The 64169-nt window shown below is 38.4% G+C and overlaps 3 long non-coding RNA genes across 3 annotated transcripts; 1 reads left to right on the top strand and 2 right to left on the bottom strand.

The window, feature by feature from the left end:
* Positions 1 to 26605: 26605 nt before the first annotated feature.
* On the bottom strand, positions 26606 to 41362 carry LOC117945586. The gene is made up of 3 exons (XR_004656839.1): positions 41352 to 41362; positions 33913 to 33918; positions 26606 to 26831 (listed from the first exon to the last, which is right to left on the bottom strand). It is a non-coding gene; the product is annotated as an uncharacterized LOC117945586 (long non-coding RNA).
* Positions 28217 to 42195, top strand: LOC117945575. Its single transcript, XR_004656838.1, has 4 exons — positions 28217 to 28360; positions 37108 to 37118; positions 42007 to 42009; positions 42185 to 42195. It is a non-coding gene; the product is annotated as an uncharacterized LOC117945575 (long non-coding RNA).
* A 5359-nt stretch (positions 42196 to 47554) lies between these two features.
* Positions 47555 to 58400, bottom strand: LOC117946320. The gene is made up of 3 exons (XR_004657000.1): positions 58390 to 58400; positions 56466 to 56468; positions 47555 to 47738 (listed from the first exon to the last, which is right to left on the bottom strand). It is a non-coding gene; the product is annotated as an uncharacterized LOC117946320 (long non-coding RNA).
* Between the last annotated feature and the right edge of the window lie 5769 nt (positions 58401 to 64169).

Consider the following 64169-nt stretch of genomic DNA (forward strand, 5'->3'; position numbering starts at 1 on the left):
CAAACACACACACAATGGTGAATGAATGACTGTCATGTTCCCTCCATGAAAAAAAGAAATCCGAAAGTTGGGAAAGGATTTACAGGTTACATAAAAATATTAAGATTCAGAAAAATTGCATTAGTAAAAAGTGTAGCTCATTGTTCCTTTCCTTTTCTGACACTATCTTTCAATCCATGGCTCTTTGAGTCTCTCTATGTGTCCTAAACTGTATTGTTACATTTGTGTGTGTGTGTGTGTGTGTGTGTGTGTGTGTGTGTGTGTGTATAGCTATATATCCTGTATGATCATGCCACGTTGTCATTTTCAGGAAGACAGATTGAGACATAGAGGCATTACTGAGAACCTACAACATCTATCTTCTGCATTGTATGTGTGTGTGTGTCTGTGTGTGTGTGTTTGTGTGTTTGTGCGCATGTGTGGGTTTGTATGTGCAAAAGCCCTCAGCTCTTTAACAAACTACGTCATATTCATGCATAATTTAGTGAAAGATTTTAAACATACACACACACACACACAAGCAGGATCATTAAACTCAGCAAAGGCCGCCTTTTTCCTTCCACACTTCCCATGACAACAGAATCCCATCAACACTTTCACCTAACCTTTTGTTGCTGCAGTAATCACCAATTAACAATCTGTTAGAAAGACAAGAAAAAAGCGAGCAAGGAGACACCGAGAGAGTGATAGGGTGAAGCTGTGATCAAGTGAGGACGGAAAAATAAATAAAGAAAATAACTAAATTAATACAGTAGGAGAGGAAGAGAACACACACACACACACGCACACACACACACACACACACACACGTCAAATGCATCACATCTACTTGTCTACGCAGAAATCGCTCTACATGACAGGCTATTGTAATTAGCCTATTAAAGGGACAATAAGCACATTAACATGAATGGGCTCCTATCGAGATTAAACAGGTTCAAGGGATTGAGGCACACAAACTTAGGCTTTGTCATTACGTTTGAATCTATAAACTCCAGAAATTCCAGAATCAAGACCGTCGAGTCGCAACAACAACATGCAGGCTCAAAGACAGACAACATCAAAAAACAAGAACCAAGTAAACTCACGGCAGTTTTTTTCAGCCCTTCTGTAATTTTGGTCTCAGAGGGGTCTGACTGGTGAGGCCCGTGACGTTCTGTCACCATCACTACCCTCAGCAATATGCATGAACTCTCTCTTTTTCCTTCTTTCATTTACGTACACACACACACACACACACAGACACACACACACACACACACACACAGAGAAACTCTCTGCAGGCTGGGATGGATGATATTTTGTTTGTTGAGAAGAGTTTTCCAGGCAGAATGACAGTAACTTCATCTCAAATTCAGAAACACAAACCAAAACTCATCCAAAGCACACCAAGAGTTAAAAACCACAAGGCAAGCAATGCAAAGATGTTCAAACTGTTGTTATTTAATTGTCACCTTGTTACATTTTGTAATTACTAGTTTTGGCAAGGTTAGAGTGTAGCTCAGACATGTTTTGGGGAGGCCGTGCCTTTCTAGTTGGTAAGCTTTGGAATAGTCTCGCAACAAGCTTAAGGTCATTGGACAGGACTCTTTTACAAGAGCAGCTGTTCAGACATGCATTTAGATAGCCTATGTTCTAAACTTGTGTCTGATGTCTCTTTTCTTGTATATTTTATCTGGTGTTTAATGTTTTATTTATTTGACTCTATTAGACTGTATTTCTTTAACTGTGAAGCACACACACCCCTAGCAGAGCCATGCCCATGTTTGTACTGTCAACAGAGAGAAGTTGTCCATGTTTTAACAGACACACCTGGGGCAAAGTTTGAAACCAGAATCAGCTTTAAATATAGTCCAAATCTGGTCCTAACTAACAAGTTTCAAATCATTTCACTGGAGTTACCGTTATTATTAGCGTCATCAATACCGAATTCAATCTTATAAACACAGTATTCTCACAGAATCCCACTTGAATTCATATCTTACTACTCAGTCAGAATTGTATTACCCTGGATTCCCAGTCTCTATCACAATCATCATAATCGTATTTGGGATGTTTTAGGCCAACAGGCAGATTTAGGACATTTTTTCCATGTCCACTAAAGTTCCTCAGCTTGCTCTCTAGTAACATGTGTGGTCCAGGTTGCTTTGTACAAAACAAATGGTTGCCATTTGCAAGGCTACTTTTACTTTTATCCTTTAAGTAAATTTCCAAGCCTGTACTTTGCTAGTTTTACTTGAGTGAAGAAGTTAAATCAGTACTAAGTATCTGTACTTCTACTTGAGTATGGGAAATGAGTACTTTAGCCATCTCTGGTCCTAAAGTAATTGTATAATTGTAGAGCCATGTATTTTTTTAAATGAGAAGGAGAAAGAGAAAGATATGCCGTGCAGGGGAGTAAAAGGAGAGAGGTAGAATGGATCTATGGAAGAAAGATTGGTACTTATATAAATGAAAAAAACTGATCATAGATGAGTAATGAACTGAATTCTTTCTCATTAAATAAGTGAAAGGACCAAGAGGGATGGATGCTTAGAGACACAGCAAATAGAGCTCTGACAGAGCTCTGAGGGGGCCACTTTATCCAAATTATTCCCATGTAGCAAAACTGGAACTCCTAAAGTCTCTTGTGCGTACTTGTTGATGTCGCTGAAAAGATTTTGTATGGAGTTATAAAAGAGACAATAACAAAGAACTCATGTGATATATCACATGCGTGAAAGGAAGGGTAATCCTGCTTCACAAAAAAATCACAGAAGTCAGAGTGAGAAATTAAAAAGTAGGTCAAATAATGTCAGTAAATCATCCCTTAAAGGGCTTCTAATTCTAAGCAACATTTCAGAAGTTATTTCATTGTAAAACATTTCATCTGGCTTGGTAACTATTTCCAATATACACTTTTTTAATTATTGTTTCAAATGGTCTTTAGACCCCGACAGCAATAAATAACTTATGGGCTCTGAAATAGGAGTGAAAAAGATCCGTCATCTGTAGCTGCTGTAATCCTGTAATAACGGTAACCAATCACTGCCTTGCGGTCCGTTGGAAAGAACCAATGAAATGCAAATGTAAAATTGCGAAGGTAGGGGTTGGATCGAGCCACAGGGAGATGCTACTTTCAAATCTTGTTAGCTTTTCAACATTACCAACCCTGTCTTGACTGGAAAAATCCTACATCTTGACATTTAAATTCTCTCTGCACTTCCGCCTCCATGAAAATAGATGGTCCTTTTAGAAGCCTTGACTTGTATCTCCTAATTGATTCAGATGATTTAAATTCTATGTATAATTGAATCCAAAATTTAATTTTCCTAAGGGAAATTAATAAAAATTTTACTGCGGTCAAATGAAAGAGAGCATATCTTATGCAATCATGTTGCAATGAAGTAATAATTGTAATATTGCTGTGGGCCATGTGTTGTAATGACATGGCCGTGGGACTTTGTTGGTGATTCCCACTGGGAAATAACTTGAAGATATTTGGCTTGCTCAGTGTCAGTGATTCCTTATTATTTACTGTTCATCTGGACCTTCATTTCAGCAACAGTAAGGCATTGTCTGGCTTCTTTCTGTTGTCTGACTCCTGTAACAATATACTTGAGTTCAGTGCATTGATATGTTTACAATTGTTTTTCAAGGTTTAAAATAATTACGATTCCAATTCATCATTTACAACCCTAGAGCACAAATGGTATTTCAAAGAAGAAAAGAATATAGAAAATCACTTTTATTCTGTCATACTAAACTTTGGACTGTATTAGAGAGGAATGTGTCACAGAGTTTTACAGGCATCAAAACCAACACTATGTTCTTTACAGGTACAGCTCAGTACATCCTCAGTACTGCCCACTTCTTTGGACTCAGTAAACAGGAAGGGAAAAGTAACCTCAAGCTGCATTTTTCTTGCTTAGTTGGGATTTCAGTACAGCCTGTAACCAGTTTTACTAGCTCAGGTGATTTATTGTCGTTGGTACTGTTCTCAGTTTAGCATGCTGTTTTAATATTACCAGAGAGGAAATAAGACCAAAGCCCCAAGATTAAAGGTCAGATAGAAGAGCTTTTAAATCCTTCCAACGCGGCCTTCAAGATTAATCAATATAAAATGATGATCTTTGTTTAATTTAAATTTTTTTAATGACTTTGATTCTCTTCTAATTTTACGAGCCAACTGCATCACAAACACTAATACCTTCTTCTGTGAGTTTTAAACAGACTGGATAAAATTGCAGCGCTCCCTTGCACTGCAATGCTCTCCTTTCTCTCTATGTTTACAGGCGTGTAGTGATGCACAATGTGCTACAGGTGCCAAAATAAAACTATGTTTGGTACTGCCAACTTTTTTGTTTTGTCATGGTTCAATAAACGTGTCATGTGTGCAATAAACATTTCACAATCGTAGCAGAGAATCATGATATAAATTCTAAGCAAAAAAATTGTGATTCATATTTTTCCCCAAATCGTGAAGGCCTACTTCCAACCAGTACCCAACATTTAAAACTCTTTTAAATAATGCAATTCTAAGGAGGTCTGATAATATGTTTTTAATGATACAACACATAACTGAATAAATTATCAAATAGCAGCATTTGACAGCAAATCCTTCTACACTGCTGAGGGACAAAACATACATATGAAATAGTTATAAGTAATTATTAACTTATTAAAAATTAAAGTGTTATAAAGTGTTGATTACATTTTCTCCAAGTTTACCAAACAAGTTAATCCAGTTTGATCCCATATTTTGGTGCCAAACCAAACTTTGTAATCCATTAACCTGCAGGGCATTAAATAGTACAGCCACATAAACATATTTGTCAGCGCAATTTCAAATTAAAGACAACCTACTCTCCCAGTGGGGGATCCTGTGAGGATGTGGTACAGCAATTTGGAATCCCTAGTAGGGATAGACCGATTATCAGCCCGGGGAGGGGATATGTTCATATTGTAAAGTGTATGTTTTATAAGTTGATTCAAAAACAAAAAACAAATAAAAAGTGCTAATCTTAAAAATGCAACCCACTCTCCTGAAAAAGCTTATTTTATCTCTTCTTCTCAACTCATGCAAGCTTATAGCTCTCAAGTCCAACTTTAAAGACACACGCTCTGGCTTTGAGTTGGAAGCCTGCATCATGCTCATCCAGTGAGCGATTCCATCAACCAGCCAGCAAGTCAACCACCATGAAAGCCGGTTATCTGGTCAGTTAGTCAACCGACCTGGGGTCAGTCCAACAGGAGGGCAGCCAATTAGTAAAAACTCCAGCTGGTTCTGGGATAGAGGGAATGGTTGCATAAGTAGTACGAAATTTTAACCTTACAAATTGATATCTGAGAGAATGATCTCAACCTCTACATATTCTGTGTTTGTGATCATAAATAGATCATTAGCCCGCCATCCTGCTTGTTTGCCTTTTTCCTACATCCATTCGGCTTAGTTGCTATTTCAGTGGTGGAACAAAGGAAAACTGAAATTTAGATGCCTATGATCATAGTCATCATTCACGCATACAAGTTTTCCGGGGATTCGTAAACATGCAGCAGCGGAGAACAGGAGTCACTACCAATAACAACATAAAGGAAAGAGAGCGAAAGAAGGAGTGTCTACATCAGTGTTTGTTTTATTCAGTTTGACAGCTTGTTGACAGCGCTGGCTTGTTTTTGATGCTGTCAGCCGATTATTCATTTAGAGCTGAATGCAGTTTGGACCACAAGGCCTATTGAATAATACACTCTGAACAGAATTGTTTCAGCACCACTAAGACTGTTGAAACTGTATGGGCATGTGAGATAGGAGTTTGTTTCAGTTTAAGCTCACAGCTATAGGAGGTGTGAGGTTGTGTGCGACATCTGCCTGCAGTGGGGGGTGCTGAGGACACGTTAAATCATAGATGGCCTCAACTGTTCTTACTGGCCTCGAAGAGCAGATTTACTATGCAGGCTGTCAAAGTTTTGACCCATTCAAATCCCAAATGGAAACTTTCGTTGCTAGTGTAAAGCAAAAGTGGAGGGAGGAGCAAGTTTTTTCTTTGTGTAATATTTGCAAAGCATTATGATTAAAAAAAGAAACCCGAAAGCTGTTAGAATCCCGTGTTCATCAGTGGACGTTTTGCTGTTAGTATGAAGTGACAAATGGTTTCCAGTGTTGAATGCACAAAGACACTTTGTTGTCAGTGTGATTAACCTCACACTGAGAGAAATGATTTCTATTGCACTGGTGAGTTAGTTCAGCTAAAATAGATAGCATCACGGAAATGAATTATTACATTAACATCTGGTATGGTTAAATATTGTATTTGTACTAAGGCAATTTTTTTCTAAGGCATAAATCCCGTGGAGAGCCCAAGGGAAACAGGACCTTCTGGCTTCTGTTTCTGAAATAAGAAATCTCATTTACATTTGTATTAATGCACATAACTAAATTCCAGCCTTAAAGAGGTACAGCATGTTGTGTTCACACAGAAAAGGATAGTTGCAAGTTAAATGTCACCAGTTCACCACCAGTAGGTGAGTCAAGGAGCCGCGGTGAGTTCAAACAAGTCTGTAATAACAGCTAGACAGAGTGGACCGAACGGATGTTTCTAGGCGGGAGATATAAGAGCTAAACAGTTGTAATATTACCTGAGAGGAGAGCATGGAAGAAATCAACAATACTTGCGCCATCAAATTTCTATGAAACACCACGGAACAGAGCCTTGAGGTGAAGTCAGGATTTCAACTTACAGTTACTCAAACTCTTTTGTTTATTTTTTGGTGACTTATTTATGATAAATTCTGATCTGGGACAAATATACACACAAGATGTTTATCATCAGTGTCTAGCCGGGTAACGGGGGGCCTCTGTTTTATCACTGTCAACCGGGCCGAGTGATTGATAATGCTCTGAAAAAGGTTAAAACACAAGGACACCGAAAGGAAGGTCAACATAATTTATGCTTATGGCAACGTTATAAAATTAGACAGTCAAGCATCTGATTATATTTAAACTTTCTATTTCCCACAGAAGTGACTGATTTTAGTTCAAAACATGCTCGGACAACAAACCTGGCAAGACATATGAGAAGTATAGAGCAAGGGAACGAGAGAGAGAGAGAGAGAGAACAGGGTATCTGTCCAAAGGGCAATTCAGTACAGCAGCCTAATACTGTGTTGTCCAGATGGTCGGTCCTTATTATGGGGTGTGTATGTTTCTGTAACAGGCGTCACGACCATAAGTCCTGCGTGTGACCCAAAAATATGGACTTATTTTATTGAACTCACTGATCCTGGCCTTTCATAAAAATATAATAACCTACAGAACAGCAATCAATCATACGCTTGCTCCTGTATTCACAGACATTCATACACACATAGCACAATACAAATAAACTGTATGTTATTAATGTGCACCCTAAATTCAAGTTTTTTTTCAAACCCTTGAGAAATGCCTATTCCCTGTTTGAACAAAGCTTGTGCAAATATGCAAAAAAACATCCTGTGAAATGACTGGGAAAATATAAAAAAATAAACGTGAAACCAACATTACCCGCTCTGTCTCTTCTTCTCAGCCTGTTTCTTTCTGTCTCTCTTGCCTTCAAGTTACTGAAACGCTGAATTCACTTCTACTTTTGCTCTCATGTGAGCTGCACATGTAAGCTGCCCTCTGGCAATAATAAAGCCTTTAAACACTTGGGTGAAAAAAGTATTTTGAGTGGTGATGACTGCAGAAATTAAAAAATTTATTTATAGCCTGACAATAAACAAGCGCACACACCCACACACAGCCAGATACTTGCTTTCACACTCTTAGTCACTTACAATAAAGCTTACCTATCACTGTGCTATCAACTGCAAAGTGAGTTTCAGTGATTGAATTTATGTGATGTACTGCATTACAGATGATGGATGGTTTCAATGGACATTTTGATTTGCCAGTACACATAGTTTCATAAAGTGAGAGTTTCGAAACAGTCAGACTTTAAATTCTACTCTGGGGACATACAGTAAAACTTTTTCTTTTTTTTTTAATCTAATTTTCAAGTGATGTTTAATAATTGTCCCTAAAACACTGTGACATAAAGAAGATGTTAATCCAGGTTATATTACTTCACTTACCTTGGGGAATCATTACTTCTTTTGTTTTTTTAATTAATTTGCAATTATTGATATTGAGCGGTAGGGAAGAGACAGTTGTGATAGTGGATCCCCAGGACACCTACTGTAATACTGGAAATTGATTGCCCTTGAACTCCTATCATCAGAAAAACAAATTAGAGACACTTTCTTTGTTTAACACTTAAGCGTATGGGAATTTATCTTCGTGACAAAAGGTGTACAGAGGTGTAGATGCCACAAAGTGAAGCTGTAGAACTAAAAGATAAATGTCTTTAGGGAAACGTAATCTGCATAAGTCTATGGCAGGGAGTCTCATGTGGTTTTCTGTACAAAACAGGACTTTTTAAATTCTCTACTTTTTGAGTTAGGAGCCCTATAAGAACAGTTAATCTACAGTAGGAGTTCAGTGCACTGTGGGGAATCTAATCTCTCTCTCTCACACACACAAACACACACACACACACACACACACACACAAACAAACATACGGTTAGACGGTAATATGGTATACCGCGGGGTCTTGAAAATAGCAATGGTATCAGTTTCAATACCGTTATTAAAAAAAATGCAATGCACTCATATAAGAGACAAGGATTGAATATTAAATATAATTTATTTAATGCCTAAAAATGCTTGTGTGGTTGTCATCACGTAACAGTGTGTGTGACTTGGGCTCAAAGAAGAATACAACTTATGCAGTTTGGCAACATTTTTGGTTCCAACCTAATGAGAAGGGAGAGGTGTTTCAGTATTAGTGTTCGGTATTCAGTTTCTGAACTTTGTGGGCACAAGCCAACAGTTTGGTGACGCCGTCTGAGCCTTACGTCATCATTTTTAATTAGTCACAGTATTAACGTATAACGCAGTATAATAGGGAGGAAGTTTGACAATATAAAAATGTTGATATTGCCCAACTCTAACACACACACACACACACACACACACACACACACACATGTACATGTACACACACCTGAGCAACACATATGGAGGAAACACAGAGACGCAAGCTGGTGGGAGAAGTGGAGAGAATGTGTAGTGCATGTGTGTGGGGGGGAATCCAGTGTTATCCACTTAATTCCTTCTCCAGCAACACTCCCCACACACTGGATTAGCTCGTGGGCTTTGTCAATTCACTGTAGAGAGGCAGGGAGAGAGAAAGACTGTGTGTGTGTGTGTGTGTGTGTGTGTGTGTGTGTGTGTGTGTGTGTGTGTGTGTGTGTGTGTGTGTGTGTGTGTGTGTGTGTGTGTGTGTGTGTGTGTGTGTGTGTGCATAGAATTTCCAGTCATTGTTATAGACAGCATAGCAAAGCATTAGGTGTAGGAGGAGTTGGAGAATAGTATGTTATTTATCAATATCTTCCATATGCTCTGAGCATTGACTAGACTCATTCAATTACTGAGCCAATGTTCACTATAAAACACCATGCAAGATTTCCAAGTGACTGAATCATTTGCTGTAATCAAACTTACAGAAAGAGAGGGAAAAAAGGATGAGGGCAAAAGAGAGGCAGAGGAGGATAAATACATTGTGAGGGAGGAGAAAGAGAGGATGTAACAAAGAAAAAGTGAATGAAACTAAGCTTCATGTATTTGCAGTGCTTTTTTCAACATATGTGTTTGTGTTCCTCGCTGCTAAATACCAAGTCAAATGGTATGATATGCCATGCAGCCTTTGCGCCGTTTTATTCAATATTAAATAAATGAATAAATTCATGATTAAATCAATTAATATGCCTTTGAAATACATTATGAAATAAATGAATGAGGCAATAAATACATAAATAAGTAAATACATGTATATATTCATATAAAATTAACCAATTAGTTGAATGTATTAAAAATGTTTTACTTTTAATTAGTTTAGGGTACTTTTATTTCATAAGTCTATGTTTATTTATGTCTATGGACTTTTATTGTGTGCTGCCGGTCATGGTGCACTCTCACTTCGTCAGCTTTCTTTTGTCCACGGCTCTGTATATAATGTGAGAGATATGTACACCCCCTGATTAGCATATAAGAATCGGAAATAGAAAAGGGAAATCCATAAATGTGGCAAGGAAATACAAGTCCATGGAAAACGTGGCAGAGTACCATGAAAATTAAAATTAAAACATTTTAATACGTTTAACTAATTGATTAATTTTTATATGAATATTTACGTTTAATTTTTTTAATTTGTTTATTCCCTCATTTATTTATTTCATGGTGCTTTTTAAAGACATTTTTATTTATTTATTCATGTACATTTGTATTCTATGTCATTCTATGTCTGACGGATTTGCAACACAAATGCGTTTAGGTTGTTACCTTTTCAAAAACATTTCTCATTTTGGTGTTGAAATGTTACATAACGCACACTTTGCTTTCCAAACATCTTAAACAGACTTTGCAATTAATCAGTATGAACTGAAAGACAGTGGCAATGAGACATGGAAAAAAAGAAAATAATAAAAGATTAGAATGAAAGAATGGAAGGAAACGGGGTGCATGGGAGTGTTTGCATATTCAGAAAGCTTTTCCTCACACAAGTTTGTGTGGGCTTAAGGATGGAAAGCAGAGCAAAACACGGAACGTGTATTTTTAGTGTGTTTCCGGATTGTAAATGTGCGCTGATCTAAAGAAATTGAACAACTTCAGTGCTTATTTGATCCCAACCAAAATATGCCCATAACATATTATTAAAAACTTTGAAATAGATCAGTTCATCTGGTCATTTTTGTAACTTAATCTTGATCAGATAGTTTGTGATTTAAATAATAATTGTGCTGGTTTTATTAGGAAAAAGTTATTTTATAGCTGCTTGTGTTTAGAAAACATTTAACATTTGAGAAGTTTGGCTTCTTATGTTAAATAAACAACAAGGGTTTTGTAGAAAAATATGTTTGTATTTCTCAAACTAAGGTATGCAATACAAGTTTGTTTTGGTTACACTGCAAAACTAAAGTATTACATCGGCACAAGTAGCAAAACAACTCAAATGATACCCCAGCCTTACAGAGACATTAGTTTTAGCTGTAACTAATTCTCAGTATACTTATGGGAATGCACCACTGTCCTCATTTACCCCTTTCACAAGTCAGGCACATTCATGTTTTTTTTTTTTTCAAGATGTTCTTTTGTAGGCATTTAGATTTCTTCTAGCATGGTCTTGGAAACCAAAAACACAAAACTGGGACAACTGAGGAACCACAGGGGGTCAGAGAATCCAAAAAAACATATCCAGCAGAGAAAAATGTGGACTGTGATTTGTGTAGGCCCCCTACCAGCGCTGATGTTTGTCACAAAAATACATGAATAAACAGCCTTCTGTTGTTATTGCTAGCCCTCCATCATGAAACACATCTTGTCGCTATTTAACAGTAAACATCTCCCACTGACAGTGCACTCGGCCGTACAGTTCATCATCTGTTGCACCTAGCTGCTGTTGAGCTGCAAAAACTTGCTGTTTTTCTGTGCATGTTTGGGCAGAAATTGCTGAAGGTGTAAGTGTTCAGGCTACAGCGCTGCTACAGTTACTACAGCCGATACGCCCGAGGTTCAATAGATCAGCAAGTGTCTAATAAAGTTCTCTTACAAGAACAAAACTAAAAATTACTTCATGTGTGCGACAGAGTAGTAGTTTGTCTGATCACACAGATGTCAAACAACTAAATGCAGCCATGGACACAGACAGACACACAAAGACAGACACACACATACACTAAAGTGTGTACCGCATGTCATCTTTTGTGTGTGTGTGTGTGTGTGTGTGTGTGAGTGTGTGTGTGAGTGTGGGGGGGTGTTGTGTGTGTGTCTCTCTCTCTTTCTCTCTCTGCTTCACAAACAGAACCATCATCAATACTGAACATCGGTCCAGATGCCCAGTAAATTTCATAACAGCTGGGCTTGTCAGTCAATGAGTGCAAGCACACACATACACACACACAGTGAAACAGTGATAAATGCTCAAAATCCTTAGAATAGCTTTTAATTCCGCAATATCAATGCATTTGGGAACCTTGCACATTCAATTCCAAATCAAAACATGACCACAATTGATTAAGTTTGTTTACAGAAAGTGAAGAAAAATTAATATTAGGCTTAGCAGTATTTGATATTTTCTTTAGAAACTCAAACATTTACTGTATAAACTGAAAAACATCTCAAGGTTTTGCTTTACTTTGAATCACTGCACTAATATTTAGGCAATATTTCGGAGAACTGCTCCCCATCGGTGTTGCATGGAGTTGACCAACTTCTGGCACATGTGAACAGGTTTTCCAGCCCAGGACAAGAGAACTACAATTCCTCAGCATGACTGGGTTTTGCCTCAGAAACAGCATTTTTGATGTCATCCTGCAAGTGTTTTATGGGATTGAGGTCTTGGGATTGGGCTGGCCACTCCATAACATCAACCTTGTTCATCTGGAACCAAGACTTTGCTTGCTTACTGGTGTGTTTAGGGTCATTGTCTTGTTGAAAGACCCATTTCAAAGGCATTTCCTCCTCAGACTAAGGAAATAGGACCTCTTAAAGTATTTTGATGTATTGAAACTGATCCATAATCCCTGGTATGCAATAAATAGGCCCAACACCACAGTATGAGAAACATCCCCATAACATGATTTTGCACCACCAAGCTTTACTGTCTTCACAGTGTACTGTAGCGTTAAATTCAGTGCAGGGGGGTCGTCGCACAAACTGTCTGCGGCCCCTTGACCCCCAAAAAAACAAGTTTGCTCTCATTAGTCCAAAGATTGGTGCACCATTTCTATTTTGGACAGTCAATGAGTCCTTTGGCAAATTTCAACCTGTCTTTTTTTCCAGCAATGGGACTTTGCAGGTTCTTGTAGCTGATAGCTTTGCTTCACATAGCCTTCTTCTGATCGTAACAGTACTCACAGGTAACTTTAAGTCTTCTTTGATTTTCCTGGAACTGATAATTGGTTACGCCTTTGCCATTTTGACTATTCTTCAATCCATCTGAATGGTAGTTGACCGTTTATTCCTACATCGCTCAGGCTTTGGATGCCATTTCAAGGCATTTGAAATCATTTTGGCTGAGCAGCCTATAATTTTCTAAACTTCTTTATATTTTCTCCCCTCTCCAATCAACATTTTAATCAGAGTCCGCTGGTCCTCAGAGCATTGTCTGGAATGACCCATTTTGCCGAGTAATTCAGTGTGAAATGCACTATAACCAGCATGCACCACATTTGCTTCCTTCCTTCCTTCTATATGGGCCATAATTGACACCTGTTTCTTCACAGAGTCAATCACCTCACTAATTGAACACAACACTACTATTATTTTGAACATGCACCTTTGAATTATAGATTCAATTACACAGAATGAGCAGCATGCATGTCATGACTGTTGGGTCTGTTGGTTTTCTATGACTCTACAACACTTACTAGTAAATTATTTGCAATGTAGAATTATCACTTCCACCAACCAGTATGATAAATGAGGTTAGTGATGTTGGACTGCTATTATTTTTGAACACAACTGTATATACACAAGCATGCATTGCTGTATATATGAAATAGAAGGAAAATAATGGAAACATCACAGGGAACAAATTGTGAATAGTTAGTATACACGTTAGCCGACAAAAAGCAGGTATCTAGGGGATATATGGGAGATTGGTTTAAACCAAGTTTCACAAGGCTTTTATGTCCATACACATCGACAATTTGTTGTGTGTTCTCAGACAAGAAGTTTAGTGTCCTCTTGTAAGAGCTAAAACATTTTTGTGGTTATAGAAAATAAAGGAGAAAAATGAAAAAGAACCTTCTGTTTATATTGTTCCAATTTAAAAAAGTACTTTTAAAAGGATATTTTTAGAATCCTATTATTATCTCTAACCATTTGTTTTCATAATTGATGTATTTTAAATCTAATTTTCATGATCAAAATAAGCACAGGTAGGTTCCCTGAATTATTTTGATGAAAATAAAAAAACTTAAGAATAGATCCTGAGCTGTCAAGTCCCAATTACAAAGGCATCCAAACAGAGGACTAAATGCTAATTAGCAGCATTCATCTGATTTAAGGAGTCTGACAATCACCATGTTTTTCAAAGCAACAAGAGGCTTTAAACAACACGACGATGAAGTTCCAAACAGGATAATTCTAAATAGATGCGTACATCTTAGAGCTCTGTGTGGATTACATTATTACCATGAGAGGTTTGAAGATTAGTGATTACTAACTGAGTGACCTCAGCAGTTTGTACATCAGAAGTGAACATGTGACTGATCTTCTCTGGCTGCTCCTGCTATGAATTAAAAACCCTACTGTATTCTGGGTTAAATCTGTGGATGATTTTTATTGTATTCAGGTAGATCAGCTGATGGTTGGTGCATTTATCTACTTGTCACACCTAGATTATAGGACTTGTGTAAACAAGAGTTTACATGAAAAGTCAAGAGTTACTTGGGATGGGTTTTACCTGTTTTTTTCTACTCTGGATTGTTTCATATGTTACTATGGTTACCCCAGGGCCATAGTAAATCACTTAAGCATTTTGAGGAGTGATTGACATTAGCAATGTGCAGAGTCACAATGAAACTGCTGACCTGCTCTTGTAACGCAGATGCCCTCTGGAAATGGCTTAAACCTGGAAAATGATTTAATGAAGCAAAGAGAGCGGTCTGAAAAATCACGACAGCGTATTCCGAACACGAACAGACTACAGCGGAAACATACTGAAACACGGAGAGAATGAGGGAGTTAAAAAAAGAAAGTTAGAGAGAACAGGGTAGCCAGGGAAAAGCTATGATTATAATTGGAAGGATAATTAGAGAATAATGATGATAACAATAATGAAACCATTTTGTTTAGGACCAAAGCAATCACAATTAACAGAGGAAAGCTAACTTTAAATCTGTATTTTTCATTTCAGTGATTTAATTTCAATATTTCCTATCCATGGCCAAATTTATAATTATTTTAGCGATTCGACTGTTACACATGTAGATAATTGTCGGGAGAGACAGAATGTGGCACCACAGGAAGCGCTGTCACTGATTGTTGTAGGTCTTACTCAGCTCGTCACAGGACACTGGCGACTAGATATTTATTTGACAAATCTGTAGAAGGACTTCTATTAAAAAAGCAAAACATAATCTTGACACCAGTGGGGGCGCTACAGCATGCAACACTTCAAGGAGCATAATCAGAGTTTCTGTTTCTTTGTTAGTCACAACATTCATAGAGACATTTTCAGTTGATGTGTGTACTTGCTTGTGTGTTAGTAAAGAGAGATGAAGGACTGAAAGAAGAAAAGAGATGAGTGGGTCAAGGGAAGAAAAGAGTAGGTTTTTCACAAAATGCAACAGGAGTATTTTGAAAATCGTATCTGCGGCAATCATACAAAACTCTCTGTGGAACAAGGAGCTAATAGGTTGACTAGCTGACTGACCGTCTGAATGGATGAATGGCTGGCTGACTAGCTTAGTGACTTTCCATCCATCCGCCCGCCTCTCTCCCTCACTCTGTGTGTGTCTGTCTGGATGTCAGGCCCATTAGCTCATTAGGCGGTGCGTGTGATTGGAATAAAAACTAAGCTGTGACACACACACACATTCAACCCATCTTTTCTTTGTCTGTCTTTGTCTCCACTTGCCCTTTCTCAGTCTTTCTGCTGCCTATTCTTTTTTTTTGCTTCCTTTTGTTGTCTCCTCCCTAGCAATTGTTGCTCTCTTTTCCTTCCTCCTTCTTTCACTTCCTGTGTGTCCCTGACTATCTCTGGCTCTATCTATGTCTTAATGTCTCTTTACTTCTATACCACCATTATGGCTAGTAAAATATCCATAATAAAGATCATAAAAGTGGGAAAAAGGTGGTGCACTATTTTATCTAGATTGTCAAACAGTATCAGTATAGGACTAGGTATAGATTACACTGAATGATCATAGGCTCACGACACTCACTGGGTTATAGAAAACATTTATGAAGTTGCTATAATTTTCTCCCAGACCTCAGAGAAAAATGATCATGCAAATCACAGAAGGATGTAGTGCCTACAAGTGGATGCAGCTGGCAGAATTGTGTGTGTGTGTGTGTGTGTGTGTGTGTGTGTGTGTGTGTGTGTGTGTGTGTGTGTGTGTGTGTGTGTGTGTGTGTGTGCGTGCGTGTGCGTGCATGCAGGGGCTGCTTAATTCTAAGTTGGCATAAGTATCCAACTATACATTATGAACATTAGGCCACAAGTACATTATGAATTTTTAAAAAGGCTGCAAATAACTTTAAACAGCTGCCAGTAAGCATCAAGGTGGCTGAAAACTTTACAGAAGTAATACTGTAAGTAAGTAATGTTTTTCATCTAATAAAAAGTTAGAAAATTCATGGATGAAAGTTATTTAAAGAATTATTTTATCAATAGCCATGAATAAGAAGTAGAAAAGTAACAAGCAAAGCTGGATGCAGCCTGCATTGGGTCCTTTTAGCGCTGGACCTGTCTACCCGGCCAACAGGAACAGATGAGGCCTCTACATAGTTTTTTTTTTACTGTAGCTTTACTCGGGAAGCTAGCCTCAGTTCTGTAATTCAAAGGTCACTGTTTTTAAAACACTGACCAAGCAGGAATGTCCTTTGAGTAATGCTACCATTGTGCTGACCTTGATCGAGGGAGAAACATGTTTTGCATAATCACGCTGGAGAACACAACCACAACAGTGTACAGCTCTTTTGTGGCGAATAAAGTTACAAGTTTAACCTGGCACATTATTTATTGTGCTGATGTGTGAGCTGCACATGACACATACTTGATGTGACCACAGCATATGTTGCCAACATGTTGCTTTGTTGGATGTGGGAAACAGTGGATACAGTCATGGCTCTCTGAGCTGCCTCATCTCTCCCTCCTCCTCCTCCTCCTCCTCCTTCTCTGTCTTCGTGACTTTGATTATGTCTTGCTTTTTCTCTCTTGCTTACTTTTGTCTATTTCTATCTCCCTTCAGTATCTCTGTTTCTGTCTTCTGTTTACATCTCTCTCTCTCTATCCTTCTTTCTCTGTCTGTCTTTCTGTCTATCGCTCCCTCTCTAGCTATGGGTTCCTATGGTGACAGGTGTCCGGTCATTCTTTTCAGTTGCTATGGTAACGGACTACAGTTAAAATCCTGCTCTCTGATCTTTGTGTCCTGTCATTAATGTAGCTCTGTGTGTGTGTGTGTGTGTGTGTGTGTGTGTGTGTGTTTCTGGGTTGTACACAGTATCTAGACTTGCATTGAAGTAGCCTACATCATTCACAATTACAGTAATTCACACATGTATTGCTGGATGGAATAATATTTTTATGACAGATAAAAATAGGGACAAAGAGATGGACAGAGACACCACTAAAAGGGGGGAAATCATTAATAATGGAGACTCTTCTTTCTTTTTATTGTGCAAGTTACAATGCAGACTCTTTTGCTTGCCCTGCGCTCTGCTTACTTTATTTTGCTCATGTTCTTGTTCATTCTGCTATAAATTGTGGACAGTGGAAAATAAAATCTGTCTGATTTCTGAAAAACACAATAGGCTATTACCATATTTTTCAACACTTCATTATTTCCTTAATTCTTCAGTACTATGCAAGCGCGGCACAAGGGTGTTGCCTGAATTAAAGTGTCTGGAACCCTGGGACTTAGCTGAAGCTAGTTAGCAGCAAGATGTCCATCCTCTCCATGGACAACTTCCACAAACTTCAGTTCAAAGTTCAGTGCTTTAAACCAAAATCTAGCCTTTAGAAGTTAGTATGTAAGTAAATGGCTTTTGTGGGAATTACACCACTTTACTATGGATTAAAAACAGTGTACAACCAGAGAATGCTAACACACAGCTAACTGACACCAACAAGGATACTAAGAAACAGAAGGCATGCCAGTCAGGCAATATTTCTGAAAGTAGTAGTAGTCCCTGGAACGCTCTTGGTGTAAAGCCTAAGAGTAAATTGATCCAGGCAGAGTGCTTGATCAACCCCTGTGCTTAATAGGACAGCCTTGAACAGCTGTGAAAGGTAAGAATAGATAAACCTCCCCATCAACACTGTGTCAAACTTGAGAACGGATTTGCACAATTGCTACAGGACCTTGACACTTGGTTATACAAAGACAAAAGTACAGCTTTTTTTCAAGTTAACGACCTGCATGTAACGGAGACCACACACAATAAGGGGCACACTTGGGACTGATTCTGCTCAAAGATTGTTGATATTTGAACGGCCAAAAAAATACAGCCCCCTCTTCATAAACTCCATCCCACAGATTCACTGACAGAACTATTGGACGGCAGGTTCAAATGCTGCCTCCCCCTCTACCATCAACTGTCGCTGCCTGGAACAGTCTTTCTGTTTGTTTCCATTTACACAGCCAGCGCTGTGTATTAACACCGGGTTTTTAAACCCACACAGAACACAGAGAGCTAGGTGACCGTGAGAAGATATTCATTGATTTTGACAAAAAGTTTATTGGCTTAACACCACTACCTTTAACCCTTAAAATGTTAGTAAAGGTTGTGGTGGTGCTTTCTGTTGTTGTTTCTCATCCACCTCTGTGCACACAAATGTTCAATTAGAGGTTATCAATGCTATATCACTGAAAACAGCAGTGACATTCAGGTTTTTTCTTACACATCCGCTCCCCTCTTGGGCATATTGTAGATAATTTCATACCAAAAATTTGTTGGTTTACATCTCTCTCTCTCTTGGTTTGTCTGTGCACAAACCAAGTCAGAAAACTTGGTGTAATTATGGACTCAGACATAAATTTCAATGGCCACATTAAGACAATTACAAAATCAGCCTGTCACTTTAAGAATATATCAAGTATCAGAGGTTTCATTAAGATTTAGAAAAACCTTTTAATTAATGTACAGTACACTAGTCGCCATTGGCGTAACAAGCCAACACTGGGCCCTTATGCAGGATTATCAAATCTGGCCCCCCTACTACAGCATGCTGTGATGGCGCAATGTCCACGAGTAGGATAACAATGAACAGGACACCACAATAACAACAACAACAAAAGAAACTTGTGAATGCACACCATAAAAAATGAAAAAACACATAAGGGCAGTCCCTACAGGATTTTGCGGCCCTTTTTCAAGATTGTTGCAGCCCAAAATGACTGATTTAAAAGTTGCAATGTCTTTTGTTTGTTACAATGAAGTTGCAGAAAACAATCAATATCTTCCAGTCACGCGGGCCCCTGATTGGTCTTGGCCCGTAAGCAACTGCGTACCCTGCTTACCTATAGTTACGTGTCTGGTAGTCGCAACAACTGTAAAGTTGTCTTCACAGTTCTCTATTAAAAGTCAATAAGACATCTGCTCAGTTTTCAGATTTTTACACAGGCTTTCTGTATTTCAATTAATTGACTTTAAGATTGACAAAATATATTTCCGATCTGCTGTTTCCTGATTAATCTTCCAGACCTCTCGGATAGCTCGGGACAAGGTTGCTTACTGAGCCCAGAGACAGCAGAATTTGTTTTTCGTGCACCAGATATCTGGCACAAACTTAAGATCTTCTCCAACTCGAAGTTCTTTTAAATTAAGGCTAAATATGTTTCTGTTTGCCACTTTATTTATTAAATGTTGGGCTATTCGTATATATCTTTCAATGTAATTCTTCTTTTTTTATCTGTTCAATTTTAATTTAACATAGTTTATCTTAGATTTTATTTTACTTCTTCAAACCTATTTCATTGGGCCATTTTATTTGTTGTCTTTTTATATTACCTTATGTTTGTTTTCCTAATGCCTTTGATGTCTTATGTAAAGTGCTAGGAATTGATACTATACAAATACACTTGCCTTGCACACAAACACAGAGTTGCCATACTTAAAATGCTATAAATCGAATTTTTTTTTAAAGAATCCTTGTAAATAGGTTTTCCACAGTGTTAAGGTAAACCTCTGAATCAGGGCTTTCCTTTTCATGGCATGCTAAATTATGCATACACTACCCTTCCTATATATACACCGAACATATACTGTATATGCAAACCCTATTTCTTCAGAGAACACAGGGTTGACCGTGATGCAACACCCCTGGAGGAATTTGGAATTCAGTGCCTTGTTCAAGGGCACTTTAGAATTATTTTGTGAGCAGACACCTTTTATTGCAGAAAACATCATCCTGTCACAAACTTTTCTTTAGAAGGGAGAGAGCAAAGGGCTGGTAGTCAGTGCAGTGTCATCAGGCTAGTTTTTGATTCAATGCCTTGTTCAAGGGCACTAACAGGCAACCACTGACCGGCCATATTACACAGAGACCAGAGACCTGTAAGGCCTAGATATTTTACTGTAACCTTCCAGTTCGTACTCAACTACTGTATCTTGAGGCTTGCTCTTTGTATCTATAAAGTGTGTAATCCTGTATTAAAGCATAAGGCCACAGTATTGAAGCTATTCAGGTCACAGGGCATCCAATATCTTGAGAAAGTTGAGTAGTGATAATGTTAAAATGTCAAGGGATTAAATAAAATGGCTGCAAGTAATTTTTCTAATTTCATAGTATAATAAAATAAGATGCAATTTAGAAGAAAGTTACATTAGCAGAAGTCACAAAGTATTACTTTTATTATTTGAGACAAAAATGTAAGATTTGTGAGTCTTTTGAATGTTATAAATGTTGCACCTCATGTTATTCTTTGCTATTACAAACATTTGTTTTACTGTATCATCTCCATGTCCTGATGACAGTTATGTAATCATCTAGTCCAGAACAGCTACTAAATGGACCTTGTGGTATCAATGTTTACTTTATCATAACTGTTTGCACCAATACAAATTCAATTAGATTTATTTTTATTGATCACCTTTTATCCACTCTAAAATTGTTAATATCTAGTTTAGAAGAGTACATTACATAATTTTTAAGTTAGGTAACAATTTTAGTAATATTACATCATGAATATGCCTTTAATATAAGCATTTTGTCTGTTTAGTCACACCTTTTAAATATAAACTTTAAAGTTATTTAGGAGCTTAACTCTTAATGTGGTGAAGCAAAGGTACTTTAGGTGTTGAACTTGATTTTGTTACCATAGTGATTGACTTTTATACTCAGTTTCTGTTCACTGGTTTTGTCCTTGCTAACTCAGAAGTTAATTGGTTAACAAGAAACTGAGGACTATGGAGGCGGGGTTAATGTCTGATATGCTAATTATTGCCATGGAAACACAGTCCCAGCAGGAAGCAAGAAGGCAGTGACTAATGGCCCACTCATCTGATATACCATTCAATTTCTCCTTCTCTCATTATTCTTCTTTCCATAGTCTCTCTCTCTCTCATCTGAAATCCCACACATCTCTGTTTCCATTCTTCCTGCTGTCACTCATTTCTGCCCTCGGCCTCTCCTCGTCCACTCTCTGCCTTTATTGTCTTTCTCTGATTTTTCTTGTTGCTTGTGAAATTTACAAATTTGAAATAAGTGTTGCATTGCCAAAAATGCAATGAAATTAAAATGAATTTGAAGTAATTATGAGGCAAGAACAGTGCTAAAGAACTGAGACAACACACAATGACACATGCAACAATATACAGTTTAAATGCAATCTCTCATCAAGCAATACGCTCTCTCTCTCTCTCTCTTTTCCTCAAGTACTTAACTGTATGACTCATGTGTTCAGACACATTTTCATGTCTGTCAACCTGAAGTGACAAGAAACTCAAAGAAGCCCCTTTAAAGTATTAATAAAAATAGTTTCACATGTCTCCATGTGAAACCGTATCTTCCTGCGTCTCCTTCAAACTTTCTCTCACCGTCTCTGTGACTCATAGCTTTTTTTGACAACTCAGTCAACACGAGGAGATAAGAGACCACTAGTTAATTACTAGTCTGTTAAACACAAAGACAGGAGACAGCCTCTTCCATATCTAAAAGATGTGGGGGGAAAAAACAATGACACAGACTGTCTTTGATGTTGATGGCACACAATGTTTGAGAAGTCTTAATTAGCAGTGTAGATAACCTAAGTTATTACCGCAGATCCACCACGACAGATGAAGCTAATTGGGAAAACCCCACCAGCAGGGAACAAAACCTCTGTTAATTCCCTTCCACATGTTCTAAGCTTGACTACTTTTTTGATCCTGGGTCATATTTGTTGATGTTTGAGTTGACCGATCCCTCTCTTTCCTATGTAACAGTGATGAGCAACAGGTGGTGGTCCCATGATTGGTCTGTTTGAATGGATGCTGCCTCGCCCCTGGACAGTCTGACGACATCATTCAATTTCAGCAACCTGCTCTCCTTCACTAGCCTGGGAGCCAACTCAGAAAGTTTGACTGACTTATGTTACTTTGTTGTAACTATTCCACTGTAACAGTAGCTTTTTAATTTATTTTTCCGTTTAGTAGTCTAGGTCAAAGACATTTGTCTTCATGGTCAAAATATGGGGTGTTGTAGTTGTGCAAAATGTAATATATTTACTGTATTTAATCAAAGATATATATTATATAAAGGAAACATGCTAAGTTGAAATACTATATTTTCTGAAAAAATGCTAAAGTCAGTATTTTGAAATTTCCATTTCATGATAAAATGTCTGTAATTTGGCCTGTGTGATGGTATCAACTGACTAATCTGAAAGCCAGGCAAGGTTGCCAAAAACGCCTGTAAAAACGCAAACCCATCATGCTACAGTTGTAGTACAGCAATGGAAGCAGCAAACAAACAGGATCAACGGTTGCATAACCAGAGACAAGGTAAAAGACAGGTTAATATTGGAGATACATTTAAAAGATTGAGACAGCTTAGAGCATAAAAAGGACACCTGGTTGTCTCATTTATTCCTAAACAGGTTAGCGTTGAGCTTCATTCATTTTATATTAGGGCTAACGTAGGGATAGTCATTTTCATTCAATTCAAGATGCATGCACTGAAGTTAGTTACTCAAAAGAATTTAGACACAGCCGATGAGGTTATCCTGACTGGTGCTAACTCTGATATGCTAATACCTGGTAGCTAACCATCAATATGTAGGATCCATGAAGAGGTGGAAAAAGTAATAAATATTGTACTCAAGTAAAAGTACCTATACTTTGATGAAATAATACTCAAAGTATACGAAAAATACCAATCTGAAAAATTACTCAAGTAAATGTAATGAGTAGATCATTCAAAATGTACTTTAAGTAAAAGTTACTTAGTTACATTTTTTTTAAACTTTATTAGGGGGGGGGGGGGGTAATAATAAATTGAATTTACATTGCGCAACAAACTCAAAGCTGCTTTACAGGGCATGAAGATAATAACAAACAATGGACGACAAAATAAAACAAAACAGCAAAACAAAACAAGATTCAGGCACAGATGAGAAGGGAGGGGGGTGTGGGCTATGGATGAGAACTCTGTCTTCAAAACTGTGGAGTTTTGACTAGTGGATGCAGAGGAGACCGGCTGTGGTTGATCCGAGGGACTGTGAAGGTTGGTAGGGGGAGAATGTTAAAAACATGGAGACTCCATACTGATAACTGGCTCTTTAACTAGAAAAATATCTCAGACTAGGAGGCACTTCACTGAGGACTGATGTCAAAAGTCTGTGATTACTGAAACATGGTTGTAGTACAGTGTCCTGAAATAGCTGTTGTCAAGTAAAAATATCACTGTCAAAGAGGACTAATTAAAGAGTTGACGTGGAAAAGCCCAGCTTTAATGATGAATGGACTGATAAGCAAGCTATGCATTTGTCCTGTATGCCTCATTTGCAATGAAACGATACTGTTGCAAAACAAGACAACCAGCATCATCATCAAGAATGGCGAACATAACATTGTGTCATTCCCGTGCATATTAAGTAGCCATGCATGTGATTTGGTCTTAATGTATTCATAAGATTTACCGCACCAGAATTTGTCCAAATTTTTGAAAAGATTCCCGGCAAACTAAGATAAAGAGACTACAAACTGACAGCTTTAGCTTGTTTGTAAATATTCGCTATCTGCGGAATAGAGCTGTGTTTGTGTAAAACACAGCGGTAGATGAGTGGACTGAGCAGACAGAGCAGATTGAAATATCACTTTCTACATGTTTATGCCTGTCTATACCGGTTGAGTAAATAGACTTTTTACTCACAAAGGTTTTACTGCAGCCTACTTACAGTAACGAGACAAGCGTGAGTTCATCTGCCCCAGTGGCCATTGGTAATCCTCTTTGTAGGTTGTTGTCTTTGACTGTATTGTTCCCAGTCAGGTAGGCTACTGCGTGTTTTAACAAAAACACCGAAATAAAATACTTCAGTCAAAACACAATCAAGTAAATTTTAAAATACCAATTTAAAAAACTACTTGAAAAATTGTCAACTTTACTTTTTCACGTTATGAATAAAGCCTATGAGAACCGTGGGGAATCAACCCACTGCCGCTCCACTTCCCTGCTGACATTATGAAGCAAAACGCTTTTGTGAGATAACGTCCAAAATAATTGGACTTTTGGTTAAATTTTTGACAGGTTTTATTGGTTATGAAACTCTATGTGAGAGAGAAATTTGGTAATAATTTATCCTTGTTCAGGTAGGGCCTAAATTAAACCATGTTTTTATTCTTTTACATTAGTTAGCTACTAGAACAGCGTCTTTAAAAACATGACCTGCAAGAAAAAAGAAAAAAAAGAGTCATTATACCCAGCACTTTAAGAAAATGCACTTCCGAAGGCGTCTCTGTCCCTTGCACATTTCAAACCAAACTGCTGCCTTTGCTAGAAGTAATACTCAATATTCTCCCCCCTGCCGAAATTGTTCCCTCGGTTCTGTTTAGCTGGCAAAGCCACCAGAAAGTGACTGTGGTCTCTGTATTTTTAGCGGTCGTAGTTGCAGTTAGTCGACTGTCAGCTGGGAACCAAGCTCCTCAGGAGTACAGCTTTTTATAACCATTAACATCAGCCAACTAATGTCTGGCAATGCAAGACTAGCATCAAGATAACATTGACATTGTGTGATGTTTTGTTTAGTGTTCTCAACCTGGCAACTCCCGTGAATTTCAATGCTCATAAAGAGGGGCGGAGGGAGGCAACTCGGTATTTTGAATTTGGACTGCAGTTACCCTTTTCAAAGCTGTGGTTTTTAGCTAACTGACGTCTAATCATATGATGCAGGTGTACAGTGGTCATTTTTCATATGCCATATAAAAAACCTTGTTGCTGCTAAAAAAAATGGGCTCCCCCAAAGAGCCAATCTTATTCCAACTAAACTAATTGTATCCCTATATGCTACAAACGGTCAATTATTCAACTTCTCAGATGTTAAGCAGAAATTAAAAGATCTGTTGATCTTCGGTTTTGCATTTTCTGCTGCAGACAGATGGTCTCCTTTAGCTCTGGTATGGAGCGGATGTCAAGAGCAACGGCAGTCACAGAGACAATGTGACCTAACTTTTAATGCACAGATGCCCTACACGGCACATGGCACCGCACTGACCTTCCCTGCCAGAAGTGGTGTGGTTTAAATTTAAAAAAAATAAAACAATATAAAAAACAAAAAAATAAATAGAAACGTGATATGGTTTGTTATACTCATAAGACCAAAACCAATCGTTAGTATTTTATTCACTGTGTATAGACCAAATTGATAGGCACAGGAGACCTTCAGATCTTTGTGGCTGCAGGTCCTCTGTGGTCCTCCCATGAGGCCCTTTCACCCAACATACAACACACAAGTATCTTTTGAACGTTATTTTTCTGTGTTATTTCTTTACCACTTCATTTACTGGTATAACCACCTAAAATGAACATTATGACTCCAGAGGGAACAGTTGCTGCTGGATACAAAAGTGCATTGTTGGCATTGTTGTAGCAGTGGCATAGGCAGAAATACTTTGTTGGGCGGGCCAGTGCAAAAGTGAGTGGGCCGTTTTCAAAAAGAAGTGGAAGTAGCAAAAAAAGGACAAACTGAAAAAACAGCAACAATTTCACCTTCCAACATGTAGTGTATTACAATGGCAATAGCAATACTGTTTACAACATGCTTAACCAAAATAAGCTCAGTCAAAAAAGTTTTTACACAAGAATATAGAAAAACTTGTTGATTTTAATCTATTCAGGTTAAAATATATTTGCCGACAGAACCATCAGCACTGGCTCTGCACAGCACTCTGCACAAAGAGGCAACAAAACATACAGCGGAGAATGTGTTTATATACTGCATGACAGAATAGCCTACATCAGACAGAAATCCCACATGTAATATATCCTTGTGAATTCATAACAGCTTTATTGTTTCAGGACTATGGTCAGATCATGGCAATCAAATGCACTAGCAGCAGTAAAAGAAAATCAAAGAATAAAAACTTCCACCCAAGTATTGTTTGAATTACGAAAGATATAATGAAAGTGTCCAGCAAAGTGCCAAATCTGAGACATTGGCACTCATTAATGAAACGTGTGTACGACCTAAGACAGGCGTAGGACGGGCGTACGCCGATGTCTACGCAAAGCTTGGCATTTATCAATTTGAACGGAAAAAAACTCACGACTGGTCTGAATAAAAACATGTAAATAAGAACATATTACCTGCAGGATCTTTGCTAGGCTAAACTAATTTTGACTAGATTTACAGAACGCACTGAGATGAGAAAGGTATGAATCGACTTGTCTAACTCTGGGGGATACGGTGAATAAGGTAAAGTCCCAATAAGTCGGCATGTTCCCTTAAAGTGTTGTTAATGGCCACAAGTGAACGATGTATTTCTGCCATTGATCGACATATTTCGGCTTGTTTTCCAGCCCCTCTGCTGTCAGGAGACAGGGTCAGGGTGGTGGTCCAGCATGGGCACAGCTGTTGCCTGGCTATGACTCACAAAAAAACAAAAGTAAAATAAATTTTAAAAAACGGCATAAACTACACTACCATGTTTATTTAAATATAGGTACATATAGATATGTTGTAGATAGTAGGGGCAAGGCCTCAAATCCAAAAATATATTGGGATGCGATATATAAATTACGATTGTTGCATTTATAAATGTACAACCATTCTTACACTGGGATTAGTGTGATATGAACGTTTCATGAATCCCACGTGAAGCCTGTTGTAAGAGGATTTCTGTGCTCATATCTGCGCTGGTTTCTACGTTAGGTTGATAAATGAGGGCCATTGTATAGAGCCCACAGTCACTTACAAATAAGTTATCTTCTTATTTAATGTGGGCAAAACACAAACACGTTTCAGCTAGAAGCCATCATCAGTGTTCGCGATTTCTTACTACGAAGGTTACCACTAGGTTAAAAGAAATGTGAAACACGTTTCGGCGGGTTGCTTGTTTGAAAAGCCATGATGTCTCTTTCTTTCTCAAAAGCGGGCAAAGCAGAGAAAGGGGAGGTAACCTTTCCCCTTATGACCTCATATGGAACAGATTCCAGATTGGCCCATCTGAGTTTTCATTTCCTCAAAGGCAGAGCAGGATACCCAGGGCTCAGTTTCCACCTATCACCATTTGTAGCTACTGGGGGACCATATGCAGGCTGGGGGAACATATATTAATGTTAAAAAACATCATAAAGTTACATTTTCATGCCATGGGACCTGTTTTGTTTTAATAAGAAGAGAAGACACATTAGCTAAACACACAACTAATCCTGATCCTACTTTTTTTTTTTTTAATCATACATTTCAATATTTTTCCTGACACGAAGTATTTCGGTCAAACTTGGCTGGAAGCACAGTGAGTAAAGTGGCCAGGCCAATGCCGCCCTGGCCCATTACTGACTACGCGTCCGAGTTGTACTGCCTGTAGATTTCCCATTGTGAGTTCATGTTTGGGGTTTCTTTAAGACAGTCTCAACACAATCTACTAAACCAGATTTCATCCTGTTTTAAAATTAAGTTGCGTAATGACCTAGAGCAAATGAAGGAGATCTTTGGCATACTTGGACAGACAGTTTTTAGTCCGTAAGTTCCGACTAGAAGTTGCCATGAACCTAGAGTTGTGTTATTTAATACTATTAACCAGGTCATAAATTCATGCACTTCTGCTCCGAAAGATGTGTCAATCAGTGCATGTATCAGGAGAATCACCAGTGCAAATGTTAAGGTGATTTACCTGCTTCTCCTTGACACTCAGCTGTGTTTGAGGTATTTAAGCCAGTTTCTCTGACGTTACTTAGTGTGGTTGTACAACACATAAAACCTACCAACTGTCCCTTAGACATTGTCACCGCCAGAATGGGGAAGGAGGTTTTTAATAGCACCATCGGGGCGCGTCTTCTTAGTCGTTTTATTCCTGTCTTAGTTTAGGTTCTGTCCCAGCTGCCTTTAAACATGCCGTGGTCAGGCCCCTACTTAACAAGCCTAATCTTGACCCTACAGTGCTGTCCAATTTTAGACCAGTCTCTCATCTGCCATAGTTTTCAAAGGATTAAAAAAAGATTGTTTTAATACAGTTACAAGTTTTTTTGCAACTGAACTCTGTTTTTTGAAAAATTTTAATCTGGTTTTAGATCACGTCACAGCAGTGAATCTCTACTCTTGAGGGTACATACTGATATTGCCTTGTCCGTAGATGCCGGGAATCCTACTGTTTTAGTTCTTTTGGACCTCTCAGAAGAGTTTTATACAGTGGGCCATGCAGATCTTCTCTCTCACGCATTGAGAATTGTGTAGGCATCAGAGGCTTGGCACTGAAATGGTTCAGCTCCTATCTGTCAAATAGCAGCTTTTCTGTTATGATTGGTAACCTCTCCTTGTCAGTTGCTCCTCTCTCTTGTGGGGTACCACAAGGATCCCTTCTTGGCCTTATTCTGTTTTCTTTATATATGCTGCCTTTAGAGGCGATTATAGGAAAGCACAACCTGTCTTTTCATTGCGGTGCAGATGATTTTCAAATGTATTTGCCTATGAAAGCAAATGACAGTGTTGCACTAAACTCCCTGCTTATTTGTATCACTGATATTAAGTTGTGGCTTTCAGACAACTTTCTTAATTTGAATGAAGGTAAAACGAAGTGTATTGTTTTCAGTACTCCAGGAAGGCAGAATGGTCCAGCTTTGAGTTTGGGAGCTCTGGCATCTTACACAAGATCAGCTATCAAAAGTTGGCGGGTTACTTTTGATTGCAGCATGAAATTTGATAAGCAGATCGGTAATGTTGTTAAAATTAGCTTTTTCCAGCTTCGTCTGCTGGCTAAAGTTAAGCCTTTTCTGAACAGGCACGACCTACAAAAGGCCATTCATGCTTTTATTAGTTCAAGGTTGGATTACTGTAATGCTGTCTATGTTGGTCTGAATCAGACGTCCAACTCACGCCGCTCTCAACTTGTGCAAAATACTGCTGCTCACTTTTAAACAAATACATCTAGACATGCACCCATCACTCCCGTTCTCTATGCCCTGCATTGGCTCCAGGTGCGTTTTAGAATAGATTTTAAGATTTGATTGTTTGTTTTTAAGGCTTTAAATGGTCTCGCCCCAGAGTGTTTGTCTGAAATTTTAACTTTGCGGGAGCACAACCGGTCATTGCAGTATTCAAATCAGTTGGTTTTATAAGTCCCATGGTCCAGATATAAACGGTGGGGAGATCAGGCTTTTGCAGTTGCTGCCCCAAGAGTCTGCAAAAAGTTACCCCTAATATTTGCACTGTTACAGATGTTGCTCTTTTTAGGTCCAAACTCAAAACATATCTGTTTGGTCTGGCTTTTATTACAAAGCAGTGGTGAGACAATTTAATTATTTTGTTTCTTTGTAACTTTTTTGGATTTTACCGTTTTCTATGTTCACTCTTTCTGCTGTATGATGTGATTTACTCATTCTGTTAAGCACAAAGTGTAAGGTGCTATACAAACAAATTTTGATTGACTTATTGACTCACAACCTGGTTAGCGTTCCAGAAAAGTCACGACAGACCCTTCGAGCTAGTGTTAGTTAGCGGCTACCAAATGGTGATGTTAGCTAGCGCTAGCTAGGGTTAGCTGATACTAGCAAGCAAGGTCTCAGCTTACCAAAGGGGGCGGTGCATGCTAGAAACTCTACAGGGTGCCCAAACTTTTGCAGATGCCATTTTTCTGTTATTTTAAAAGTGTAAATGATGGAAATAAAATCTAACTTTTTGTGAAATATTATATGAATGCCTAATCGGTCATTTGATGCCTTTTGGAGATTTTTCTTCTTTATGCACATTAACAACATTTTTTACCTGGGGTGCGGAAACTTTTGAGGCAGCCTGTATGTCTATTTCTATTTCTCTCCGTCTTTCTATCAATGGCGTCTGCATCAACAGGTGTCGCCATTGTTGTTTACGTGTGTGTGACGTTAAAAACTGTAACGGGGAGTACAATTATCTGTTACGATTTTATGGGTAGTAAGTTACGGGTTTGACTGCAATTCCAGAGCACTTTCACTGGTAGATGGTTGTGAAAACACGTGTTACGGGGTGACTGGAACGCAGCAAAAGCCAGCCCCAGTGCCTGGTTAAATTAGCAATGACAGTGAAGGAGAGGCAAAAGCCTCATGAAGCCCTGTCTGGATCAGAAAATCAGCAGCAAGCCAACATTTTGGTGGATGAGGTGGTCATCATCACTCTGCATGCAATATTGACTGTGGTCCTCCATCACTCAGTCTGTGTTCAGAGCAAGTAAACATCAGTTGTTCCATTACTCCACCACTGCAAAAAATATCAAGGGCCATATATGCTGGAACAATGGTGCCGTCTCACAGTTTTTGTTGCAAAGCAATTACATTTCTTTCTCGCCATGGAGTTACCCAACACATTTCTAGATTGTTCTAGGCTATTAGCTCAAAATAATAATAAAAAAATCAATGCACAGACATCTGGTTCTGTAAGAGGCTACTTTCAATCCACACAAAACAACACAAGCCCATTTAGCTGCAGAAACACACACACACGCAAAAGTGTTGGCCAAAGAGCAGCAGTTCTAAAGCCGAAAGGAAAAAGAGATTACTGTCTCATTCTCCCTCTTATTCTGTTGTTCACTGGTTATCTTTCTCTTCTTTCCATCTATCGTCTCTCTCTTTCTCTGCCCTTGGCAATGTCATGATAATAAAAGCTAAAGAATACATTTGAGTTTCAACTCCCTCTATTTCTCTCTGCCCCCTTTGGCCTGCCATTATATCACACACCCACCCACCCACACACACTGATACGTACATTATACACACACTAGTATATCAAGTTGTGACTGAATTACATTTTGACTGATAGTGCTCTTGAGGGCAAAGCAATGATAACTCACATGTGTGTGTATGTGTGTGTGTGTGTGTGTGTGTGTGTGTGTCTTTAGTTAGGTAGTTACAAGGTTGCAGGATTTACTTTGTGTGTGTGTGTGTATGCGTGTTGTTTATAGGTTGCTCTGGTGTGGCTGATTGACTATTAATAATGTACTTACATTCTTCAGTTATTATTAGGTAAGATGGGCCACTTTCCTGCCCAAACAATACTGAAAGAAGGTATAAAAATACTGCTGCTCTCTTGCTGTCTGATATGCAGCATTTTGTTCATTTCTGTTGGGAAGCTGCAGAGCTTAGACTTTTGCCCTCACCTCAAAAGTCTTCTGTCTGTAAATGGTCTGCGATAAAGTCCAGACAGGGAAAGCCACAGGGGCGTGGGCAAGTCTGCTCACTTTAAGACAGCTTTCAATAGTGTCTGTTTACACACAGACACTAAGACTGTTTAAAAACTCCCCCAAAGGAGCCTGATTAATTGGTAATGATTTGCTAAAATTGATCTTTGAGTTAATGAAGTGGTTTCATCTTTGATGATAATTAGTAACCGTGACCTGCTGTTCCAGTTAAATACAAAGTTTTAAGTATGATCTTAAAACACAGTAACAGAAGAATGCATGAACATGAACTAGCTTGATGTGGGGCAACAAACAACAAAGTTTGATGATGCAAGGATAAAGCTAGAACAAGTTCAAAACCCATGTGTCATTTGTCATTTACAATACTGTCATGAGTATAATCACTGGAAAGCAGTCGCTGTGGTATTTGAACAGTAGAGTACAGACAACAATTCTGCAAAAAAGAGATGTCAACTCCTAGGATACTTGATAGGAAGTCACTGACATTGACAGTTTCAGATGAAGAGCAATATTGGCAACATTGGACAAATACATATTCTCCTCAACCATCATAACTAGGCCTGCATGATTATTTGTTAAAATCGTGATCTCGATTCACCCTCTTCACAATTTGATCTATAAATAACTGATTAAAAAAATAATTTTAATAAGTCTCATTTAATTTTACGATCCGGCAGCATCACAAGCACTACTACTTTCTTCTGTGAGTTTTAAACAGACTGTATAAAATAGGTTTTAGTGCTCTCAAGCGCTGCAATACTCCCCCTTCTTTTCATTGAGGCCTCTATGTTAACAGGCTTGTGGTGATGAGCAATTTGCCATAGGTGCCAAAACAAAATCAGTGTTTGGTTCTGCCAATTAGTTTTGTTTTGTGATGGTAAAAAAAAAAAATCATGGCAGAGAACAGTGTTATCAATTCTAAGCAAAAAAATTGAGATTTGTATTTTTCCCATAATCGTGCAGGTATAACTATGTATCTGTGTATTATTTAAGAGACTAAAACAATCACACAGATGTGGATCAATTAACTGCAAATGACAATCCAAAACATTTTCATTAAGCATTTCACAGAAGGAGATATTCAGGTTGAAGTGCATAATCACCTCATTATGCCTAAAATGTACTTGAGATGCAAAACAGTGCAGGTGCCCTAACACTAATACATGTGTCATCAATTGCATGGTGCTCAACAAGCAGACAGGTGTTTACCACTGCAACTCTCTCATGTGGGTTGTGGCATTGTTGTGTTATAGTGGACATCTTTTTACAGCACACTAAATGTTGACAAAGTGATATATTCAATCTTTCAGGAAAATTATAGCTGCATCCACAGGGAATGAAAGCAAATTGGTTTGATCAGCCTTACAAACAATAGCAGTCCCTGGGACTTAATCTCAATCTAACTAAACACAGCAGGACATTCAGCGCTGCCAAAGACGTGATTTCTTGTAAAAGGGTTGTACTGTATCCGTGACCCCCCATAAAATCCAGACACTTATGCAAAGGCTCACTAAAGGTGAGCACTACACCCAATAAAAGCATGTTACACCTGCATTTCCTTTATTTTCGTACTTACTTTTATGACACAGCCGAGCTAACAGGAGAGGTGGTTGGCAGGTTTGTTGTTTCCTACACACATTTTTTCCCCACAACCTCCGATGTCAACAAGTCAGTTCAATTTGATCAAATTTGACTTATGATGAATGCAACCGGGTCATGATAAATATTGTACAGAGCATGTAGCTCGTTGTTTACCCACTTATTCACACACCTGAAATACATACTTAAACAAGATGTGTAAGCGCTAACAATGGCAATAACAAGCAGAGTTGTTGACAGGTGGATTGCAGTTTCTCCTCTTTAGATTATGCCTGAAAACAGATAGTTGACAAAGGAGCAAGGAAGAGAATAATAAGGCAAATGAGCGCGATGGTGTGAAGGTAACATAAGAAATTTTCTAAAGAAAATACAGTTTAACTGTTATAAGACGGAGGGTATGTGAGGATCTGTGCTTACCAGGGGAAAAGAAGGCAGGTGAGTTGATCTACAGTACAACCTGAGAAGAGATGTGTTCAGCTCTCAGTATTAGTATCCACCCCTCTCATAAGCCCTGAAATCACTCTGAGTATTGAAATAGAGAGGAAGATAAAGCCACAGAGGAAAAAGGACAGAGAGACAATCCTGTGTTCTAGTAATTAGTCTGTAGAAAGTGAGCTGGACTATAATTCGGTCAGTCAGATAGATGTCTGCCCTCCAGACATTAGGTTTAGCCATTATCTGCACTCATCCCTCCACTTTCCATCCATCCATCCCTTTCCCTCTCACTCTCCTCTTTCCACCAAATTTATCCTTGTACCGTGTCCCACCATCCATCCATCCATTCTCCCCCCCATTTCCTCCCCTATGTCCTCTCGCCACTCCTCCACACATTACATCTATCTCATCATTTATGCTCAGCCATTCCATTCCTGCATCCACTACTGTATCCCTACTCCTCTCTGTCTCCAGACATCACATCTGACCATATTTTAAACTCATCCCTCCAGTCCTCTCTATCAACACATCCATCTCCTCCTGTCTCTTCTCCTCTCCTCCCATCTCCTGCTGACATTAGATCAAGCCCATTACCTGCAGTACATACAGTACACTCACAGGAATCAGTTTATTTGTCACGGAAAGGACATTTGCAGGAACCTGTCTCTGTGACACTGATTGAGAGCTCAGAGCGTCACAGTACTAGAGTATTAACATGCAATAGGTAACTACAGGACACAGCACACAGACTTTCCACACATCACTTAACAAATACACAGTGACTTTCACCAGTGTGTGTTCAAGCCACATGGCACACAAGTATGAAGATAGGGCCGTCCCCCTACTCCTGCCCATTCATCTCCCCATCCCGCTTTCTTATCTCCATAACCTCTTCTCCATGCAGACATTAGATGGAGAGCAATATCTATACTCATTGCTCCACTCCTGCACACATAATCATCCATACCTCCTTGTCTGTCTGTCTCTCCTCCATCCAAAAATGAGATCTGAGCCCATTATCTACACTTTTTCCTCCATCCTTTCTATTCATCAATCTATCCATCCCTCCATGCTAGCTTTACCTCATTTTACCTGCTGTATCTCCCTTCTTCTTCCCCTCTCTGTCCATGTTCCCTTCTCTCTCTGGCAGATATTATGTCTAGCCATTATCTACACTCATCCCGCTGCTCCAGTCCATCCATCTATCCTCTTTCACTTCCCTCTCAACCTTTATGTCTCTCACCTACAGATAGTCACCTATTATCTGCACCACTCCCTCCATCCATCCTTACTTTATCTGGACAGACCATCTTAACAGTCAGCTGTGTAATGGGGATGTAGCACAGTTGTAAAAAGGTGTGCAATCTATGACCTCCAAAACAAGACACCAATTAATCCTCAGATATAAAAGTTGGTGTGTGTGTGTGTGTTTGTTTTGCATGCACAGAGCAATGTAAAGTAACTAAGTACAGTACATTCACTCAAGAACCGCACTTAATTAAAATGTTGAGGTTCTCGCACTTTTCTTTGGTATTTCCATTTAATGCATTATACTTTGGAGTACTCCACAACATTTCAGAGAATAATATTGCATTTTTTTTACTAAATTAAATATACTTGATAGCTATAAGTATTGGTTATTTTTCCAGATCAAGACTTTACGTAAAAACTAAATGCTGAATTTAAAAAAATACCATACATTTTTTGAGATTACTGTTCCACCAAAATGCTCTAACTAGGGTTTAATCCCGGGGAAACGGGATTCCCTGGAAATCAAGACCATTTCCCAAGAAAAAGGAAAAGGAAAATAAAATGAAATAAAAAAGGCAAGGAGTGTGCTTCTATTGTTGTCATACGGTAACATTGATCTTTGGTTAACTTTGAGCAATTATTTGATTTTGATACATTACGTGGGCTAGAAAGATAAACAAATAATGGATTGTCTTTTCCCGGGATGTGATTCATCTAATTTTCGGTAAAATGATTAAACCCAATTCTCACATGTTTTTCCATGTAAACCCCCAAAAGGTAAAATCATCCAAAACTTTACAAAACAAAGCAATTACGATTTCAAAAAATGCTTAGATTTACCCTAGATTTACACTGTTTAGTGGCCTGGCCCCTAGGTTGGGAGTCACTGGACTAAACTCGCTGATTGTATATAAAGTAGTTTAAACTAGCTTCATGTCAACCATCGATAGCGTTAAAATACTGCGTACACATTGATGCATCAGTATTAACAACTTAATATATTGTCATATAAAATATATCAGTGGCAGGGACAAAACAAGTAGTTTTACTTTGAAAATTAGGTACATTTTGCTGATAATTAAAACTACTAACTGCGTAACTACTTACAAAGTTTATGCTTGCAAATGCATTACCATAAAATAAAAATTTTACTCTAACAAAAAATAAATAATGAAATTAATAAACAAAAGGACCTGTTCATTGTGACGGATGTTTATATTAAGAAACTTTGAAGTCTTTGCAGAGTTGACTTTAATTGCACCCTGAGATTATATGAAACCAGTGGCCGCATGAAAGTTCCAAAATCAATTTCAAAATGTATGCCATGTTTAGGAAAATTGAGTAGTGTAATGTAAAATTTACATAATCTGTAGTCCATTTGCTAAAACATGTTTGTATAATTACTTGAGTACTCTAAGCATTCTGCATGTTTACTTTGGGTGTAAAGTCTCAGTTGGTAAAGTAAATAGGGTACCAGTTGTAACCGGGTAGATCCAATGTTTTCCTGCAAACACAAACTGAAGGTTAAGTGAGTCTTGCTTGTTTCATGCTTCATTGCAACCCCCCGTTTATCTCTCCTTTACCCTCCTCTCCTGCTCTGCAGCTTTGTCTGCCTGTCATTCCCTCACCAATGCCATGTATCTTCTTTATTCCTTCCCTGTGCCCTTCTCCCTCCATCCTCCCATATTGACTTTGCACTCTCACCTTTCTTTTCCCGTCCACCTAATGTTCTTTCTCTTTTGACCCTGCTGCACGCATCCATCTCGTTCTTTCATTCTGCATGTCCATCAATCTTGTTGCTTGCCTTCTTTCTCTCCTCTCGTCTCAAACCTTTCATCCTCCTCGCTCCTGTACTACATTCATCTGCTTCATTCTCCCAGCATTGACTCTGCCCTCATCCTTGAAGTCTATCCCACTTCCTGTTTCCCTCACTCTCCTTTTCTCCTCCAGGTCTCATCTGAGTTTGACAAGCCACTTCTCTGCTTGCTCTGCTGCTCTCTTTCTTATCTCTTGTTCCCCCTCCTCCTCCTCCACCTCCACCCATTCGTATTTCCTTACTACTATTGCTTTCAATCTTTAACTTCACTCCCTCCTCAGGTTACAGGTCGCAGTTTTGCTGCAGAAAAAAACAAGATTGTGGTCGTATAAATCTGTTCTGTAGATATGCTCATGTAAGATAGAAGTTCATATGCTTAATTAACACTTCGCATAGGAATACTTAGTAGTAACATCCAGTGTGTCTTTTCGTTGCCTCTCATTCTATACCATACCATATATATTTTCTATTATATTTAAACCTATGACTCCATGTTTTGTATGGCTGTAACACATTAAAACAAATACAAATATTCTAGATGTTTTGAGCATCATTTTATAGGTTTAAATAATCCAAAAGGGGAATTCCTTCTTTATCTGTTAGAAAATCTTAAGAGACTACTCATGTTTTCACCTACTGCAACGCATTCTCAGGAACAAGTTTGTATGATATCGCACAAAATTAAAGCAACCGCCGACCGATAACACATGTACAGAGCAATTCATACGTGCACGTACAAATCAACAAAATGGGGCATTTGCCATTGCTTTCCAAAATGACTGTTATGACCTCCGTGAAAGTCAGACACTTTCCACAGTGGTCCTTCGCCCCTGACCTCCTTCCTGAGGTTTTTGCAGCCATTTAACTACATTTCAGTACTTTTACTTTTTTCTTCGGCGAGAGAACAGAGATTATCTGCACCGCCACACAAGGTCACCTGCCAGGAAAACGCATATAAACAAAGAAATTCCATTGTTTTTTGAGGACACAGATAAATATGGTACTTACACAACACACAAACGTTCTTTATACAAACAAACTGTTCATTAACACAGTCACCTACATGCATGCACACATAAACACACACTCTCTCTCTCTCTGTTGTTTTTTATCCATCTCGTAAATCTAAGAAAATGAATTATATGCTACCCATCAAAACATTAAGGTAATAATCTTATATATTTTAATACATGAGCTATACATCTTGGTCGGCTGTGGCTCAGTGGTAGAGCGGTTGCCTCCCAGTTGGAAGGTTGGTGGTTCAATCCCTGGCCCTGCAGTCCCATGTCGAAAGTGTCCTTGGGCAAGAGACTGAAACCCGAGTTACCCCGAGTGTAAATGTGTTTATCTGATGAGCAGGTGGTAGCCTTGGCCACAGTGTTTGAATGTGTGTGAATGGTGAATGGTTCCTGTATGATGTAAAAGCGCTTTGAGTAGTTGTTAAGACTAGAAAAGCCATATAAATACAATATATTTACCAGCACATTTCAATGTGTTAAATGGTGACATTTATGGAAGCACATAGGAGACATAAGTCTTTGAATTTTAACAGCCACTGAATACCTAATATTGAAATATTGTATTTTGAAAACTTCTGAATTCACCTCTTAAAAAATTATTTTACGTAAGGAACCATATATCTTAATTGATTGGTTCTGAAGTCCCCTCTTTGAACTTTACATTTTAAAATTTTTGGTTTCCATTTTAAAAACCTGAATTTCGATACATATATTTCAATGGTCACAAATTCAGATACAAAAAAGTCAACTCGCCGAATTTCAGATAAAATAGATTCATGTTAATCAAATTCTATTGCTAAAATTCAGATTGAAAAAAATTCAATATCAGTCAAGTTTGATTGCTGAAATTCAGATCGAAAAATTCAACTTGAATATTCACACAGTAACATCCAGGCTACCCAGGCTAGGAGATAATCGAGCTTGCATACAATCAAACCGACGTTTGGCCTATCAGGACACGGCTCTCTTCTCGGTTGGCATGGATACTTAAGCTGTAAACCGCTGTAAACATGACTGCCAGAAGAAACGACGGTGCTCCGGTAAGTTTGCTGTTTATGTACAACCGAACTCCGGGCTCGACAGAAGTATGTTGAAGCTAAATATGTTTTGAACACATAGCTACGGTTTGCGTGACTCGTGTCTCTGTGTAGGTAACTAAGTCTGCAGGACAACACGTTATAGCTAGCTAGCTAACGTTTGATATCAACTTTTTAACAGCTGAATTCTACATTGAAGTTTCTAAAAACAAGTTGAAGCCAGCTCCGAGATGAAACATGAATCTATTTTATCTGAAATTCTGCAAATCGATTTTTTTTTCATCTGAATTTGTGAGCATTGAAAACTATGTATCAAAATTCATGTTTTTACAATGGAAAGCAAGAATTTTTCAATTTAAATTTCAAAGAGGTGAATTCAGAACAAATCAATTCAGATATATGCTTCCTGAAGTAAAATAATTTCAAAGAGGTGAATTCAGAACAAATAAATCAAGATACATGATTTTCAAAGTAAAATATTTCAATATAACTATTCAGTGGCTGTTAAAATCCAAAGACTTGTCTCTTATTTGCTTCCATGGCAACTAGAAATCAGCAGGAAGCTGAGGTTTAATTTAAGGTACTTTTACAGATATAAATAATGTCTTACTTTAAACAGTGAGCTGCCAACCATTCAGACAACATTCTTTCATTCTATTAGTATTTGACTGCTGTGATGTGATTTACATGGATGCAGCAGCCCAATACAGTACTATCAGGGCCCTTGGCGCTGTAAAGGTGACAGTTTGAGAGCACATCATTGTGTTGTGAAAAGAGAATCCATTGCCTCTTGTTTTCTGACGAAGCCCTATCTCACAAATTACATTTATACATGACATCACGTTTAAAATTCCAAACGACAGTACATTATATTTGATCAAAGGATATGATTAGCACCAGCCACCTTTTTTAATGCACCCGGCTGGGTCTAAATTGGACACACATGTATTGAGTAATGTACCTGTTTCTCATAATGTTAAGCATGGTCAAACACACTAGGTGGTCCCTAACATATAAATTACCATATAATTTAACATAAGCCACTAACCTTTACAGTATGCTCTGTGTACTATAAATAAATAGACCACATGCTGTGCGTCAGCATAAATGTGTGCACAGACTTTTGTTAAGCATGATTGTTTTGTTTGGAAGAAATGCAGAAAAATTACAAAAAGTTTGGATATGCAAAAATATGCAAAAAGTGCTGAAAAAAATAATAACGATTGATACAGAAAACGCATTTTCAGTGCTTTCAGAATGTTTTTTTTGTTTTTAATGCAAATACTGCAGCTACTTATTTTTTAGCACTTGTTGTCAATTTCTTATAGCGGAGTGTCAATGTGTATTGGGTCTTAAACCCTGTGCATTCGGGGATGGATATCATCCCCTATCATGACTCCGAACAGCAAAAAGCAAGTATAGGAAATTGATGGATGGATCTTTTACATGTCCGGATCTCTGCGCTGGACAAGGGTAAAACGGTACAAACTGTTAGCTCTCAAAGTGAAAAACGTTAAGAAAGATTTCTGGGGACAATGAACAGGTGGCTTTGCCCTACGAGTGCCAGAAGGGCCTTTCTACAATTTCCCTTTGCTTTAAATATTTGCTGCTTCTGTTTTTTTTTTTTTTTTTTAACGCCCAAAATGTTTTTTTTTGTAGTACTTTTGGAATGTAAGAGGCCTTGCCATATTGCAAAAAAAACTCTTTTTTTCTTGAAGTTCTACTACTTTAATCTTCGTATTTCTCTGTTGCACTGCTGCCTGATCTAATCACCCATATCTACTATTTTTCTCGTCTCCACTTCCCCAGGATACAATAAAAGTTAAGTGTTATGTTTTTTTTTTTTACTCAATGGGACAAAACTAAGTACATGGACATTGCAATGCAAGTGATTAGGTGATTACTGTGTGCATATGGCTGTGTGTGCATGTGTACTCATGTGTATGTGTATTGTGTGACCCATCAAACTGACTCAGGATGGCAGATAGCAGCTGGCAGGATTGACTGTGATGAACACACACACACACACACACACACACACACACACAGGGCAGGGTTGGATTGCAATGCACAAAATTGGTTGCAACAAGCAAATACCACTTAACAACACAGTTGGTAGATTACAAATCCATTTAGAGATGGAGTGAGGTAGAGTACGCTGTAAATTACACAGATAGATATAAATAAGAAAAATAAATATAAATACTGCTAATACCTAAACATTTGCCATACAGTAAATTAATACTTGAAAAGGACATTATTAAGGTCTGAAAACCCTAATGACATTTTTGTTTCAATAATTGCAATGCAGAATGTCATCAGAGAGAGAGAGAGAGAGAGAGAGAGAGAGAGAGAGAGAAAGAGAGAGAGAGAAAGAGAGGTGTGGACATGTGGTCAGACAACTGCAGTCAGTAAAAACAATTGCAGTTATGATTAGTTGCATGCTTTAAATAGGTAAGATTGTTTCAGATTTTGTCACACCCACACAAATTGTTTATTCACCTGCACTGCTCAATCATGTAAATGCATACAAAATCAGTCAAAGTTTACAATACCCTACATACGTAAGTAACAGTACTTCCTTTTCTGCACATTCACAGATTCCACTCAGCTGGTGTTGAAATTTGCAGTTGCATAATGTTGGGTGAACCCCAGTTGGATTTTACTCTATTTTTATTATTCTGCTGTTATTCTTCGTTGTATTCTACTTCTGCAACAGCCAAACTAATTGTCGCTAAGGCTACATTAAATATTTATCTTGTGTGGAAATTAAGCACACAGTTTGAAATGCATCATACATTTTTTATTCACCACTAACATGATGTACGTATGTGCTGGAGGGGAGGCGAGAGAGTAACAGAAGAATGATGTAAGGATGACAGAAAAGGTAAAATATGCAGCAATAAAAGGAGTTTTCTTTTTTTTTTTCTTAGAATGACATGGAGATGAATTGCTGGCACCAAGCCAGACTATCTCTGCCAGCTCTGTGTCTCTATAGCTTCTCAGAGTGCTATAGACAAGGTCAGAGAAAATGGGTGAACTCCCCCTTTAATACTTGGTACATTAGGGGGAATTAGAGCTAATACAAGGACAAGAACATCGGTTATCCTTTTCTCTCCTCTTTTTTTCTATCCTTTGTTCCCATTTTTTCTGGTCTTTTCCTCTCTAGTCTTCCACTTTAGAAGCCGAAACATCTTACTCCTACCTCGCCTTCTTTTGCAGTCTTTATGGATGACGGATGCAAAGTATGTTCTCCCCTCAGTGTGTTAACGCTTAGTTATCTGTGTGCGCCTGAGGATGCCAAGACAGTTAACAGCAGCAGGCTAAGAATAGTTTCGACTTGTCTTCTACCTCTTTCTCCACTCTGCTCCATAGAGTCTTCTATCCATTTTCAACCTATAGTCAAATTAAGCAAGCATTCATATGTACAGTATGTGAAGAAAAGGTTTTGCTTTTGTGTGTTTTGCCGTGGGCTGTTTGTTAGTGAGCTGGGCCTGCTGTCACATGCGTGTAAAAATGGACTGTATTTATATATTCTAGTTTACTCAAAGCTCAAAGCACTTTTACATAGTCCAGGAACCATTCATACAGTGGGGCCAAGGTTACCGCACAAGAAGCCAACATTCAGTGTGTTTTCAGTGTACGTTGTCCAAGGACACTTCGACGTGGGATTGAAGGGCAAGGGATCGAACCACCAACCTTCGGATTGGCAGGCAACCGCTCTTCTCCTGATCCACGGCCGCCCTGTATATATATGTGTGTGTGTTTGTGTGTGTGTGTGTGTGTGTGTGTGTGTGTGTGTGTGTGTGTGTGTGTGTGTGTGTGTGTGTGTGTGTGTGTGTGTGTGTGTGTGTGTGTGTGTGTGTGTGTGTGTGTGTGTGTGTGTTTGTGTGTGTATGTCAGTAGATGTTGTCAAGGCTTCACACTAAATAAGTGTAGAAAAAATCAAAAGAAAAAAAAAAGTCTCTCTTTCACCACCACATACCTTTTCCCCTCTCCAATTTTCTCCTTCTCTTATGTTTTCCCCTCCCTGTCTCGCTCTTTCCTGCAATCCATCCATCTTTTCTCTCTTCCTTTCTCTGCCCTCTTTCTCTATCTGTCTTAAAACACACATGACACTGTGCCAGATTTTGCCCTTTGATCCTGGAGGCTGTTGAGCATTTTTTGTCACGCTTTTCTCTTTTTATTCCAGCTTGAGAATCACATCTAATAAACACAAGCACACAGAGCAGGCACTACATATCCACACACTGACTCCACTGTGTGTGTGTGTGTGTGTGTGTGTGTGTGTGTGTGTGTGTAAGTGCATGCTTACAGTTCTTTTAATATTCTCTTTTATTCTCTCTCTTCTTCTTTCATGTCACGAGGCTGTCAGTTTGTGCATCTATAAGTCTTTTTATCTGCTTTCCCCGCTCTTCCCCATTCCCCTTCTCTTTCTGTCTGTCTCTTATATGTCCTCTTGAATAGATGTACTGGTATTTGAGTCAAATAACACATTTAGACAAATTTTGCTCTGGCAAAGGAAAAAAACAAAAGTGAAAGGATCAGTCCATCTAAACACTCAAAAAACATATTTCCCCATAGTGATATCCCACCCTGGATATAGTTTTGCTTTTATTGAGTGAGGATTTGACATATCTGTTCTTGTGACCCCAATTCAACAGAGGTGAATGGAAATTGGTTTGTGGTGCTGAAAATATTGAAAACTGACAAACTCAGCACTTGTCCAAAAACAATGTCCTGGTTGCTCTGGAAAATCCACAGCATTCACTAACAACAGCTTTCTGCAGGATTTTCTTATAGTGTAGACGTAGTCCTTCCTAAATGTGTCACCAGTTCAGTTAAGTCAACATTAGTTGTATAGCCTAAACACTTGTCCCACGGGGTTTTACGATGTGTACAGCATAAGGCATCTACCCTTAGAGGGATACGGAAACTAAGCCCTGGACAACACACACACACACATGCAAAAGAAATCACAATTATTTTTCATAGATGTCATTGTGATTTTTTTTTAATTTGCATTGCATGAATTTTCTTGGCAAAAGTGACAAATTAGGCTTCTTATTGCGACGTCAAAGGTAAAACAACCCAACTAAAAAGCTAGCCACACTACTAGCCCTTTGAGACTGTAATGCCTTTACATAAACTCATACTATTGGGATAAAAAGCCAATCTGCATGTGGACATGTGCATTCTATTTCATTTTGCTTTTCTGTTGATATGCTCGCTATTCAAACTGTGTTATATTTGCTTTTATCTATGAAAAGGCGGTTTTTATGCTGTCAGTTTAAACCAATTAAGTAATTTTGTAGTACTAATGACATAGGAAGACATTTTTAACAGATACCTGTGATTGGAAACGTACAGAAAGGCCCTGCATATCTGGTACAGTATAGTGTTAAACTTCACTGTGGATTTCTGCTTTTTTTCAATCATGAGCCAGTACTTTGGATCTTTTGGTGGTGTGCTGTTTAGTGAGCTAAAATATGTCTTGAGGTTTTACTCAGATGTTAAGTAAATAACTGTCAAGTCTTCATTAAAATCTAATTAAATGAGCCTATGATCACTCTTTCACCAGCAGTGTTATATGTTTAGTTGGTTATAAAATAAGTTATCTAACTAACTCCAACACTCTAACGGTGCATATTACAACAACATTGCTGGCATGAAAGTAAAAGACATGGGTAACTATAGAAATCTAAAGTCACTTTCAGATCTCTTTATGACAACCCCTGCCAGTGGTAAAAGGTCAGCATTGAGGGACACTGTAAATACACTGCTGATTGGCCCCATGGTGGTGTGATAATCAGCCAAAATGTTTAAAAAGGGGCTTGAATTTAAGGCTCACTGATGAATCTGTGCTTCTCCTGATGTGAAGCCTGCTGGCAATGGAGCATGGAGGAAATAATTAGCTTTTAGTGAGATTCTGACATGTGGAACAAACAGCTTGACAATTGCATGGTGTTAGTGGAGGGATGCACTGAGAGGCATGCACTTGTGACAGGATATGACAGGAATCAAGCAGACCTGTATTTTGAGTAATCTTTCACATGTTTTATGTCAGCAAGTTCAAAGTTGTTATTACTATATCTATGATGTCAAGAATCTAAGCAAATACAACTTTGATTGTCAAATATTTGTGAAAATGTATTATTTTAGTCAGAAATGTGTGATACTTCAGGTTAAGGCTAACAATCACTCCCTGGTTGGATTAATTTCCAAAAGAGTTACAAAAACTAAATGAGGGGTATTTAAATGCAATCACAATCCTTTCAAATTCAAATGCAGCTCTACCCCTATCTTGAAAAGCCTACTTTTAAATGCATAGCTGACATGCAGGTTTTGTTATGTTAAATTTTGCATATTGTAGCTGTTAATTAAAAAATATGATAACAGTGCTGAAAATGAGATACTTATACATTAATTCTTGGTAATATGAGTTGAGCTGAGATCTTTCAAGCATTTTCCTAGATTTATCAAAGAACCGGGACAAAGTAAGTTATGAATTTACAAACAACAACACAGACAAACACATGTACCTCAAAATTGTGAAAGCACACGCATGTGTCCACACTCACAGCAGTGTTCACTGGCATTCAAACAGCAGTGTGCAGAACTGTGCAATAATCCCTACTCATAACACGTGAACACACACACACACACACACACACACATCCAGATGAGCTGTGTGCATATTAACAACTTGATTGTTACACTTCCACACTTGAATATTCTTCTGAGATTCACAGAGATGGTTTCACTCTCTATCTCTCTCTCTCTCACACACACACACACACACACACACACACACACACACACACACACACACACACACACACACACACACACACACACACACACACACACACACACACACACACACACACACACACACACACAAGCACACACAGGCACAGTGGGCTGAAAGTTTAAATGGAAAGCATTTATAGTGCTGAGAGCATTACAATTGCACATGGCTTTTGAACAACACGCCACATTTTGAATCCATGGAGAATTACAAAGCCTGTACGTCTCCCTCCAGAAATGTATCCGTAGCTCTGACTTTGGTTTTAACCAAATTGTTTTCTGTCAGGGCACATCATTTCTGTTTCAGTTAGTATTTTTGCAAAAAAAAAAGACAGAACCGGTTACATACATGGTGGCAAGAGGAGAAGAAAAGGGTAAAAGTCATAAGTCCAATCTTTAAAGCATCAATGACTGTCCTCTTCCCATCGGGCTGAATTTCTGCCTCCAGTTTCAGGCATCATCACAAAGTTTCACCAATGCAAACCACAACATATACCTTGAGAAGATGAAAAATTGTCAACCGTTTAGTTGTACCATTTATGTATCCAGGTAGCTGGGTCTTATAAGATATTTCTGGTTGCTTTAGACCATTGCAGGAAATGTTGGCACTATTGGATTTAAAGGATATTTAGTTTAGTTTAGTAAAAGTTAGGCTACATCTAAAGAGTTATTGGTCGCTATAATTCTTTCTCCTGGACGTAAAGAAATTCCTTCTTAAAGCATTTTGCATCCATGTGATGAACATCCTAGATTATTGGGTTGGCCAAAAATAGACATTTCCCTCTTGTTAATTGTATCTCCTGTACACACAAAAACTCAACTATATTTCTATAGATTGTATTACAATGTATGGTATAAATTCAAAGAGATGGACAATAATGTACTTGTGGTTTGCTTTATTGTGTCTGCTTATACCCCTTCTGGAGACCTCCTGGCTCTAATGGATCTCTTTGTTTGTCTGTATTGTCCGTTTTAAATTGTTTTCCTTTTGATCACAAAATATAAATATTAAAAAATAATTCTGCTTTATAATTTATTTATTTTTAAATCTACCAAAATAGGGTATGTAAATAAATTTCAACATATACATTACATTGGTTATAATGGATATAATTAATTATTTTCTTTTTTTATTTCATTAAGCCACAAATGTTTTTTTCTTGTTGAAAAAAATAATTTCAACAAAAAAACAAAAAAATAGCATCTTTTACTTATCTGAACTAAAAATAAAACAAAAAACACACATACTGTAGTACTATAGTTATGCACTTCTACAGCTCAAATATTTAATTATGACAAATTAGGGGTAAAATGGCCGCTCTTTTACGTACATTTCAGAAAAATTATCTAATAAACAGTAGAAGCACACTATCAGGGGAAAACAATAAGCTAACATTGCAAATGGATAAAAACAAAAGTTTAGGTCCACACGTCACAATTGTTCTTTTGTTTTCCACTCATTTCCACATCAATTTTTCAACACTAACTCCCATGTGTATAACCCAGGAATCCAGCCAACCTATCGAGGAATGTCTGTAAATTTCTAGAATACATATATTTAGAAAAAGAATTGTGGGGAAGGGCACGCACGTACGCACACACAAACAAACACGCACGCAAACACGCACACACAGTCTTTATATCTGAGCTGCAGCAGTCTTTCAAGTCCCATAAAATATTTTATGTTATGTCTGTGACATGATGACAGAAAACAACCAACAGCAGAATTTTTTTGTTGAAAAGCACTACCTGTCTGCTCTTTTTTCCCTCCCTCTGCATGGCTATGGACTGTTCTTAAATGTAAATGGACTGTTCAACGACTACTCAAAGCTCTTTTACATAGTACAGGAACTGTGGCTAAGGCTGTACAAGGTGCCACCTGCTCATCAGATAAACACTCGCACATTCACACTCTGATGGCGCAGCATCGGGAGCGACTCTAGGTTTTCAGTGTCTAGCCCAAGGACACTTCAACATAGGACTGCAGGGTCGAACTACCAAAACACCATTGAATCAAAATAAAAATGTCCTCTTATTTGTGAAAATAGGCATGTGACCTGTTTAACTCAACCCCTCAAAGAATCGGACTAAAGAATCAATAAGAACTGGAATCAAAAGAAGAATCAGAATTGGAATCAGAATGATTAAAATCCAAACAATGCCCAACCTTAGTTGAGACTATAGCTGGGAAATGTATTGATATTACATCAATATCGTGATATGAGACTAGCTATCGTCTTAGATTTTTTGGAGATCATAATATTGTAATATAGCATATGTGTTGTATTTTCCTGGTTTTAAAGGCTGCAAGACAGAAAAGTTATGTAATTTTCTGAACTTGCCAGACTGTTTTATTATTTGCCTTTACCCACTTAGTCATTATGTCCACATTACTGATGATTACTTATCAAAAATCTCAGGGTGTAAATATTTTGTAAAAGCACCAATAGTCAACTCTACAATATCGTTGTTGTATCAATATTGAGGTATTTGGTCAAAAATATGATATTTGATTTTCTCCTTATCGCCCAGCCCTAGTTGAGACCCTCCTTAGGCGTGAGGCAGGGAGTGCAGAACAGTTCCTCTGTCTCTGGCCTATCAGCCATCCTTTGATAGAGCTGCAGTTATTGATTAAAATGCCTGAGAGCTCGGCCTTCTGGGGCCCGGAAGCTGTATTCAACCTCTCTCTGTTTGCTCTTCACACTCACTCTCTCTCTTCATCTCTTTCTCCAAGCCTTTCTCTGCCTAACCTCCCTCATTCCTTTGACTTCTTCCATCCCCAACCCATTTTCTCTTTCTCATTTGCTTAAGACATGACTGAAGCTAAACCGTACCTCTGTGAGTGTCAGTGTGTGTCTGTGTGTGTGTCAGGATGCACATGTGCCACTGTCTTTTAAATGTGCTTATTCTTAAATGGTATAACTGGACCCTTAACTGTTACTGTTAATATGAGCTCACAAATTACAATGGCAAACTCTGACATAAGTATTTGTGTTATATGCAGTTTGCTGCCGCTGGACCAGCTGGCCAAACTGTTTACTTGATAACTGTTGTTGATAATCTTCAGGTCACTCCTTATTGAGAGAAGACATTTGGTACAGCCCGTGTTGATTCCGTAACTAACTTGATGACAGCCCAAAATATCTGCCTGCAGTCAGGGTATGTATTTAGTCAATGATTTTTTTGTTAGGGAATCTAAGAAGAGGAACCTTCCCTCTGTAGCACCACTGTACACTTTACGAGTTTTGCAACAAGTCCAACAGAGTGATATTTTGTTTCTCGAAAAGCTTGATTTAAGTGTACCTTACCAACTTGCAAATTATTGTACCTTTATGAGGGAAAGTTACAATACTACTTTGTTATGTTTAAACACATCATCTTTAATAATGTTGAAAGTAACTAAACAATAGCTAAACAGTAATAAATGGTGAGTCACAAAGACAGATTTACACTTCCATTTTAAGCATTTGTATTTATAGTCCTCAGTGATTACTAATGAACTCAAAGACATTGTAAGTTAGATCGATAAAGTCAGAAAGATTGCCCGGCTTGTCTTCTAGTTCAGACTCTCTCATCCTTTATTAGCTAAATGCTACCTCTTGAAGCAAATACCTAACAAGGCAAGCAGATACCAAATGATCCTCTATACAGTAAAAGACTGGTAATAAATTCAGACACATAAGTGAGGTAAGCTGTCTAATATGTTATGTTGCCAGGTAATGGATAGAGACACCTAGTAATTGAGGTGTGCTGTGTTACATCTAAGCTGCTAGTTAATGGGTTGAGACACACAGTAAAGGGCTGGCTAAATGCCCGACATTTCCCTCCATGATTGAAAAATACATTAGGGAAAATACCTGCCGTTCTGTTAAGAGATGCAACATAGCAATAACCTGCAGAACAAACTAACCAAGGTGGACACACACACACACCAAAGATAACTGAGAACATGTTTAGAAACAGGAGTGGTCTCACAGGATTTCCCATGCCATTCACAGAATTGGCAGCTATGAAAGCCTTTTCAAAAATCTCTCCCAAACTAGGGATGGTACAGGATGTTGATTGGTTTCTTTAAGAATGACCCTCTTATGCCAGTATAATATTTCCTGTAATATATATTCAGCTGATGGCTGATTTAGTGCTGGGATGGAATTGGAAATGTCCTCAATGCCTGAAAGCAGAGGCTGAGTAGTTTTTTTCATATTTTATTCTTCCACATTGTTTTTTAGAGTTCCTGAGTCTGCGGTTAGTCATATTCCTGACAAAGTCACCAATAAACTCTCTGTCTGTCTCTGGTGTTTCCTCTTTTCTTCCTCTGGTTGTCTGTTTGTGTCTTGCTCTCTGTTTTTAAGTTTTTTTTGCTGGTCATTGATTTGTGGGTTGTTATAATTCTGGCCAAGTCATCACAACACTGAAAGACAACACACACACAAACACACACACACACACACACACACACACAGTGGAAGAAAGACGAGATGCACTGCAGTACATTTCATCATTCCTTTTATAAGCGATGGATCAAGTGAGTTTGTTTTTTTCATATTGCTTAATAACTTTTGTTTCATATTTGCTATGCCAATGGATTTTTATAATTATTACACATGTGTCCTAATATTGTGTTAATAGTCATATAACATTTAATAATGTTTATTGTGGTCTGTCCGAGTGTACAGTATTTATGTAAAAAAGCATTTGCATTTAAAGAGTAAAGTGGCAACTTACCGCACATGGCCAGCACATGGCCCACGGGTATTACTTCCTGGCATTAAAAATCGTATTGGTACAGGAACAAATTAGTTTTTACATCTGTTCACTCTCCTCTCAAGTCCCTCAGTCTTCCATCAAAGGGAAAGAGCTGGTGGTCAGAGTGGAGATTGAGTGTGTTGTCTCAGAGACCATTTCCTGGCCCGCCTAATGTCCTACTCATAAAAGCCCCGGATGGATGACTTTAACTTGACACTTATGACCTCCTGAGCTTTTGGCAAAATGCTAATGATTTGTGATTAAAGTTGCACATTCACAAAGGACGAGCTCTGCATTTGTACAATGCCTAATGCCTTTCACATACAGGAGCCTCGTGAAAGAGGGCTGCTGTGTATTCCTTTATGCAGCCTAACCAAGCATGTAATGAATTAGTTATTTTTGGAGTTTTTTTTTTTCTATTCCAGAGACAGTTAACAAAGGCTTTACATTTAACCAGAAAAATCTCATGCCGATAATAACAGATATATAAACTGTGTACCAGCAGGCTTGGGGAAACTTGATTAAATCAAACATGGCCAACAGTAAGCAGTTCATTACATGTTATTGTTATGTTATTGTTATGTTATTACAAGAACTGAAATCAGTTGTATTAGACGTCTCTCTCCTTGTGTTAATAATGGGTGCATGGACAGCTTAATAACCGAATACCACAAAAGTAACCGCAACACAGTTCTGATGTTCAGAAAAAGGTCAGAAAAAGGTCCAGTATGATCAATGTCGTCTCCAAACTGTTTGCTAACAGCAGCTTTAGGCCAAATTATTCCAGACTTGTTTCAGTGAGGCAGAGCAGAGGTATGACGATCTTAGCTTAAGTTCATAGCATAAAAAAAGGCTTTGATCACCCAGTGTCCTTGGAGCAAACACCAGCTCTTCAGACATGTTGTCATTCAGGATTAGGTTTACAATGCATGCATGTCGGTTTTTGTTGCTTAACTGTGCGTCAAAAGAAAGACAACGATGCCATCACACATTCTCCCCAATTGCTCTGGCTCAAATGCTACTCCAAAAGAATAAAACTACCAAAGAACTCTGGTAGAAGTGTTTTACTACATCCTCACATCCACACTACTTGGCTTGGTTTATACACTGATGTGACGAATTAGAGAAATTTTCATTCCCAAAATGGTTGACAAGAGTTCCTATCACAAAGCTAAACATGGCAGTTAAATGCGGTGGTTATGTAAAATGAAGATGTAAAAGGTTGGTTTAATCATAATGTTTGCCAACAGTGACCTATCTCTTTTTTGAGATACAATGCAAAATGACAGCTGCAAAAAGGATTTCCCTGTTCAGTCAATGTCAAAATATTGCATTAATCTGTATATATAAAATGTAAGTGAGGAACTGATTTATGGAGTAGTGCATCAAAACTGTGGTTACATCACTCACTGGTACAGTCATGAGACGAGACACACTCAACATAATGTACGTGTCAAATGTTACGCTCTTCTAGGTCAGAGCCCTTGGCGCATCTGAGCATCCTCTTTTTAATTCAATATATCTCTGATTGTTTTGATAGTTGTGAGAAAGTTGGGACAGGCAGGAAAGTAAAATAATGCACATGCACACAAAAGATAGTCCTTCAACTCTCACTATAGAGAAATTAATTTAAATCTATGTCATCACTGTATTAGTCCCATCGTCTGCCCAACCTCTGAGCTCTGCCTCAACAAGCAAAATCACAATACATAATTTAGCATTTGCTAGAGAGGAAAGAAAAAGCCAGGAAAAGGGGAGGCAGGGAGAGGAGAATAGCATGAAATCAGATCACTAATCTTATGATGTGTGGATTCACCAGAAGTAGGCTAGCAACATGACATTCTTGCCAATTGTATAAGCAATCACTTTACATCCAAGTGAGCTCTTTATCATGGTGCTGCAGTGGCCATATTTTGCGGGAAAACATCCTGGGCACCGTCACAGTCACCTTTTATAATAGGATAAGTGTCCTCTTGTAAAAGAAAAACAAAATAGGTGAAATGCAATCGATTTTCCTGTTTAAAATTGTAATCAGTAAAATAATCCACTCAATTTAGCACAATAATACAATCACCTTAATTACCTCCATAATCACTTTACTCAGCAATATAATAAGCAAACATTTGAACCAACTTAAATTGGAATTATCATCATCGTCCATACGTAGCAGAGCTCTCTAAATATCATCCTGTGTGTTGCCACAGTTACATTTCATTTGGAACATAGAAAAGAGGCAATGTTGATGTTCTACTATTCAAAGCTGTACTTGGTTTTGCAAAGAGTTGCTTTGAGGCCATCATATGCTAATATGCATATTAATCACGTTAGCACACATTCAATGAGATTTTCTTAGATACACCAGAAAAGAAGCTTGATTTGTTGCTTGTCACTTTTCAGAATTAATGTCACTGACAAAATGTGTGTCGAGTCAGTAAATCAGTGACAAGGGTGACGACAAGTTGGCTGTGCGAAGCAGAAAAGAAGAGAAGGGGATGGAAATATATGACCCCATCACTTGGGGACAACAATCTCCCTATTGAATGTCTAGTGTTTAACATCCAAGGTATCTGGTGGTAATGCTATCAATTACAAACCAGGGAATGTACCCTTAATCCTAAAGACATGAAGCTGTATATTTCTGAAACCATAACTGATGTGGTCACGCGTGGGCCCATGAAATGTAGGCTGACAACATAACTATGACAGAACATGTCAGCTGCATACCGATCACGCCACATCCACATACAGCATCCTGGATGGGAACTACTAGGCCTATATAGCTTCTTCTTATAAAAGGTGCAGAGTTGTTGGAAAAGCCATCACGTCACAGAACTCAAACTGTTTAAACTGAGTTTAATTTGCGTTCTTGGTCATTTAGTGGAAGGAAAGACTGAGGTCAAAGCTATTTCTTTCATCAGAACTATGAGTACAATAGACTCAAGCCTTGCATTTTAAATATTAAGAGAAAAGTAGAAAATGAAAGGTTTTCCTGTACTGTGGTTGTTTAAGCCCCGGGAGGAGCTCCAGCAAAATGTTGGAGGTTTTTAATTCGCACAGTGATTGGCCAGGTGTGCAGCATCGCAAGAGAAACAAGGGGTTTGACGTTCTCTTTCGACAACCCGTTCTTCAATCTTCACACTACTTCCTTCAGTCACTTTTTGGTGTACAACCGAGTGCAACACCATAAATGCCTTTGAGGAAAGACTGTTCAAAAGTAAGAACTTTCTTGCCATTTTTACATTTCATTGCGTTAAAAGTACAAAGACATGGACATTGTCGAGAAACGCATGCATGGAATTGGGGAGGCTGGGACCAGGGGTGGCGGTATAATTAATTATAATTATAATGCTAGGCTTCTTGCCCTGCCTCAAAGTTTGGTATATTTGGAACAGATATGAATAATCTTGCCTTTAGAAGAGTACAACGTACTGTATACGACACAAAGTGAACCTTTTAATCAAAATAATGTTGCAATCTTCATTGCAATGTATGTGCAAAAATAACTGATGGTAAATAACATGCTAACAAGGCCCAGGATGTGGAATGGTGAAGCTATCCCTCACGTCAAAGGAACTGAACACAAGAAGACTTGTTTCAGCAAAGCGTTACCACTATGACTAAAGTGATAATTGGCTGCTGTTCACTGGATATTACAAATCCAGGATTGACAGCAGATGTCATGCAGAATGTCAGTGATAAGATGCGAGTGTATAACATCGTGTAATGTTATTTTTCTTGTTCTGCATTCTTCTGCAGTGGCGGTGAGTTATTACAGCAAAACACCGCCTGTACTCATGGAGACAGAGTGCATGGAAAAATTGTTAGATAAATCATTAATTAGCAAACCACTGACTTGACTGGTTAGCAGTTATTTGTGCAAAAGAGTCTGCATGGACAATTCTTCTCTAGCTAGACAAATAAGTTACAAAGGAGTAGGCTTTTTGTTACAACCTACAATAAAAGGAAACCAATCATCTCTGCTAAGAAAACATTACAAAGGAAACTGTAATATGTTGAAATATTCACTACACTCACTGTCCAATATGCTCAGCAGAGAAAATCAAGATCAAGGGCGGTCTAGCTACCAAACGCTGTATGAACCTGGTGGGTGTGTAATTGTTTCCATTCACGCACCAGTTGTCATTTCTTGATTATGTCATTGGTGAAATGGATATAGTGATTTTACAGCTCACAGCTGAGCCCTTAGTGACATCATATCTAGTAGTGCGTGTGTTTTCAGATCACTAATGTTTGATATTCTAAAAGCATATCGTCATGAAGAAAAACATGCTATGTTGGCAGTAACACAGGTCAATCTCAATTATATCATTGCTGCTCAGAAGATTAAAAAGAAAGGAATTGGAGGAAGAGAAAATACTGGATATGAAAGTTGACAGTTGTAATTTGAGTAATAGTGCAGCTGACCAGAGTCTTCGACTTCTGTCATGTTGTAATATCTTGGTGGAGTGGAACTCAACAGAGGGAATAAGAAGTGGATGACAAGACCAGAGTCAACAGTTTTGTTCTGCAAGCCTTGCAGTAGGCAGGCTCTCTGACATGCGTCATAAACTATTAAAAATGTGGCAGTGGCAGACATGTATGCCGTGCGGACAGACCTGTCATGTCTCCCGGTGCCGGTTCTTCACCTTGACCCCGACGTGACAGATTTCAAAATATAGTGGTGCTGATTTAGAGCACCATAGATAATGAATTATGTAACAGCTGACTGTGAAGCTCTCTGTGATGGATTTTAGCAAGTCTGGATCAGCGGAAGTACATGCCCAGGATAATTGCCTAAAATTCGGCAAAGATGTCCCTCTGCTTTCGCTCTCTGTGTGTTGGTGTTCACTAAGAGCCGTTTTACAGTCGACGCATCCACGCTTGCGCGCCAATGTGATGTCAAAATGATAGTTGGTAGACTTTGCTCATTGGCGCCACCTCTGTTGAGGAGAAGACTGCAACTAGTGTTGCAACCATGCAGGAATATAAACAGCTACAGCGCTCTCATGGTGTCACATTTGTGAACACCAGGTTGGCTGCATCTACTGTATAACGGCCTTAAATCCCATTACTTCAGGAAACAACAACAAAGTTTAAGCTAGCAAACTACATGCTGAAAATGGCAAGGATTGAAGGAAATGTGGATGGTGCAATCATGCAGGCCTTTTTGTATTCTTTGTAATTCTTTGTAAAGATTTACAAAGAATATGTTTACGGAGGAAATCATGGGTAAGATTGTGCTGTAGACAATGAACACACGGCGATACAATGGTACGTTTACCCATGTATCCAGGCTAATTTAAATAGCTCACGTTACTTGATTGTGTATACAGTTAACTTCCTTCTGTATCTAGAGCGTAGCGCCGCCAAACTGTGATTAAAGAAATGCAAACAACCAAGAGGAGATTGTATCCTGAGACATTTAAGAAAGAGAGCTGTGTTAACAGTATTCTTCTACAGTAGTATGACTTTGCTATACTATGCTAAAAATACATTGTCATGAGGAGGCAGTAACACAGTAGGTGGAGTATGTGAGCTGTTTATTGTTTGGTACTCTGGTTTAAGAGTCCAGGGTTTTTTCCACTTACAGTGTGTTTTAATTGAATATTGTCACTTTGACTTTTTGGTATGAAAGTATTTGTGTTGTGCTTATTCTCTTTGGGTAATACATGTTATTGGTTTATGGTTAGGGACATTAGGGCTATGAGGAGGAAAATAGCGTAACAAAGGTTCCAGTCCACCATGATGCACTTTGCTAACTTCGTAAAGTGCATCTTCTTCCAGATACCCTAGAGACCAGTGGCAATGATAAATTAGCTCAAACAGACTACTGTATTTTTAACTGTGCAAAAAGAAGTTGCAGTTGCATTTTGAATAGAATAACCAGTTAGGAATTCAATCCAAAGTACTGTACGAGTCTTTCAGATTCTACATATGAAGCAAATTCTGACACATCTTCCTCTAAGCAAATTACAGGATTGTACCATGAAGACAATATTTTATTGTACCATATAATTAACAACTAATTAAAAATGTATAATTTTCAATTGGCAAGCAAGACATTTAATCACAGTCATCATAAACCGTGATATCCAATATTGCTCAACATAACTTTTTATGCGGTGTTTCAATAAAACAAGACTGCAGATGACACATTTGCATAACATTCTAGATAAGATGCATTAATCATTGACTTTCACATTTAACTATAAATAATACTCTGATTAACATATCAGTCATGTTGACAGAGCAGACTGTGGAAATTGAAAATAGCCTGCTGAGCCCGGGTTTGCAGATTTATTCCCTTCTTGAGGAAATGTGTCTTACTGTATGTAACTGATGCACAAATCAACTTGTGTTATACACAAGCAAGGTATGCAGTATCTTTGCAGTTTCCATATATTTCATAGAATTATTACTTTCAATTGTCTTTTTTAAATATGACAAAGAACACAGCCAAGTTGACAGTGAGATCTGTAATCTTCCAACATCACAACCAGAAACACTTTTCACCACCACAATTAATTAACCTAAACTGTCCTTGAATAAAGAATAGTGACCACAGTAAAATGTGTTATTAATAACTCAACCCAATTTTATGATTAAAGAAATCGCCAAGTATATAAATGTAGGTTTCAAAATTGTGAAAACAAAAGCAGTAGTCTCTGCTCTAAAACGCTGGGGGCATGTCCGCTGAAAACACTGAGCCAAAGAACGAGCCGCTGCTCTTAGACCTCTCAGCTAGGGATTCAACAAATATAAATTTTGTGGGTACCATTATAGTCTGGAAAACAAACAAGGTTTCATGATTATCAAGATTAAAATGCATTAATATATTTCACTTCTAATGTATAAAGTCACAAAAACACTCTAGATTATAATGTGTTGTGTATAGCTGCTTTGGAAACAGAAATAACATTTTTGAATGTTTTTAATAATTGATTATATAATCAATCATCAATAAAGCCTGTTACTCAGAACGGCATTTCTCTCTTTAGATTAGGTGTGAGCAACCTATGTTATAACACTTAATCTAAAGAGAGAAATGCCGTTCTGAGTAACAGGCTTTAAAACTTATTACCAATACCCTGGAAAGACCCTTATTACTGGATAGCGTGGCAAACAAAAAGGAAAACACTCAAAACATCACAACAAAACACGGCACATAACACCCCCTCCCATAAAAGGAAACCTCTCCCCCAATCCGTAAATCACTATTATTATTATTTTCACCATATTATTACCACCAAGTCACTTATTCTGACCAGCCTCTCCTTAGTTTCTCTATTCTGTACTGCACTGGACGAGTGACTCAAGCCCACTGGAGCAGACTACCACGTTGTCAAAGTACACAATGCAGTTAGGAACATCTCCTAATACATGCTGCAATAGACACTGAAAGGTTGCAGGCGCATTTTTCATGCCGAAAGGCATCACAGTGTACTGCATGAACGCATCAGGAGTGACTGATCTGTTAAAAGAGCCTTTTATTTGTTATTCAGGATCAGGTTTAACCTTCAAAGCCGTAAGGGGTGCGGCCCTGCCTCTTCAAGACGTACAGTACATCCATCACCGTCTTCCTCTTACACGTATCACATGCTCTAGGAACACCTTAAGCACACCACAGGTCCCCTCGTAGATCAGGCCGGAGCTGCGCTTCATTGCTCTGCGCCGAGTCAAGCAGCCGATGGTGGGTTAGGGGATCCCCTGGATGTTATCCTGGAGCGCTATACTGATTCTGCTAGTCATCCACAACGTTAATGCTGCATTGATTTGCGTCCTGATTTCCCAAACTACGGTGTAGCCCCCTGCCCAAATTACAGAACGCACAAATAAAATTGAAAGGCCTTAAAAGGAATTTGCGTTAACTCGATACTATCACCTTCATTTTTACAGCTCTAGCTTCTATTAGACTAAAGGAGCTGAGATAGCTTGTGGGACATAGCAAAACCGCATCGCTTACAAAGGGGAAACAAAACAACACTCCAGTGCATCATGGAACCTAAATTCCAGGCTGCCCTAAAAAAAAAGCTGAACACAGAAATGATAAAAACTGTTTTAACATTCTAACTTCCCAATTCAGTACTACACAGTTGTTTTCACCAAGAATTTTCTGACATGTATAATGTGATTAGAACAAAATTACTGATTTTGCTTTAGCCAGACTTTAATACATTTCTGTTTATGATTGGGTTTTATACAACAAGATGCAATAATTAGAGCTTTTTGCCAGGCTAGCTGTTTTACCCAGCTTCCAAGCTAAACTAATCATCCCTGGGCTGCAGCTCCATACCTTTGTATTGTACACAGACATAAAACGATTATCAATCTTCTTATCTAACTCTGGGGGAAAAAAGAAAATGAGCATTTTCCCAATATGTAAAAGTTACATTTGGGAAACTGTTTTCCCTTTAACACCTATTTTAACTTGTACTGAAAAATAAATAGTCAAGTTATGGGTCACGTTATTTTTTTTCACAAAAGGTGATTATTATTATTATCATCATGACTATCATTATCATCATCCTTATTATTATATTAATGTGACAAAATAGGGTGAACATGCTGGACATTAGTACAGTTTCCTTTATTTGTGGAGATATTTACATTATTCTTGCATACCCCAAAGCTGAACACTGCCATGGCTGAAAAATGAATGACGGGCTATCAGCTGCAGCAAGAACACAATAAAAAAGTTGTTAATTGAGGCTGATGCAAAGGGAAGTGATGTTGTGTTGCAATCCACTGAGGTTAGGATGGCCAACTAATTGGTTCAGGGGAGATTTAATATTTTATTATATTACATTATATCACTTTTTATATCCTAGTATATTCTATTCTATTCATTTATAATACTGAATCTTTGTTTAATAGAATAATTTATACTTCATTTCTGCAGCTTAAAAAGGTCCATAAAATAATAATATTACTAAACTATAACTAAATTAGACTTTTCATGTATCATTAGGTTAATGTGTTTCATTAATATGTAAAACTACAATTTTATAAATGATAAACTCATTAATACTGTAATTGCATATAGCAGACAAGGTAACATAAAATACGGTTTTAACATAACTTTATATTATATTATATCATGACATAATTATATGGCAACATGATGTACATGGTAATCTAATGAGTGATATACTTTATACATATAAATTAGGTAATTAAGCTTTACTGCAGAGAGGTTGTTAGTGGATGAATAGAGTACCACAAAGACAGGCTGGTTGGCTGCCTGAGTCACCATTGACTGCTGAGCTACAAGCAATTATCCTTTTCCAATTTTCTGACCATAATTCTCAGGTAAAAGATCTATCCTCTAATTAGTCGCTGCATCCAGTCAAAGGCACATTATTGCAGACAGAAACGGACAAAGTTGATCGATCAGACAGACAGAAAGGCAACTGCCACAGACTTATCTGAAATATGTTAAAATAAAATTCCCGCAAAGCCACCTTATTAATATTAAGACTTCAGAGAGAGAAAAGATTTAGACACAACAGTTTCCCCCAAGTAGAAAGTAGACAAAACAAAACGATTAGCAGTAAGAAAGCGAAAGGATGAGGAGGGAGACGTTGAAGCAGAAGACAGAATGAGATGAACAAGGTAAATGGGTAGGTGAGTAGTTGGGAGGGAGACTGAGAAATAGAAATCGCACGTCAGGACAGAGAGGATAGAAAAAGGACAACTAAAAAGGATGGAGCAGTGAGTGAGAGATCCAGAGAGAGGAGCAGGGGGAAAACATTATATCACATCTAAGTGGAGGAAGTCATTTAGTTAAATTTAGCCATCATTTAGAAAGCTCTTCATGTCCCCTAAACAGCACCACACCAGCAGGCTACTGGATGTCACAAAATGCCTGCTAAAATCAGAGAGGAGAGGAGAGGAGAGGAGAGGAGAGGAGAGGAGAGGAGAGGAGAGGAGAGGAGAGGAGAGGGCTTGCTATGTGACACCTCTCTCTGTTCTCTGTCTTAGTCAGTGCAGTGACGTCAGCTTTTTAACAGCATTGGTGTCAAATCTGGCCTCGCCTCCTGTTTCTAGCGCCAGAAGGACAGCGTTAAAGTGATTATTAGTAAATGTGGATTTTCATGTATATTTATTTGACATTTATCCTTTTTGATAACTGTAGATTGTAGTGCATCCTACAGAGGGTGGACATAACATTAATTGCAATGCACGGCAATTGAATGCCACCGTTACGGAGCTTAAAATCTTTCATTCCTCCTCCAAATACCATTTTGCCAGGCATGCTTGCCACTCTGCAGCGCCACTTACAAAAGAAAAGGGCTATTTTAGAGTTTGAAAAAAAATGGCTTTTTTAAAAAGCAACTACAGAGAATACGAGTAAGGACTTAAGGGTGAAAACCAAGAGCCTGGCAATGGCATTTCTTCAGTGTTCCACCCTCATTTGTACAGGAAAATGAAAAGAGGGAAAAGACCAAGATGGTTATGTGTATTATACTATGTGAACCGAAGAGGACAAAAACCTCATGAATGAAACAAATCAAACTAAAGGCAAATTTTTGGAGAGGTCATAAAAATAGTAAATAAAAATGAAGTAAAAAAAATAAAAACATTACCACAATAGGAAGTACATTCACTTTTTAATCATTCAGTTTAAACTGCATATGGAGGTGCATCAGGTTCATAAATAAATATTCATTAGAATACAGGGATAACTATACGTTTTACAGCTCGTAATGCACAACCTGAGCCTAATGTGCAACGCCAATGGAAAACAGTATTAGTTTTCCATCTAGATGCTATTTTCTAACCTAACTCTTCTTTTTTACTGGCACACAGGAACTACACAGTGTGTCTCTTTCCAGTCTGAGCTTGTTTGTGGGTTTGTGCCATAAACTGTATAAAATATAGACTTAGCTAAGAGACCAAACCGTTTTTTGTACTAGGCTATAAACGTGTTTATTTATGCTGTAAAGTGGGGCATTTTAACATATGGGTCTATGCGGATTGACTCCCTTTTGAAGCCAGCCTCAAGTGGCCATCGAGGAACTGCAGTTCTTCAGCATTGGCTTCAATGCTCTATAGAATACTCGTCTCTCTAGATTTTTCAAGTGTTTTTAAACGATAAATAAATAAAACCAAAGAACCCAAATCAATAACTAAAATCAATTACAAAATCAGACCTCTCTGCTGGAATTCACCTGCTAATTCTATTGAGAAATTCTTCCTTAAAATGTGTACATTGTAATTGTTGAACCTTGTCCCTTAGGTAATACACTATACTACGAATGCGTTTCGCCAAATGCACTTGGTGGGAAATGTAATGTAGGAAGTCCAACATTTCTTGTACTGCATTCAACTCATGGGGAGATGGTCAGAGTGCGTAGCTGTCTTACAAGAGCAGGACCCTGTTATACCAGAGGTCGGGCGTCAAATCCTGATGCTTGAATGTGGTTGAGGCAATGATATCACTTAAGTTAAAGTAAAAAGATTGTGGTTTCAGTTAAATGTTACAAAAGTAAACACATCCTGTTTCATGTTTTACGTCACTTTTGACTTGTTTCCATATTGGATAGATCCTGAGCTATACCTAACCTTACCCAAAAGAAGAAAACAAAAGTGTTAATGATGCTTTAGATGACACAGGCAAATATTGTAGGGGCAACAAAGAGAATTCTGTATTTTGTCAATAAATGTTTTCCAGATACATTCTTTATAAACATTTTGCCACTTGGCAAATGCATTTCTTGACATTTTTCCTCAGTATGCTGATGAGAAAAGTAATTTAGGTTGCTATACTTTTGGACCAACTTTAATTCAATATTATTTTTTGGAACTGATGTTTGAAATAGCAGAACTTTCAAGTCCATTTATAGTGAGTTTTGTTAGTCAGCACAGTTAGTCAAGTCTCTAGTTATCCCAGTTAAACCAGAGGGAGTGTCTGACAGCTCACGCAACACGTTTTGCTACCATGGAGGAAATAAATTGCTGACGATCAAAACCAGTTACAGGCATCTCCTGAGATGTTTATATCAGATAAGGACCTTCTCTTCTTGATTAGAGATGAAAACTACACTTATTTAAACTTTGTCCTGATGAGCCATCCTGCTCCTGTATGGGTGTTGGTGCATCCTGGGTGCGTAACTGTACTGTAAGCTGCTTTGGCACTTTCAGTATGCACTGGCATACTGCTGCAGCTGAAGCTAAGTCTCAGAGAGATAATGGCTTATTGTCTGCTTCCCCTCAACCATCAACAGATTAGAGGCATGTAGACACGCAGGCTCTCCCTCTCTCTTTATTTCTTTCCTTCTCCTCCCTTGTCTTCTCTCCTCGCCTACCTCACTCTCCACTCCTCTCGTTTTTCTTCTCAATAAGCCGACTCACTCTCTCCCTCCTCTTACACCCACCCCCCATATCATTTTTAAACAAGTTCTCTCTATTTTCAGACATTGTCTTCTTTCTCTTCACTGCCAGAAACACAAGAAAACTGCAGCGTCAGCGTCAGCCCAGGCCCCCCCCCCCCCTCCCACCACCACCACAACCAAACACTCACCCTACCTCACTCCATCTCCCCCTGTGTCTCTTTGTGTGGCACAAACCGGAAAGCTGTCTATAATACCAACAGTGGCGGATGTGGCCATCTGTGGACATTTAGACAAACGATCTACGGAAACGGCCATGGAAACACAGAGGGGAAAATGAGAGTGGAAGGGCATGGAGAATGAAGCAACAGACAAAAACAAGAAAGCGGGGGTAAAGATAGTGAAGCTGAGGTGCAGAATTGTGAAAAGGGTGGAGGAAGAGACAGTCAAACATACTGAGAGAGAAAAGAGAGGAATATTGGCAGAGAAACAAGAGAGCAGCACAGGAAGAGTATAAAATGGAGCGAGAAAATAAAAGGTTGGTGAAGAGAGGAGGAGGAGTAGGAAATGCTGGGGAGCAGAAGTGGAGAATGAAGAGACAGAGGAGGACAAGTAGATAGAGGGCAGATGAGACTGTGACCGGAGAGTTATTTCAGTAGTCATATAGACATCTCAATGAAAATGCCAACAACCTAATCAAAGGACTCAAAAGGGCAGAGAGAGAGAAGGAGAAAGAGACACCGAACGAAAGCAGAGAGCAGAGTGAGAAGGAGTGCGGTGGAGGAAGTTGATGAGAGAGGAAGGACAGAAAGAGACAGAGAGAGAGAAAGATGAAAAGACTAGGCGGAAGAGAGGACAGACAGTGAGGGAATAGATTAATAGAGCAATTAACAGGGGAGAGAAAAGGCAGAAGATTGAAAGAAATGAGTTGCAAGGAGGAAAAGAAAGGGAAATAATACATAAACTGTAAAAAGAAGAATCAGAGTCATGGATGAAAAGAGGGCAAAAGACATGAGGTGAGAGAAAAGGGGCGGAGATGAGATAAGGGATGAGTGGAGAGCGAAGGAAAGAAATTGGGGTGAGAGAAGAGAGAATTGCTTGCTTTATGACATTCAAAAAGCGCTACTTGAAACACCTCACAGAAGCAGCTTATTGTCTAATGTGCCGGAGATGTGCTAAAGGGCCCTGACACTGTCTTTGCAGCGAAATGTGGTACAATTAGAACAAATTTGAGTCACAAACGTTAAAAAAAAAACATAACTAGTCTGAAAAACAAAGTCAGACCAACATTACATGCTTACAAGCTTAAATTTCGGAGCAGCATTTAAGACGGGCAGGCAGACAGAAGCTGTGCTATTTAGCCATCATTTGTTTGACAGAAGTAAGCGATTGCCATTGTTCAGATTAAATGGCCTGTAAAGGACACTGCAACGTCAATTTTCATACAGCTGTGTGTGTGTGTGTGTGTGTGTGTGTGTGTGTGTGTGTGTGTGTGTTAGAATGTATATATATATGTGTGTGTGTGTGTGTGTATGTA

The sequence above is a fragment of the Etheostoma cragini genome, chromosome 1 (assembly GCF_013103735.1).
Source record: "Etheostoma cragini isolate CJK2018 chromosome 1, CSU_Ecrag_1.0, whole genome shotgun sequence".
In the NCBI taxonomy this organism is placed as follows: Eukaryota; Metazoa; Chordata; class Actinopteri; order Perciformes; family Percidae; genus Etheostoma; species Etheostoma cragini.